Source organism: Benincasa hispida, chromosome 6 (genome assembly GCF_027475165.1).
Source record: "Benincasa hispida cultivar pf3 chromosome 6, pf3_genome.v1.1, whole genome shotgun sequence".
NCBI lineage: Eukaryota > Viridiplantae > Streptophyta > Magnoliopsida > Cucurbitales > Cucurbitaceae > Benincasa > Benincasa hispida.
The window spans coordinates 26,473,338-26,539,275 of record NC_143483.1 but is presented as its reverse complement, the minus strand read 5'-3'; the positions used below and the strand labels follow the sequence as shown (position 1 = coordinate 26,539,275).

Genomic DNA, 65,938 nt, shown 5'->3' with positions numbered 1-65,938 from the left:
TATCCAGCATCACATAGGTAATAATAACCTAGGCATGGTATACAGAAAATTAGTTGGCAAACTATTTAGTCTTCAATCTAGACAATGGAATTGAAGGAGTAATATAACGTGCAACGGAAGACTTTAGAATCAATAAGCAATTAAATTACATTTAATTTGAGTTTTAAGCATGTTGTTCATATGACATTCATAAGAAGGTTTGAAACACAGTACCTTTGAAGATTTCTTCCACAAATTCGGCAGAAATCCACCAAAATAGAACTTGAATCTTCAAGAAGACCACCACCGAGATATTCTCCACTATGCTCAAGCAAGAACGTGTAGTGGAAAAACTTAAATCAAGTTCAATTGAGGATGAACAAGGGAGGGATGAGTAGGTTTTTCAGGTTTTCACTTCAGCAAGTAAAACTCAGATTCCTTATTGATCTTAATGCATGAAGCTTCTTTATATAGATAGAATTCATGCAAATATACAGGGTTGCATGGAGGGCAGCTCCTTTAAGATCATCCCAAGATTGAATGAGATTCTGGGGATAATCTATCAAAAGAAGTTAGTGGGCTTTTCCCAAAAAAATGGAAAAAACCATTAACTTAAAATTATTTCAAAAATCATTTTATTTTATTATTTAAATTAGTTTTATAAAATTAATTAAAAAATAATTAATTTAAATAAAACTGATTTTAATTCATTTTTAATTAAACTTTTTAATTTTACAAATATTAATTTAATATCTTAATATAAAAGCAATAAAATATCTATTTCACCAATAAATCAATTTTATATTTAAATCATAAATTAAACATTAATTGATTTTCCTATTTCATTTAATTTTGATTAATTTAAACATTTTTAATTGTATCATATACAACCAATCGAAAACCCTAAAATTGATTTTGAACATTTCAGATTCATAACCCTGATTTCGTACATCAATACTCAATTTGTTATTCTAATTTAAGAGCTAGTAGAGGGACCTAATTGACCTACAGATCATGAGCTCCAAGGATTGTAACTAATTCATTAAACTCTTTAATCGAATTAAACTATTCATTAACTATCAAGACACACCACTATAGCTCGATAGTTGCACTCTCTTCACTATAGATATATTTCTGTCCATGTAAACCATAATAAATACGTCGATCCTTCACAAGTCATTTGTAATTATAGTTGGGTCAAAATTATCATTTTACCCTGTCAATACATCTTGTTCCTTAAGTTCCCGCTGACCCTCTAACGAACAATTTGATTCATAATACTACTTATGAATCATGTCCCTCTCTATCATGAGAAGGCGGGGCCCCGATTGTTCAAGACCTGGAATTAACACTTAAGAGAACAACCTATTTGCTAACCCTAAAATGGTTAGGAGTGAATTCCATCTTGAAGGGCTATGCCCCCAGCTATCCATCCGATCTTATTCCCAAAATAGAAGACTTATTGAGTAGTGTTGTTGGACTACTCTCACCCATATAGATCAAAGTATAATCCCGAATAAATAGGAGTTCGTAGCTAGATAAAGATTAAGATCGAGTTATCCTAGGTCACTTAAGTATGAAATAGTTAGTTTTAACAGTAAACGGTCGTTACAAAGAAAAGTGACTTTCGTAGTCCAGTCTATATGAAAACTTTTTGCATAGGAATGCCCCACTCACATGTCTCTATTGAATGATTTGTGGATCACATCATTTGTATTACCGATACAAAATGGACCGCATCCAATAGTATTACTAGGATGAGATACCCAATTTTGTTCATATAAGTATAGAACATTTAGGCTATATACTATTAACTTGATCCTGCTTATGTCACCATATAAGTTAACATATTATAGCTATGGATATGTTTATTGGAATTTCATAATAGAATGCAAAATCAACAACTTTATTGATTAAGATACTCAATAATATTTTATTGATAAATTAAATGCTTAACACGAAATTTACGAACTGCGAGTTCTAGGACATTCCCAAGAGGAATCACAAAAGTCTATACCCTTAGGAACCTTCAACCCGTGTGGTCGAGAAATTGCATCCCTATGCACTGTACAATCGGTTGCAAACCCCTCCTACCCTGGTAGCACAAATATGAACTCACCAATTGGTGAACAAACGGCAAGCACATTCGTGGCTATTCACCTTTCCGGATACAATAATGGGGACAATCGGTTGCACTTACATTGACCTTTATGTATGTGCCATCCAATGCACCCAGATAATATGGGATCATACATTGACAAAGAGATAAACATTTCCTAGTTTCCTAAAAATCTAGAACCTAATATTTAACTGCGAGTGGAATTAAAATTGTTGTAATACCTCAAACCATTTCCACCTATCGTCAGTGCAGTCACTCATGATAGGCTCTGGTTTTTTCAGCAGTAACTCATGAAGTTGTAGTACTGCGGTCAGAATGGACCTAAAATGCCTCGAAATAGTTTCACTAGACGGTGCGAACAGTAGTCCAACTACTCGGTTCTTAATTTCGTGTGCCAAAATGTGGAGGAAAATTTCCACCATCTCTTGGACGTGAACGCATTGAGTAGGTGCCAAATGATGGTCCTCCTAAGCATGTTACAGAGGATGACGAAAGTCCGTCTATCCATTAACGTGCTCTCGCGACGGTAGACATCATTCTCATAAATAAGCCGAAAGAAGTTTAGCTGTCTAATTTGATGTCTAATGTAGGAGGGTTGGGTCTCTATTCTATGATGGTCATTTAGTAATAGGGCCAATGTTAGAAATAGTTATCGTTGGGATGTGGTGATGATTGAAAGGATAGTAAAGACTTCTTCATTTTTCATATTTAATGATAGTAACCTAAAACCCTAGGATACAAAAGAAAAAATAGTTTTATTAGGGATTGGGCCTTAATTGAAATACATAACTTATATTAGAATTAGTACTTAAGTTTATTTTGATTATTATCCCTTTCTTCAAAACGTCTTTTAAATAATTTGTTATTATTGTTGTTTAAGAAAAAAAATAGTCACAATTGAATATTAATTGTAAATAGTCAATGAAATACCAACTTTTTAATACTAAATTGAAGAATAAAATGCTAATATTAACAACACGGTTAAAAATTAGTCAAAATATAAGATTAATCGTAAATATTAAGAAGTTTTTCCATTTTTCCACTTTTCTAAAACATTTTTCCACTTTTAATACTAATATTTTCATTCATTAAATGGTACCTTAAATTGAGTAACGTGTGTTAATTGTACTATATTAAGAAGTTTTTTTTAATCGTATTGTTGTTCAAAATACTCTCTATTCTTTCATAATTATATGCTTCATTTATAACTATTTAAATTCAAAGGATGGTAACCATAATGATTAATACAAAATTGTTATGACATGTAGCACTTATAAATATTCATAGGTGATCATTATCAAACCCACAAAAAAATTATATAATTTATGAGTCAACTGTCAAATGTCCATGTTAAATGGGCAATGTACGAAAAAAACCACAAATTACAAAGCATGGGAAAAAATCACAAACTAATGGCAGTGTACTTTAACTACAAGTCAAACACAAATATACAACATTTAGAATTAGAAAAAATATGTAGGATTGTATCAACAGCAGCGGAAGCACAAGGATCATCTAAGCATTCAAATTTACTAATTTTGGCATAATATAAAGCATGCTTTTACAGAAAAATGGGTTTCAAGACATACCTCTTGTAGAACTTCTTCAAACCTTCTTCTCCAGCTACAATTTTCTCTATATTTTGTTGTAGACCACCTCAAGATCTTCCCCACTATTCTCTTGGTGCTCTAGATTGAGTTGTGGGACTCAAAACAAGCTTGAATCAAGGGATGAAGGAGAAAAGCTCACTGCAACAATCCTTGTTGAAGAACCATTCTTCAAACCGAATTTTCTCTCAAAATTCTGTAGATTGCATGTCCGATTTTCACTCCAATCTCTTCATTATATTGTAGATCAACATGTAAAGAGAAGAGCTGCATGGGTTATAACTCATGCTTGGAGAAGACAAGGCAAATGATTGCTTCATGTGTTAGCTACTTCTAAGATGGATAATGGAAAAACCCATTTTTCCATTTTTTGTTTTAGTTTTCTTTTCCTTTTTCAATTTTATCTAAAAATCAAATTTTGATTTAAAAATCTATTTGATTTTAAAAATGAAAAATTAATTAATTATTAAATAAAACTTAATTAATTTAATATCAAATATTAAATTAATTTTAACACATATCCATCTTTATATATTTAAATCATATTTAAATATATAAATTCTCCTATTTCGTTTAATTCTAAAATTAAACATGTAATTATATCTCATATAATTACTAATTCCCTTAATTCTAATTTGAACGTTTCAAATTAACTTATCACGCTATTCTAGAGCTAGTCCATTACGAGCTAGTAGGGAGGACCTCGCGGACCTACAGATCATGGGCTCCAACGATCTGAGATTAATCGACTAAACTCATTAGACCGAATTAATCCTCATTCATTAACTAATGAGTCACTCTACTAAAGCCCATAGTTGCACTCCCCATTAATCGGCTAAACTCATTATACTGAATTAATCCCCATTCACGTACCATAGATCATTTTGACTATTTACTCGAACTCGATCCACTCTTATGTCTCCACATAAAGTTCAAGTACTCATACAATAGTCATGGGTCTTAGTTTATTGGATTTAGACTTTCATACAATTTATGAGATTAATAACAAGTATATTAATTATAGAAAATGTTTATCATTTTACAAACTGCGAGTTTTAGGACATAAAACCCAACAATACTCACACTTGGACTAAAACTCCAGTGGATCAATATATACAAATATATACAATGTTGAGTTTACATGGAGAGAATAAAATTTACAAATACAATAAACTAGGGCATCATAATACCCATCAATTCTCCAACTTGCCCTAGTGATACAAAACTCGTAGTCCTAGTCTTACTAGGTAACCCTCGAACACTTTAGTCGAGAGGGCCTTCGTAAATGGATCAGTTAAATTGTCTTGGGAAGCAATCTGAGTGACAATGACATCTCCTCTGGGTACAATCTCTCTAATGAGATGGTACTTCCGTTCGATATGCTTTCCCCTTTTATGGCTTTGTTGTTCCTTTGAATTTGCAACTGCTCCACTGTTGTCACAATAGAGAGTGACAGGCAGGTGCATGTTAGGAACTACTTCAGATCTGTCATGAATTTTCTGAGCCATACTGCTTCTTTTGTTGCTTCTCTTGCAGCTACATACTCAACTTCTATTGTGGAGTCCGCAATACAACTCTGCTTGATGCTTCTCCACACAACTGCTCCTTCGTTTAGAGTGAATACTGAACCTAAAGTTTATTTCCTCAAATCAATCTCGGTTTAAAAGTCAGAATCAGTGTATCCAGTAAGGATGAGATCCTTAGGACCATACACAAGCATATAATCTCTCGTTCTCTGAAGATACTTGAGAATGTTTTTAATAGCAGTCCAATGATCATGATCAGGATTGGACTGGAATTTGCTGACAATTCCTACGGAATAGCATATGTTAGACGAGTACACAACATTGCATACATCAAACTCCCAACTCAGATGCATATGGAATTCGATTCATCTCCTCAACTTCTTGAGGTGTCTTAGGACTCTGCTCCTTAGACAAGTGAATTCCATGCCTGAAAGGTAAAGATTTTTTCTCGGAATTTTACATTTTATACCTAGACAATATCTTGTCTATTTAAGATGCTTGAGATAATGCCAATGTTCTATTCTTGCGATTTCGAACTATTTGGATTTCAAGAACTTACTGTGCTTCTCCCAAATCGTTCATTTGGAATTGTGAAGCCAGCCATCTCTTAACGTCAGCTAGATATTCTACCTCATTCCCAATGAGTAGAATATCATCAACATACAACACCAGAAAAAGCAACAGTTTTGTTGACGATTTTCTTGTAGACACAGGGTTCATCAATATTTTGTTCAAAACCATAAGATTTGATCGCAACATCAAATCTCATATTCTAGGATCTAGAAACTTGTTTTAATCCATAAATGGATCGATTAAGCTTGCAAACTTTTTGCTCTTGACCATGCTGTATAAACCCTTCTGGTTGAGACATATAGATACTCTCTTCAAAATAGCCATTCAGAAAAGCTGTCTTGACATCCATTTGCCATATTTCATAATCATAAAATGTGGCTATGGACAAAAGTATTCTAATAGACTTTATCATGGCAACTGGAGAGAAGGTTTCTTTAAAATCTATCCCCTCTATTTGGGTAGACCCTTTTGCCACTAGTCTATCTTTGCCATTTGCAGCCGATGGGTTTTACCTCTTCCAGTTGATCTACAAGATCCCAGACATAATTGAAATACATATATTCTATTTCAAGGTCCATGGCATTAATCCATTGGTCTTTGTCCACATCATTCATTACTTGATTAAAAGACAGTGGATCCACTAAACCATCATCTAGTATGATGACTTGAATTTCAGTTAAACCCATGTACCGGTCAGGTTGTTGCACAACCCTCCCACTACGACGAGGCATTCTCAACTCTTGAGAAGGATGTGAAGTATCAGTTTCATCAACAACTCTTGTTGACAGACCTGCTCTATCAACAACTCTTGTTGAAGGACCTGCTCGATCAACAACTCTTGTTGATACGTTTGTCGTTTCTCTGTGAAGGAAATTGAAAACACGATTTTCGTGAGCAGCGGAAGCAAGACTATTCCAAATTACAATCATGAATGAACATAACATTTACAGTCAACTTGAATACAAACGGTTATGCAAATATACAGAGAAATTACAACATGAACATCAAATGCAAAAAGAGAACTCTAGCAAATACGCAAAAATGTCTCCATGCTCCGATGCGCGACTTTGATCGAACAACGGCAACTACGAGTGCTCGATCTACACGACTGCATCACTGCACGAAAACTTTGCACTCGTCCTCAACGATCTCCTCGGTCGCAAACTACTCTGCAATAATGAACGGCTCTGCAGCACCACGAACGGCCTCCGAAAAACCTCAACAGTGTCGAGTTGAGTTTGACACCACCAACAAGGAGACCTTGGTATTCTCGGCATGATAATCCAGAGGGTGGGATCTGTTCGAACTTGGTATGAGGCAGACGAACGGAGGACAGAACGATCGCGTACATGACTGGGCAAGTGGGAGAAGTTGAAGACCTATCGGATAGATCGATGCCCAATCATCTAGCAAAAGATATGCAATCGTCAAGAAAAATCTATGCAATCATCTAGCTCTGCCGTTTAGCTCGGTCGATTCTACACGATCGTTTACCTTGAGCCAGCGATCATCTAGCAAAGCTATGCGATCGTTTAGTAAACACTGCACGATCGTTTAGTTAACACCTGGACGATCGTTTACCTAGCTCAGCCATTGTTTAGTAAATCTGTATTTACTTGACGACTTCCGTGAGTTTCTTTTCGCCGGAGAGAAAACTCAAATTCTTTCAAACTTTTGTAAAAATCTCTCCTCTATTTTTTCAAAATAGGAAACCGATTTCCTTTTAAACTCATGGTTACCATGATCAATAACCACCCACTACTTTTGGTTATTTAGAAGAAAAATATTAATTATCTAATAATTAATATTATTATAAATATAAATGATAACAAACTTATCGTACTATATTTATAACCTATAGTTTTAATATTTCATCTCATGAAATATATAAACCATAGTTCTTTTTCTATTTCATTTACATCAATCCTCCACTATATGTATCTTTTACATAAAACTGATTATATTACATATAATCAAAATACCTCTTGTCAATTTGAACATTTCAAATCAATACCAAGAATTGATCCTTCAACAGAATCCAAGCTACCAAGGAGACCTCATAGACCTGTGGATCCGAAACTCCAACGGTACGTGAATAACTGACTAAACTCTTTAGTCACAGGATCCACCATCCGTTAACTGTCAGGCACTCCACTAAATACCGACAGTTGAACTCTCTTCACTATAGATATATTATATGTCCATCTTAACCAATGAGCAATGCGACAACCCTTCACATATCGCTCGTAAATACATATGGGCCAGTAACCGTTATGCCCCTGTAGTTACATCTGTCTCCTTAAGTACCACTGATCCATCTAATGAACATAAATATAGTCCTACTATGACTGAGTCTTCTCTTCCAAAAAGAAGCTGTGGCCACAATGTTCAAGCCCCAGAATCGCCTTTAAGGGAGCAATCTCTCTACTTCTCCCTGCTTTGGGAAAGAAGTGAAATCCATATTGTGGATTGAGTTCCCAGCTCCCTAATTAGACAAGTCCCCAAAAAGGTAGGCATGTTAAGTTGGCAATCTGGCCACTCTCACCCATACTAATCAAAGGACCGCCCTCAAAGGCAGGAGTTCACAAAACACTCAGGATTGAGGTCGTGTCACCTATGGTTCTTTAGGTGAGATGCAAGTCTCTAGTATCAACGGCGTTATATACATAGTCTAGTCATCTCGTGGTCCAAGTCTTATACAAACTCTTTGTATAGGACACCCCCGCTCCACGTCTCCATACGAATGGTTAGGATCAACCATTTGTAGTAGTTTACAACACTTGCAAACCTCTACAAAGTGGGTCGTATCCACAGTGTCACCAAGATCAGGTATCCCACCTTAATCCTTATACTACATACCGATTTAGGTTATCACTTAAGGCACGATCCACTTGTATATCACATATACATGCTTAAGTTCACATAAGATAACCAAGAAGCTTTGTTTATTGGATATGAGTAAATGCCAGAATTAAATAACATTTATTTTATTCATTTAACATTGTGCATCTTTACAAAACAACAAGACTCCGAGAGAATTAGGACACCAATCCCAACAATCTCCCACTTGTGCTATTGACTCGGGAGACTAATATACAATACAATATAAAAATGTACAATATACAATAAACTAGGGCATACCCCAGTATCATCTCCCACTTGCCTTAGACAAGATGTCGCATGTCCCGCAGACCCAGACTCTCGAGGTGACCCTCGAAAACTTTAGCCATGAGGGCCTTTGTAAAAGGATCAGCAACGTTGTGCTCCGATGCGATCTTCTCAACTATCACATCACCGTGACGCACAATCTCCCTGATCAGGTGATATTTCCGTTCTATGTGCTTACCTCGACGATGACTCTGAGGCTCCTTCGAATTTTCCACAGCTTTGCCGTTATCACAATAAAGAGTGATAGGAAAATCCATATTTAGAACAACTTCCAAATCTGTAAGGAACTTCCTCAGCCTAACAACCTCTTTAGCTGCTTCACAAGCCACTACATATTCAGCTTCGATAGTGGAGTCCGCGATGCATCCTTCCTTGATGCTTCGCCAAACTATAGCCCCTCTATTCAGAGTAAACACTGACCCCAATGTCGATTTGCGAGAATGTCGATCGTCTGAAAGTTAGAGTCCGTGTATCCTGTAAAGATCAGATCCTTATCTCCATACCAAGCATGTAGTCCCTCGTTCTCCAAAGATACTTGAGGATCGTCTTGACCGCCATCCAGTGATCAAATCCTAGATTGGACTGATACTGACTGACAATCCCTACTGCATAGCAAATGTTTGGTCTGGTACACAACATTGCATACATCAAGCTTCCTAAAGCAGAAGCATAGGGAATCCAGAAAAATATCTTTTTCTCATTTTACCCTCAAGACAAGACTCACATGATGGTAATGAACTATCTTCCAACTTATTTAGATGACCGTTCTTAACCAATCTCTCAATCCTCTTGAGATTTATGTTTCCCAATCTCAAGTGCCAAAGATAGGCATTTGGAGAAATCTTCCTCTTCTTATGAGTCCCAGCAATTTTAAATATCTCTATATTCAAAACAACTTTGACCTCAGTTGGTTTTAAAATGTACAAGTTATTTTCTAATTTTGCAGAGCAAATCTGTTTATTTCCTATTTTGATGAACACTTCACCATTTTCGAAATAAACTTTATAATTTTGTTCTAGCAAACAGGAGAAAGAAATTAGATTCCTTTTCATAGAAGGAATATAATATACATTTTTCAAATAAATATACTTATCTCCTATAAATAACTTCATATCTCCCACTACTTTGGCTGAAACAATCTCCCAGACCCTATCTTAAAGATTGTTTCACCTTCTGTCAACTGTCTCCAGGAACTTGTTTCCTGTAAGATAGTACATACATGATTAACAGCACCTAAATCAATTATCCAGATTTTATCGTTTTCTACTAAACATGCTTCGATAACAAGTAAATCATATTTATCTTGTTGTTCGAATTCAGCATCCTCATTTACATAATTCATAATTTCAGATGAGTTGGGAGATAAAGGACAATCCTCTGTTAAAACTCTGTTGGTATAATCAACCACTAATAATTTGTTTGTTGATTTGTTTTTACTGTTATGTACATCGAAAGCAAGTATTCTAGAATTAGACATGTTGATTTCAAACAAATTCTAATTAGCAAATTGTAACTAAATCCAAAGTCAAATTTTAGCAAAAAGTAATAATGTACCCATAACCATTATTTATTTGCAATGATATTTTTTTTGAGTCGGAAAATGTGCTACCGTGGGGCAATCAGATACTCCTTCACTAAAACAAACCATTTTGATCAAACACTATCCCCGGAATAACTCTTATTCCTATTGTCTATAGAATAACTCTTATTCATATTGTCTCCGGAATAATTCTTATTCATATTGTCTCCGGAATAACTCTTATTCCTATAGTCGTTTAGTTATCGTTTTTGGTCAAGATCTTTACTAACAACTTAGTAATTCTTATAAGTGTGACCCGCCATTTTCAGATCCTATAGGACGGTATGAATTTGCCTCCAAAATAGAAGACAACATCGAAGACGAAACTATAAGACCCTATTCATTTTATTGAAGCCTAGGTTGTTCCGAATCCTATGTTACAACCCTCCGTGGGGATAGCCGTCGCTAAACGACTAGCAAAGGGTCGCTTAAAGCTAACCAGCAGGTGCAACATAGGAATCTCACGGTTCAGACAAATGGAGAAGACTGTAAGATATATTGATACATATCCTTCACCCACTTACTATGAACTGCTTCCTCCATTTACCTTGATATTGACTCATACAAAACACTCTCCGTAGGGAGGCCACTTCCAGGGTGACACGAAGCGTCATATGAATCTCACGGTGTAAACTATGTGGAGATGTGGCAGTTGAAATCTATTTATCGTATAATAAGACTTATATTTGAACAACTTCCTCTTATTCAACAAAATTTAGATTTAAGCTAAAAAATACTCTTCGTAGGGAGGTCACTTCCAGGATGACACGAAGCACCGCTTAAATCTGGATTGTGAACTCTTAGAAACGTGAGAGCTAAAAATAACGTATCATATATGTTATTAATCTCCCACTGAAGTTTTCTAATAACTCTAACATATAGAAGTTATTAAACTACCACTGAAGTGTTCTATTTGGATATATTTATACTTAGGTTCTTTTCAGCTAATAAAACAACCCTAAGTCTATGTGGTTTATCCAAGTATAACTCTTATAATTAGATTTTAACCTAAGATGTCTAGGTGATAAACCATTTTATTATCTCACATCACTCACGTATGCTCATAAAACTGGTTAACAAGGCTCAATTATTCGGCCATAATCCCCAGGTAAGAGGTGTTCCGTAACCTGTCAATTTAAGTACCCCCAGCCTTAGACAGGATTATATACCGGTTGAGTTTGTAACCTAGGCTTTATAAGTTTTAACAATTAAAATAGGTGGTCAACCTACGTGAGCATGTAGCTGTTGTTTATGGATTTTAAATGTCTAACCCAATTTTATAACAACTTATAAAACTTTAGACATGCTATTCATCCATAACATACATGAGGCATTCAACATTTAATATAACATTTATATTAAATACGAGAAACCCTAACATGAATACTATATATTATAACAATTATAACATACTTTCAACGTATGTTACATGCTTCTTATGGTGGGATTTGAAATCTAAATGGTATACTATATGCACATACAAGATTTATTTAATTATAATTTACATCAAATGCATAAATAATTAAAGATGGGCTGATATGGTTTTAGTTTTGGCGAAAACAAGAAAACAAAGCCTAACTTTTACAAAATAACTTCTGAACCGCTCCTGGACCGCTCGAATTGCTCCAAAAAGAACTCAAGTAGCTTGAACTGGACCCAAACTGTCTGAATCAGACCAGCCAAGAACCATTCCAAGCTGAACCGGACCAGATCACAAGAGAACCGGTCGAACTGGCAGCCCTTGCACATGTTCAACATCTCGCTAAGTCTCATCGTTTAACAATGATGACCATCGTCTTGCATTTTGCCAGATCGTTTAATAAATGCTTGATCGTTTAGTGCGTGAGAAGGTAAACGATCTCTCATGTCATCGCATAGCATTCAACGCATTGGCCAGCTGCCGCGCAAAGGTATGTGATCGCGTAGTGCTATCATATAGCAACTCAACACATCGCTTAGCTACAGCATAGAGTAAACGATCGCATAGTGCTATCACATAGCAACTCAACGCATAGTTTAGCTCCTGATCAAAGATAAAGGATCGTGGTAAGCGATCGCTCAGGGCTATCGTATAGCTCTTCATCGCATCATTTAGTGATCATATAGCTATCGCTTAATTCTATTGCATAGAACCAAACGATCTCTTAACACCATCGTCTAGCACTACATGTCATCGTTTTAGTATCCGTTGTAGTTAAACGATCACTTAGCTCTATCGTATAGAACATCATCGCGTCATTCAACATCGTAGATAAGCGATTTGTTTAGTTCCATCGCATAGAAACTTCAACACATCGCTTAGCACTTCGACTATACGATCGTTTAGCTCCGTATCTAGACGATCGCTCAGCGCTATCGCGTAGCACTTCATTGCATTGCTTAGAGTGCATCGTTGCTGAACGGTCGCATAGTACCATCGTATAGTAAATTCAATGTATCGTTTAGTTCCCATGCCAAAACTAAACAACCGCTTAATGCCATCGTATAACAAATTGAACGCATTGTTTAGCTCCCGCAGGTACACGATCGTCTAGCATTCAACATCACAACGACCAGTGCCCATTGCTATACGATTGTCTAGCTTTTCTTCACATCGTGTAGCGTCTGGAGCTAGACGATCGTTTAGATACTGGAACCACAGCGACGATAAGAATAGAGGCTGATTTTTCCTAAACTGCAACTCAGCCTCTTCGCTTGTTTCTTCAATTTACAGCTTAATTTCTACTCTAATGACTCCAACAGACTCTTGGGAACACATTAAAGCTCATCAAGCAAGAGATAATTACAAATTTAAATGAGAAATTAAAGAGAATTAAACAACCAAAACTCAGAAAACCATATCAGTGCACCAGTTTCATATTTCTCATATAAAACACCTACCAAACCAAAATTAAACCAAATTGAATGCTTATTTGATGCTCTGCTACCAATTGTAGGATTGTATCAACAGCAGCAGAAGCACAAGGATCGTCTAAGCATTCAAATTCACTAATTTTGGCATAATATAAAGCATGCTTCTGCAGAAAAATGAGTTTCAAGACATACCTCTTGTAAAACTTCTTTAAAACTTCTTCTCCAGCTGCAACCTTCTCCATATCTTATTGTAGACCATCTCAAGATCTTCTCCACTATTCTCTTTTTGCTCTAGTTTGAGTTGTGGAACTCAAAACAAGCTTGAATCAAGGGATGAAGGAGAAAAGCTCACTGCAACAATCCTTGTTGAAGAACCATTCTTCAAACCGAATTTTCTCTTAAAATTCTGTAGATTGCATGACCGATTTTCACTCCAATCTCTTCATTATATTGCAGATCAACATGTAAATAGAAGAGCTACATGGGTTGCAGCTCATGCTTGGAGAAGACAAGGCAAATGGTTGCTTCATGTGTGAGCTACTTTAAAGATGGATAATGGAAAAACCCATTTTTCCATTTTGTGTTTTAGTTTTCTTTTCCTTTTTCAATTTTATCTAAAAATGAAATTTTGATTTAAAAAATCTATTTGATTTTTAAAATAAAAAATTAATTAATTTCATAAATTAATTATTAAATAAAACTTAATTAATTTAATATCAAATGTTAAATTAATTTTAACACATATCCATCTTTATATATTTAAATCATATTTAAATATATAAATTCTCCTATTCCGTTTAATTCTAAAATTAAACATGTAATTATATCTCATATAATTACTAATTCCCTTAATTCTAATTTGAACGTTTCAAATTAACTTATCACGCTATTCTAAAACTAGTCCATTACGAGCTAGTAGGGGGACCTTGCGGACCTGCAGATCATGGGCTCCAACGATCCGAGATTAATCGGCTAAACTTATTAGACCGAATTAATCCCCATTCATTAACTAATGGGTCATTCCACTAAAGCCCATTGTTGCACTCCTATCACTATAGATATATTATGTCCACATGATTTAACCATAATCAACAAGTCGACCTTTCACAAGTTGTTCGTAATAACGGCTGGGTCAAATATCTGTTTTATCCCTATGATTACGTCTTATTCCTCAAGTCCCTACTGATTCTCTAATGAACAACTGATTTTTTATCCAATCACCAAACCAAACTCTCTCAGCCTAGTGAGAGAGTGGGTCCCCTTGTTCAAGACCTGGATTTAGTACTTGAGAGAACAACCTTTCTCTTATCCTAAATCAGGTAGGCGTGAACTCCGTCTTGCACCCTATATCCCCAACTATCTATCCGGTCTTACCCCTAAAATGGGAGTCTTATTGAGTCGGCGCTATTAAGCCAAACCTCAACTACAAATCTAAGGGCAATCCCGAATAAACAGGAGTTCATAGTTAGCTCAGGATTAAGATCGAGTTACCTAGGTCATCTAGGTGAAATAGTCAGTCTTAAACAGTAAACAACATTATAAATTAAGAGTGACATATTTCTTGGTCCTGATCTTATGCAAACTCATTGCGTAGGATGCCCCCACTCTTCATATTATAACATGTACAAATTAGGATCACATCGTATGTAGCACTTTACAACTCTTTGTAACAACTACAATGTAGGCCACATCCAATGGTGTTACCAGAATAAGGTACCCAACCTCATTCATGTACCATAGAACATTTTGACTATTTACTCAAACTCGATCCACTCTTATGTCTCCACATAAAGTTCAAGTACTCATACAATAGTCATGGGTCTTAGTTTATTGGATTTAGACTTTCATACAATTTATGAGATCAATAACAAGTATATTGATAATAGAAAATGTTTATCATTTTACAAACTGCGAGTTTTAGGACATAAAACCCAACAAAATATACATAACACACGAACCTAAAACTAATGGCAGTGTTATTAGTTTGGGGTGAAAACAACAAAGAAAGTATTTAGTTAGAAACTCACGGTATATAAGACTAATAATTTAGGAATACATTTTGGATAAACGTTTGCATACCTATTTTACTTGGGGATTGTAGTTTGAGGATCAACAAACCATCAGATCGACTCTAACACTGAAATGGTGTCGCCGTTAGTGGCCATCAAATAAACCATGAACATATAGATAAGCAGAAGTGAAGAGGAAGAAAATATATATAAACCAAAAACAATGACAGTAAGGAATAACTCACCAGACTAACAAGAAAGGTAAAAGATTGTAGAGATTCATCAAGTGTACATAATATGGGATACAAGTGATTTATAGGAGAATAGATATGATGGACCACATTTAAACTCAAGTAGAATATATATAAATATAGCCACCCTCAGACATCCATGACATGTAATTCATGAGTACGAAAAAATAAATGTTGGATAGTTGACACCATGATATAGGAAATACAATACAAATTCATCAAACACACATATAAGCAGAAAGAAACTCATACAAATACTTTTCAAATACTAAAGTATCAATAGAAAAAGGTTGCAAATAGCACTGTGGAAAATCAAACCACTACCATATTAATATATGAAACCTCAATAAATGATAGAGAGAACAAAAATGTAAAGAGAAGTAAGTTGATGGAAATAACTCATCTACTTGAGAAAAACATAAAACAACAAAGGATTCTCAAGTCAATTTAAGTTGGACAGAAGTCGTTTTATAGAGAGAGAGAAGTGAAAGGGGGGTGGTTGTTCACCCACCGTAATAATGGAGAGTTATAGAAGTAGTTCAACATTCAATTAATAGTTAAAGTAATGAGATCAATGGTGAAAAAGAAATCAGCCTCCCATTAATTTATTTTCGAGAATTTCACTTTCTATCTTTCTCTCTCTCTCTCTCTCTCTCTCTCTCTCTTTCTTTCTATCTCTCTCACTTTCTCTCGACCCAATTCTTTCTTTGTCGCTCTCTCTCGGCCCAATTCTCTCTTTCTCGCTCTCTGTCTCTTTCTCTTTCTCGCTCTCTCAGTCTCTTTCTTTCTCTCTTTCTCACTCTCCATCTCTTTCTCGCTCTCTCTCTCCCTTTCTTTCTATCTTTCTTGCTATCTGTCTCTTTCTCACTATCTGTCTCTTTCTTTCTCTCTTTCTCGCTTTCTTTCTATTTCTTTCTCTCTTTCTGCTCTGTATCTCTTTCTCTCCCTCTCTCTCACTCTCGGTCTTGGTTTCACTCTCTCTTGGTCTCGGTCTCGCTCTCTCTTAGTCTCGATCTCGCTCTCTCTCAATCTCAATCTCGCTCTATCTCAGTCTCGGTCTTGCTCTCTCGGTCTCGATCTTGCTCTCTCTCGATATCGGTCTCGATCTCTTTCTCGCTGTCGCTCTTGCTCTCTCGGTCTCGATCTCGCTCTTTCTCGATCTCGATCTCTCTCTTTCTCGATCTCGATCTCTCTCGCTTTCATTAGTTTTATCAACAAATTTCATAAGAAATCATAAGATAAGTATGAAACTGATTCAAACAGATCCCATCTAGAAACATATGCCAATCATAAGATACATATGAAACTGATTCAAACAAATCTCATCTGAACAGAGGACCATCAAAACGGCAAGAGATTAAAACTGAATAAATAAGAAGGAATAAAGAAAAACAGGCCGAATATGAAAATAGTGAATAAATTTCATAAGAAATAATAATAGGTACTCATCATTGAAATTTATGAAAAAAAAATTCATGGATAGGTACTCATCATCGACTGATTGGTGTTTAGAAAAAAAACTTGGATGGTATTCTCCCCCACGAAGCTCTAATGACTAAAACTAGTCCCCTACCAAGACTTCAATGCTGAACATTCGAGAAGCAACATGCATCGAGCCCTACAAACCAAACATAGAACGGGTCATGGGTGAACAAAGGACCAACAAATCAACAAGAGATTGGTTTCAGGTTTTTATTGACACGGCGAGGGTGAAAAGGGGATGGTACTCATCATCGGCCGACTGGGGTTTAGAAAACAAACCTCGATGGTATTCTCCCCCACCAAGTTCCAATGACTAAAATCAGTCCCCTATCAAGACTTCAATGTTGAACATTCGAGAAGCAACATGCATCGAGCCCCACAAACCAAACATAAAATGGGTCATAGGTAAATAGAGGACTATGGAATCAGCAAGAGATTAGTTTTAGGTTTTCATCGAAGTGGCGAAAAAAATAAAGGAAACCTTCTCCATGGAAGAACCAACGACGAGGAATTGAAGGGATTTCAGAGGGTGAGAAAAAGAAAGAACGAAAGAACCAACAGATATGAGAATAAGAGAACGACCTCCCCACACTAAACTTGAAATCGAACACCCACTAATCATGCATCGGATTGGAGAAAGGAAATTCTTCTCCATGGAAGAATCAACGTTGAAAAAAAATGTTTGAGGAGAGAGAAATGGGAAAACCAAAATGTCAGGTAGATGGTGGGAAGACGAGTGATGTGGGAAGATGAGTTGCGATGTGGGCAGTTAGGATGTTAATGGCCCAAACGGTGAGATGTAAGTCGCCCATATGATATCTCTTCTCAACTTGGGCCCCCAAACGATCCCTTAATGCATTTGTTGTCCTTTGTTGTGAACACATATTCACTGCATTAAATATATTGCATGTGCATGATGCAGGACTCGTATTTGTATCTTTTATCATCAAGCTCTAAATATTACCCCTCAACAATGAATTAAAAGTTATGTAATCTGACTCGAATACTTGATGTGTCTGATTTATTATACGTCCACTTTCAATTTTCACAATTTATGTTTGATAATTTAATTTAAGATAAATTGTGAAATCCACCTATGCAGTATGATAGAAGTTACAATTACAATTATAAAAATTAAGCCCTCAAGCTTGTACAATTAAATTGGCCTCTCAAACTTACATAGTGGTACAAATTATGGACCCTCCAAACATACTATGGTTGATTGTGGTTTTTCAAATATATATATCATCGAATTATTGATAGGTTTATGATCTATTTCAAAATTTGAGATATCTTAGTTTGCTAGCCTTGTTGTTCACTTATTATGTTATATAGCTTTGGAACATTTTTTAGGTTTTTACCTTTTATGTTTTGTTGTTTTTTTTTTTTTAACAAAAAACTTTTAATATCTTATAATATTAGAAAATATTTTGCTATTTCTAGAGTTTTATCGTTTTCTTATAGGTTTTATAAAGTCGATGTTACAAAATCGAAAAATAAAGAACACAAAAAAAAAAAAAAAAAATATAACAGAATCTAATTGTCCAAATTAATATCATTTACAGAAGTTCGTCCAAATGTGGACTTACTAAGAGAACAGGGTCGGCCAAAAAGTACGCGCATTCATAATGAAATGGATTGGAGAGAGGCAAGCCAAAAAGTTCGATGTACAATTTGCAAGAGAGAAAGTATAATAAGCATAATTCAGGGTTTTTTTTTGCCCCTTCCCTCTTTGGGCCATTGATGACTTTGTTATGTACTTATATTTTTTTATGTAATAGTTTTATTTTATGTAATGAATTTATTTTTCATGTAATTGTATCTTTTTATGTATCTTTTATGTGATAGATTTTATTATATAATGTAATTTGAACATGGAGCCTGGTTCTTCTAATCCTGTAAAACTATATCAACAAAATACGCATAGTTCACAATCGATATGGGATAGTTCTTCTACCATAGTTTTGAGTTGTAGGAGAAGGGAGGCATCTGCACAATATATTATCTCATTTGATCAACGTATTATTCCCTACGTTGAACAAGGCTAGTTTTCTGGGGTTGCACAAATCGAATTTATTCAACTTGATTGGCACCTCATTACTACTATATCCAGGAGCGCACGAGACCAGCAACCCATATATTACACCTGCCTGTGGGAAATATACCAATTACTTTGCCGAAATATAGCCATTCAGTTTGGAGTTACGAGTGATGGAGCAACCTTTGACAGGTTCATTACAATATGATTGGAAAACCGTTTGTGACGAACTCTTGGGAGTTCTACCAAATGATCTAAAAGGTCAAGACTGAATATCTCATGGTTGGCATTCTAGTTTCTAGAATTGCCTCCCGATGCCGATGACATCAGCGTACATTGGTATGCACGAGCATAAATTATGCAGCTTATTAGAGGATTTTTGTTTGCTGACAAGTTGAATACTTAGGTAAATCTTATGTTTCTCCCTCTACTGTCTGATTTCGAGTATGCTAGTACATACTCGTGCAGTGGTGCCTATGTTGCATGACTTTAGAGAGAACTTTGTCGGGCTACAAATGCACAAGCATTGGAAATAGCGAGGTCACTGATAGTATTATAGGTATGGGCTTATGATAGATTTAAAATTACAGCACGACAAGTCCAATTACAGGCCCCAGGTCATCGTCCATAGGTCCAACAAGACGATTTAATGTTGCTAACACTAATTGAAGACATATTCTTCATAGATGACAACGACAATAGAGCAAAGCTAATTTAGAAGCACACGAAGACAACTCCTGTGGGGGTGAGCGTCAGGAGGTCGTCTTTAATTTTCATGTAAACTTTTATTTTGAAATTAAATAACTAATTGTAAATCTTCTTTAGTGTCTATAGACTTCATTTAAAAAAAAAAAAAACAAATAGTATCTGTAGATAACAAAGAAAAAAATTTAGTGCTAAAAATAGTGTCTATAGACTTCATTTTTAAAAACAAAAAAACAAGAGATTATCAAACTAGCTTAAATTTTCAATAAATGTTAAATTTAGTCTTCAGATCAATTTATTGTTAGATTTTTTTTTTTTTCACATGGGCTGCACAATTTGAATAGAAATTGACATATGATAGGTATTTTCATTTTTGTTGCACGAAAAAATAGATATTCACATGGGCTGTCTCAAGTAAAGTCATTATGGCAAATTCCAAATTAAAGTTGACAACTTGCAACCACTTGCACTTATCTTTTTGTTTTCAATCATCATTATTATTATTATTTATGTTGTGGAGTTATTTAATGTTCTCCAATTCTCTTCACTTTCAACTTGCTACTGCCAAAGAATCGCACTCTCTTAGAAACTCAGGTCCAGCCATTTCTTCCTCAACAATTCTCATATCTACTTTTTCCTTTTCCTATTTTTATTTATTCTAATTTCTCTACTTTTTTTTTTTTTTTTCTTGCAGTTTGGTTTGTTGATTTTCGTTGTTTGTGATTCTTAGCACAACTGCTTTTGCGTTCACTACAATTTCAAATTTCAGGCCATCTCTTTCCTATACTTTTTATCAGCTTTAATATATTATTTTTATTTTGGATTTCCATAATAATTAAGATCGATGGATTTCATTTCTCCAATTATTGGAGTAATTATGGAATACACTATAAAGCCTATTGGTCGTCAATTGAGTTATGTTTGTTTCATTCATCGAAATATTCAAAACCTTAAGAGTCAAGTTGAAATATTAAAGGACACCAAAGAGTCTGTGCATCACAAGGTCTGTGAAGCAACAAGAAATGCTGAAAACATAGAATCTGGTGTCCAAAATTGGTTGACCAAGACTGATTCTATCATTGAAAAATCTGAAATATTACTAAACAACCTTTCTCAACAAGGTGGATCGTGCTTGAATTTGGTCCAAAGACACCAATTAAGTAGGCAAGTTGTAAAGTTGGGTGATGAGGTTGTTGAGATAAAAAATGAGGGAAATTTTGATAGAGTTTCCTATCGTGTAGCTCTCTCAGAGGTTGAGAGTTCAAAGGCAAAGACTTCAGATTTTGTTGACTTTGAATCAAGAAAGCCAACTATAGACAAAATCATTGGTGCACTTATGGATGACGATGTCCACAGAATTGGAGTGTATGGGATGGGAGGTGTTGGCAAAACAATGTTAGTGAAAGAGATCTCGAGAATAGTAATGGAGAAAAATTTATTTGATGAAGTAGTCACATCGACCATAAGTCAAACCCCGGACTTCAAAATAATTCAAGGGCAACTTGGTGATAAGCTGGGGTTGAAATTTGACCAAGAAACAGAGCAAGGAAGGGCCCTTATGCTACATAAAAGATTGAAGACGATGGAACAGAGGATCCTTGTTATACTTGATGATATCTGGAAGCAAATTGATTTGGAAACGATAGGAATTCCAAGCATTGAAGATTACAGAGGATGCAAGATCCTATTTACCTCAAGAGATAATAGTGTATTCCTGAATGATATGTGTACAGATAAGAATTTTGAGATAAAAGTTTTACAAGAGGACGAGACATGGAATTTATTCAAGAAAATAGCCGGTGAGATTGTCGAAACATCTGATTTGAGAAGTATAGCCGATGAAATAGCAAAAGAATGTGCACATTTGCCAATTGCTATAATAACGATCGCTAAGGCATTGAGAAACAAACATTCATCTATTTGGAAGGATGCCTTAGACCAACTAAGAAATCCTATGGTTGTGAACATTAGAGGGATGAATGAGAAAGTATACTCTTCACTGAAGTTAAGTTACGACCATCTAGATTGTGAAGAGGCCAAATTACTCTTTTTACTCTGTAGCATGTTCCCAGAAGATTATTACATTGATGTAGAAGAATTACATGTATATGCTATGGGGATGGGTTTCTTGCATGGCGTTGACACTGTGGCACAGGCCCGACGTAGGATAACAAAATTGGTAGATGATCTTATATCTTCTTCTTTGCTTTTAGACGAATCAAATGATTTGAATATGTATGTGAAAATGCATGATCTCATTCGTGATGTAGCCATATTAATTTCCTCCAAAGATGATCGTATTCGTACATTAAATATTTCGAAAGGATTGAATGAATCATGGTTAGAAAAAAAAATGTCAAGTGATCACACAGCAGTGTACTTAAATCTTGAAGGTTTAAGTAACCCTCCACAAAAGTTAATGTTACTGAAGGTTCAATTATTGGTATTATATGGATCAACGTTGGATAGATGTGAGTTGTCCAGTACTTTTTTGGGACATACAAAAGAGCTCAAAATTCTAAAATTAAATGAAATGAAAGTTTCCATGGAGATGACATCATTTCTTTACTCTTTTGCAAAACTTCAAGCATTGGATTTAAGTTGGTGTGAATTGGGAAACATAGATGCAATTGGTGAGTTAACTAGTCTTGAATTTCTTAGTTTTAAAGAATCGATGATCATCCAAATTCCTACAACGATGAGTAAATTGACACGATTAAAAGTGTTGAATTTATCATGTTGTTATCAACTAAAGGTAATTCCACCTAATATTCTTTCAAATTTGAGAAGTCTAGAAGAGTTATATTTAGAAACTTTTAATGGATGGGAAAGAAGAGAATTGAATGGAGAAAGGAAAAATGCAAGTCTTTGTGAGCTTACCTATCTTTCTCACCTGTGTGTTTTAACATTATGGATTCCAGATGGAACAATTATCCCCAAAAATTTGTTTTCAAGATTGTTGAATTTGGAGAAGTTTGTAATTTCTATTGGTTGTGATGTTCTTGGTGATTTGAGAATGAAAAACTCAAGGGTGTTGTGTTTGGAGATGGAAAAAGAAAGTTGCATGGATAATGAGATAAAGATGTTGTTAAAAAGGTCTGAAGAATTATATTTATTTGGATCAGTTGGTACAAGGGTTCTCCCGTTTGAATTAAATGAGAACGAATTTTCACATTTGAAGCATCTCTACATTGATGGTAATTCAGAATTTCAACATTTTTTCAATTATGAGCAAAACAAGTTGCCTTTGCAAAAAATGTTGTCTAATTTGGAGGTTCTAGAATTGAAGAATTTGGAGAATTTGGAGACTATGTTTCATGGCGATGATCATAATGTTAGAGATTCTCATTTCAACAAGTTGAAGAAGATAAAGTTGTTCAGTTGTAAAAAATTGGAAATTCTCTTTGTCGACTTCACCTTAAATGATTTTTTGTGTCTTGAGAAGATTAAGATTAGTGATTGTGAGATGATGAAAGCAATCATTGTGATGGGAAGGGAAAAAGCAACCAACAAAATTGAATTTATGAATTTAAAGTCTTTAAAGCTAAAGGGCTTACCACGACTGCAAAGTTTTTTCTCTAAAATTGAGAAACTTGGACAATTATGTGTTGATAATTTAGAAAGGGACGAGACAAGCAGATGTAGCAATCATGACTCATTCTTCAACCAATGGGTGAGTTCTCTAAACTTTAGTATCATATTTTAGCAACACATATTTTAATGACAAATTGTCGGTATTTATCAGCGTCTATCATTGATAATTCTAAAATTTTGTTATATTTTATAAATATTTTGGTTCATTTTTCTTATTTAAAAACGATGTAAAGAAAATTTAAATTTTGATATGCTTAAGTCATTTGTTAAGGTTTGTTAAATCGAAGTACTTTTCTATTTAATTTTAAAGTGCAATTGAACAATAGCATTTATAAAAATAATTTATGAATTATTGATTGAAATTGTTATAATTATTGATGATTTTTAGTGAGAACTAAAATCTACATTCGTCCGTATCCAATAAAGACAATATTATTTGTCTTACGAAAGATGATGGGTCCATCCACTAATGGGTCCATCCACCAATTAGAACTAGGACCCACCCACCCATTATCTTAGGATAAGAAAATTAACATATTTTTATCAAATTGAACTAGGACCCATTAGCTAGATTTAACACTTTAAATATAAGTAGTGTTCAAGTGGGTCCTAGTTCTCAATTTGATTCTTAATGGGTGGGTCAAATATTCAAAATAAAAAAAAAAATGTAGGTTGAATTTTTATGCATAAATAGTGTTCAAGTGACATGTTCATGAATATATTAAAAAAAAAAAAAAAGAAACATATTTCATAGGTCTAAATATGTTTATAAAGTAACAATTTAATAATCCCTCAAAATTTATTTTACATCTTAATAATATTGTTTATAACACAATTTGATATATATCTATATATTATAGAAACGGTGAATTTACATTTTCAAATATTTAGAACCAAAATAAGAATTACGAACTTTTAGAAAATTATAAGAATATGTGGTAAAATTTGATGTTTTTTAAATTTTCTTATGATAATATGTAATGGTGATGGTGATAATTATACTTAGAGTATATGAATGACAGGTATCACTTCCTAATTTGGAAAAGCTGGAAATTGAAGAGGCTCATAATTTGAAGATGATATTTCACAATGTTGTCATTCCTAATTCCTTCTCCAAGCTCGAAAGCCTACATATTGGTCAATGTGACAATCTTAAAATGGTTTTTCCTTCCAATATGATGAGTAGACTTACATGTCTTAAAATCTTAAAGATTGAGAGGTGTAAATTGTTGGAAGGAGTATTTGAAGTACAAGAGTCAAATACTTCAAAGAAGAGCATTGATTTGCTCCCAAGTTTGAGGCATTTGGAATTAATTGAATTGTCAAACCTCCAATACATATGGGAGAAGCATCCTTGCGAACTTTTGAATGTTAAAAATATTGAAATCTTGTTCATTCGTGAATGTCCAAAATTTAAAAGAAAATATCCTCACCAATTGGAACAGTTGGAAATAGATTTAAGTGAATTGGAAGAGATATTGAAGAAAGAAAAGTCGACGCACATGTTGAAACATGATGAATCAGAGACTTCTTCCAAGGTAAATCTTCCGCATCACTTTTCTAAATATTTTGATGAATATATATTATTGTTTTAATTTTGTCAAAAGGAATGTTAATAATGTTTTTGAAAATCAATATAATTTGTCAAATATATTTGTATATCATTGTTGGTCTCTTTTCTAGAAAAAATATATGTGTTCCTGAAATTCTTTTAGTTTGGATTTTTTTTTTCCCTTAAAGTAAAAGTTATTATGTTTTTTTCCATAGTGAATTTGAGAGCATGAATTTTGTATACATACTTAAAACAAACTTAATGTATTTGTTGTCCTTTGTTGTGTACACAAATCCATTGCACTAAATATATTGTGTGTGCATGATGCATGACTCGTATTTGTATCCTTTATCATCAAACTCTAAATATTGTCCCTTAAAAGTTATGTAATCTGACTTGAATACCAGATGTGTCTGATTTATTATACTTCCACTTTCAATTTACACAATTTATGTTTGATAATTTTATTTAAAATAAATTATGAAATCCACCCTAGAAGTATGATAGTAGTTACAATTATAATTATAAAAACTGAGTCCTCAAACTTATACAATTAAATTGGACTCTCAAACTTACATAGTACAAATTATGGACCCTCCAAACATCCAATAATTAAAATTTAACCCTTCAATTTGTATAATTGTTCATATTAGGTCCTCAAACTTTAATTGTAAAAATTGGTTGCATAATTTCTCATTGATACTCTTAAGGCATGTTTTGATTACTCGGATACTTTTTTTTAACAAGTCATTTTCATTTAAATATTTTTGTAAAAACTACTTAAGAATCCTAATACGTCTTATTGCACATTCTCAAAAGTATTTTTACATACAATTTTTTTTTTTTTTTGCTATATACTAAAAGTGCTTCTATTAATGTCAAATTAATATAAAACTAAACTAATAATTTAAATATAATAATTTAAATACACTTCATTGGTCAATTTGTTATAGCCTATGATCAATCTATTTGGGCATTAGAGCTAGTCGTTAGGAATTGGTCATTGAAGATAATAGATGAAACTAGTTGTCAAAATTAGTTGCAAGGGTTGGCTATTAGAGGTGGTTGTGGTTGAAGTTGGTTGTCACTGAAGTTGGTTGTTGGAGATGACTGTAGAAGTTGGTTGTCAGAGTCAGTTTGGTGCCTGAGGTGATCACCAAAGATGGTTCTCAAAAGTGACTATTGGAATTGGTCATCGACGTTGGCTGAAAACCATTATGGTGGAAATTAGGGATGATCATTGGGCGGACGACATCGATTTTGGATGAAAATAAGGTGCTGATCGCCGACATATCAGTCTTTGTCGGTCGATGTTTGCCAATCTGTGGATGCTTGCTATCACCGATTGTCCGATCACATGATTGGAGCAGGTGGTTTCATCGATTTTGTAAGTTGAAAGTTAGAAGTTGAAGTAAAAAAAAAATGAAGAAGAAAATAAGAAAGGAAGAGTAATAATTCTTTAAAATGAAGATTGTGAAGAAAAAAAATGAAGGAATGGAGATGAGAAAAAATGAAGAGGGAAAGAGAGAGGGGAGTGTTTCAAAATTAGTGAGAGAGAGGTGGAGGGAAGGAAAAGAAAATGGAGGAAAAGAAAGAGAAGGGGGTGAAGAAGAGAGAGAATATAAGGTAATAATTAGTTTTGGATGTTTAAGAGTCCAATTTCTACGACTATATATTTGAGAGTCTAATTTTAACACGAGTATAAGATTGAGTGTTCAATTTTTACAACTGAAACTTTGAGTGTAATTGCAACTATTACGATACTTCATGCATAGTTTTTGCAATCTTTCCTTTTATTTTATTTTATTTTATTTATTTTGAATTTGCACAGGATGAGATTAAGCAATTGCTAAATGGTCGAAATTCATTTTTTCGACTTAAAAGCTTGAAGTTGTATGGTTCTTTTGACTACCGCTCAACGCATTTGCCAATGGAAATTGTACAAATATTACATAACCTTGAAGAGTTTGAAGTGAGAAAAACATTGTTTGAAGAAGTATTTCCAATTGAGAGATTGGATAATGTTGAAGAATGGCAAAATGAAAGACGATATAAGCTTTCATCTCTGAATTTATCTGAACTACCCAAACTTAGACATCTGTGGAATGGAGACTTACAAAAGAATAATTCCTCGATATTTCAGAATTTGACGGAATTAAATGTATCAAGTTGTGGCACATTGAATATGTCAGTGTCATCATCAATGTGGTTTAGGAATTTGAGATGGTTGATGGTGGAAAAATGTCATAAGTTGACCTATTTGCTAAATCCATCGGTTGCTAGAAGCATGGTCCAACTTTTCTATTTGGTAGTAAATGATTGCAAAAGGATGACTACTATAATTGCCAGAGGTGTAGAAGAAGAAAATGATGAAATTCTATTCAAAAGATTATTTTATATAAGACTTAAAGATTTGCCTAAACTGAGAAGTTTTCATTCCGAAAAACGTACCATTAAGTTTCCAACCATGAAGGGTATACATCTTCAAAATTGTCCTGAAATGAGGGATTTCTCTCTTGGAATTGTAAGCACACCACGTTTGTGTATGGAAAACATTGGATTCCATGATTCAACTGGAGAATGGTGTCCAATTCTTAAAGATTCAAGAGATATCATTGTAGAAGATATCAATGTCACCATTCAACAAGCTTGGGAGGACCATGAGAATACCAACCTTCAATGTTTGTTTGAAGAAGAGGTTAGTACACCCTACTAATATATATGTGTATGTGTTGGTGTGATTTCTAATTGATGAACTTATTTATCTAGAATTTCGAGGAAAACCAATGTGATCCCTTAGCTTCTTCTTCACACGTTGAGGAATTAGAGTCAAATTTCAATCATCCCAATAATCAAGGTCAGTCACCTTCAACTTTTTTCTTTTTTAGCTGTTCTTGTGTAACTATTCATTGAGCAAAACTAATTATCACACTTGCATAATTATTTGATATAATTTTAGAGCAATACTTAAACAAAAAATATCAACAAATATAACACAATGTAAAACAATTTTTCTATTTAGCAAAAATAGAGACCGGACTGTATCGAAGTCTATCGATACTATGTTGTATTAGTAATAAGAATCTATCACAGATAGATTTTTTATATTTGTAATTCTTTAAAAATATTGTTTTATAGTACTTAATTATTTGTCGTGAAAGTGTTACCATTATGTTATATATACTTATGATGATAGTCATCACTGGTATTCATAATATCTATATATCTTTCAAATAAATTATAACAGATTGAAGCCGAATCTTAGGAAGGAAAAGTGAGCAAAGGCCTCAAAGGTAATATTACCACAATATTGAACTTTTATCGAGTATTTTCCACAAATAAATTCACCATTTATATATGTGGTACATACCGTAACAATTAATTAGACCATATTGACAGATAATGAAGTCATTACCTATGTGAATTTGTAATAAAGTACTTGGACCAAAACAAGTTGGATATATATATCATACTCGGTGGTAATTGACATGACCTTTTTTTTTAGATTATTTGAAACAAAAGAGCCTACTACAATTTTTTTTCCCTTAATGAACTTATTAATGAAAATTTTGGAGGAAAACGAGCCAGATCTAAATTGAAACCCTGTGTGTAGAGCATGCACACCTAGTGAGTTGAATTGATGAATAAATTTATGGGGTGTTTGACACAGATTGGTTTATCTAAACCTCCCATCTTATGGCGTGGTAATTTAAGTGCAGTGCATTCCATGACAAAGCATATTGAACTTAATATTAATTTTGTTCGTGATTTGGTGCTTCTTGAGAAATGTTGGTTCAATATCTCCTTGCCGCGGAACAAGTTGATGCTCATGTCTTCACCAAATATCTGTAAGGTGTGAACTCATTTAAAAAGAGGCTACAGGTTGTTTTTCACATCGGTGGCCTTTTATCATATGTCCTTGTATTATTATTTGCTGTGAGAGTTTTCTCCCCAGGCTTTATATATATGGTTGATTCTGGTTTTTCAAATATATATATATAGAAAGCAAAGGGTTTCTCTCGCATTTCATTGAAATTATTGATACATTTATGATCTTTTTCAAAATTTGAGATATCCTAGTTTTCTAGCCTTTTTAGTCACTTATTATATTATATTGCTTTGGATCAAGTTTTTCATAATTTTACGGTTTTTTCTTGTCTGATGTAATTTCTTTTTGACACACTACAACAATTTTGGACTTCAATATCGGTTGAAAATAGTATTCTCGGATGTATCATGTCGGTTAAAAAAAAAAACAACGGATCTTTAATGTCGGTTTTAAACCGACATTGACGATGGCCTACAATGTCGGTTTAAAACCGAGATTAAAGGCATCCCATTATTTTTTTTTATTTTTTTAATTTTATCAAAATTTCATTTCCCTCGCCCGTGATCTTCTCTCAGCTCTCGCACTACTCTCACTTTACCAAAATTGAAAACCCTCGGCTAGCTGCTCTCACCTTACCGAAACAAACTCTCTCCTCTCTCAGCTAGCAGCTCGGCCGTTGCCTTCAGGTGGGGTTGTCGTCACCGATGCTTTGAGCTTGGTGGAGTTGTGTTGGTTGTCCGGCTTCGGGTGGGGTTGCGTTGGTTGTCCGGCTTCAGGTGGGGTTGTGTTGGTTGTCCGGCTGGTTGCAGGGGTTGGGTGTTCTCTGGCTGGTCAGTGGGTTTTGGTTGTGCGGTTAGGTGTTCTCCGGCAGGTTTCTTTTGGTGGGTGTTCTCCAGTGGGTTGGGTTTCTTTCGGTGGGTTGGGTGTTCTCCAGTGGGTTGTCCGATGGGTTGGGTTTCTTTTGGTGGATTGGGTGTTCTCCGGTGGGTTGTCAAGTGGGTTTCGTGGGATTTTTCCAGTAGGTTTCTTTCAGTTGTTCCGGTCGTAGAGGTGGGTCACTGTCGTCGTGGTCAGCTCGCCGTTTGTCAGATCCACCATCTCAACTCTATTCGCAAAGGTTAGGTGCTCGCCGGTGTTCCAATTTTCGAGTTCTGGTTTGGATCTCTTCAAGTTTGTGGGTTATTTAAGTTGTTTTTCTTGGAAAGGTATAATTTTATTTTCATATGAATTTTCAGTTTAGTAATTTAAAGTTATTTAATTCATTTTATTTTTAGTTTAATGATTAAGCTTATTGAAATTTAGAAATGTTGAAATTAAATTAGTTGAAGAATATATACTTGGTTGGTAGTCTTGAAATTTGTTGATTATTGATTGGTGTGGTTCAAGTGTTACTTAGGAGTTATTTGAAATGCTTTTGGTTATGTTTGAGAGAAAAGGTGGTGAAGAAAATCAAATACAATGGTGTTGGGTAGTGGAGCTTGTTAATGATATTTGGAGAATAAGGAAACATAATGGCACTACTTAATGGGCTAAATTAATTTTATGTTTTGTTCAATTGATTAAGCTTCTTTAAATTTGTTGATGTTGCATATTTTACAATCATAATTTTATGCTTTGAAATTATCCCTTGTTATTGTTTTTCTTTTTTTGTAGATTAAGTTGTATATTTTACAATCATGGATAAGTCATGGATGAAATGAATAGAATGTCAGCTGAGTATGGTTTATGGGTCGAGATGTTTATTAAAAATTGTCTACAACATTCAAATATACCGAATGTCATGAGTTGTCCATGTTTGAAGTGTGTGAATGCAATGACTCTAAATGTGAACAAAATAAGAGATTACTTATTTTTTAATGGTATAGATCAAAGTTATCAGACATGGATTTTTCAAGGTGAATCATTACCGATTAAGAGAAACAATGAAAATGTGTCTACTAGTGAAACAGGCGAAGTTGATGAGGATGATGTTGATGTTGATGACACAATTGGAATGTTTGAGGTTGCATATAATAACTATTTTAGTGAAAAATCCGATAATTTTGATGAATTATTAGATGATGTGAAGAAACCATTGTACTCAAATTGTAAAACTTTTTCCAAAATATCTACATTGGTAAAGTTATATAATTTGAAAGCTAAATTTGGATGGAGCGATAAGAGTTTCACTGAGTTGTTGGAATTAATTCATGACATATTACCTAGTCCTAATGAAATTCCAATTTCTACTTATGAAGCAAAAAAGATGTTGGGTACTCTTGAAATGAAGTACGAGAAGATTCATGCATGTAGAAATGATTGTTGCTTGTTCAGAAAAGAACTCTCTAATGCAAATGTATGCCCCATTTGTGGTACATTAAGATGGAAGCTTCAAAAAAATTTAAAGGAAAGGGTAAGAATATCCCAGCAAAAGTAATGTGGTATTTCCCCCTAATTCCAAGATTTGAAAGTGTGTTTCGAAGTAAAGAATAAATAAGTTTATTAAGGTGGCATGCTAAAAAAAAAAAAAAAAAAAGAAATAGATGGTTTATTAAAACATCCCAAAGATGCCCTAAGTGGAAAAAAAGTAGACAATTTATGGCCAGAGTTTAGGTCAAAACCTAGAAATCTTCGTCTTGCTCTTTCGACAGATGGGGTAAATCCACATGGAGATCTTAGTAGTAGATATAGTGATTGGCCAGTGATGTTAGTGACGTACAATCTACCTCCATGGTTGTGCATGAAGTGAAAATTTTTTATGTTTACACCAATATCTAGTCCTAAACAACCGGAAAATGACATAGATGTTTATTTAACTCCGTTAGTAGATGACTTAAAAAAACTTTGGAAAGATGGGATAGAATGTTACGATGCATATGAAGAACAAGATTTCATGCTTAAAGCTATTTTATTATGGACCATTAATGATTTTCCTGCGTATGGTAACTTGTGTGGTTGTACGGTTAAAGGATATCGTGCATGTCCAATTTGTGAAGAGAATACTTCATCCACTTATTTACCAAAAGGGAAGAAGATGGCATATCTCGGGCATCGCAAGTTTCTACCCCGCCATCATCCATATAGGAAAAAAAGAAACTTTTAATGGTACATAAGAATTAGAATTTGCTCCAGAGCCATTGAGTGGGGAAGAAATTCTTGCAGAAACAAGTAAGTATCAATATTCATTTGGTAAGAAAACTATCAAGGAAAAGAACAGTGGAGATAGCCCTTCAACTTATTGGAAAAAAAAATCTATTCTTTTTGAGTTAGAATACTGGAAGTATCTTGACGTGCGACATTGTTTAGACGTGATGCACATTAAAAAGAATGTACGTGCAAATCTTATTGGCACATTGCTTGATATTCATGGTAAAACGAAGGATAGAATAAAAACTCGATTAGATCTGATGGAACTGAACATTAGATCAGAGTTAGCCCCCTCAAGTAGGACAGAAGAAAGTCTTTTTACCTCTCGCATGTTATACATTAACACGAGCTGAGAAATTGAGTTTTTGTAAGATACTATCAGAAATTAAAGTACCTGAAGGCTATTCATCGAACATTCAAAGTTTAGTGTCGCTCACATATTTGAAACTTTACGGACTTAAGTCGCATGACCATCACATTCTTATGCAACAATTATTACCGGTAGCCATTCGTGATATTTTACCCAAACATGTAAGATTTGCAATTACTCACCTATGCTTCTTCTATAGTGCTATATGTTGCAAGGCGATCGATTCGTCTTAGTTAAAGGGTATGCAAGAGGATATCGTTGTCACTCTATGCCTCTTAGAGAAGTATTTTCCACCATTATTATTCCCAATAATGGTACACCTTGTAGTGCATCTCATAAGAGAAGTTGAGTATTGTGGACCTGTTTATTTAAGATGGATGTATCCTTTTGAATGATACATGTAAGTGTTGAAAACTTATGTACGAAATAGAAATTGACTAGAAGGATGTTTTGAAGAAAATTATATTGTCGAAGAGAATATAGAGCTTCGTTTTGAATTCATATCTGGTGTAATTCTATTGGGCTTAACTCATCAATAAAGAAAGCGAACTCAAACATTGATAGAGCATTGTCAGCTACTTCTTTTATCAGACCGAGTAAGGATAAGTTGGATCAAGCTCATCTTTATGTCATTCGAAATGTAAATGATGTGCTTTCTTACGTCAAGTATGTAGATCTCCATATTATTCTCATTTTAGGTTACTTGATTATTCAATAATCTACTAACTTTGTCATTTATAATAGGCAACATATGGATATTTTGTCTAAGCTCAATTCTAGTAAAAATAAAAGTAGAAAGTGGCTTCAAGAAGAGCCTAATTGTACATTCAGTCGGTGGTTGTCCACATGGGTAATCTCTAGAGAACTACTATTTGATGTATAGTTAAATGTTAACTACTAAAATAGTGTGAAATATATCGTAGGTTGCACTAGCTCTCGAAGTTCCCAAAAATTACATATCGTCTTCTTTGAGATGGATAGCTAATGGACCTTGTCCAACTGTGGCAAAATATTCTTGTTACGTGGTCAATGGTTACTACTATCATACAAAGAATCGCAATGATGTTAAAAGGGTTCAAAATAGTGGAGTTAGTATAATGGCTACCACAATGCAAGTCTCTAGTGCTAAGGACAAAAGGCCCGTCATATCAGATATGACCTTTTATGGTGTAATACAAGAAATATGGGAGCTTGATTATCATGGATTATCATTTATTTTATTCAAATGTAATTGGGTTGAGAATAGAACTGGAGTCAAAACAGACGAGTTTGGGTTTACTATTGTGGACCTCAATCGTATTGGATATAAATCAGACCCATTTATTTTACCCTCCCAAGCAAAACAAGTGTTATATGTAAAAGACCCCGAAAATTCGGGTTGGTCAATTGTTTTAACATCTCCACAACGAACAATTGAGGATGATTTTTATGAAGATGAAATAGGAGATATGTAATAAGAGTGTGGTTTCGGAGGTATGCAAAGAATGCCCAATATTGATACATCTATTGAGATTGATGATAAACATCCACATACATTAGAAATGATTACGAGGGTAGATGGGTTGATAAATAATGTATTAAACATCGTATGTCATTTACTATGGTTACATGTATTTAAATATTAAGATTATATATAATTTATTGTGAGTATTTTTTTTTTTTTTTTTTTTTTTTTTTTGCAGATTGACATGGAAAATTCAACAAGTAGCAGCGAGGATAGTAGAAATATGATCCCACAAAAACATAGCAGAATAAGTATTTCACGTAGCCTAACTTCAATGTCTAAGTTGGCACAAATAAGAACATTTGGGCAATGGTTAACCATTGATTATAATGCACATGGACAACCGATTGGATTTGGAACAAAGAAGATGCAAAGTTATATAGGAGTTTATGTTCGACAACAAATACCTATGACGTATAATTCATGGAAAAAAGTTCCAAACCATTTAAAAGACGAGCTTTTTGATTGTGCAACGGTATGTTTTCTAAAATTTTAATTCATGTGCATAATAGTTTATTAGTTTATTGTTTAACTACTTTTTTCATTGTGCAGATGTCGTTCGATGTGGACTCTAAGTCCAAACATTGTATACTCATGTCTGCAGCTAGGAAGTTTTAGACTTTCAAGACAACATTGACTCAAAAGTTCATACTTCCATTTAAGGATGAACACTCGGTCTTGCAATTTCCTCCCTAACAATATTCTCATATAGAGCAAGATCAGTGGACATCGTTTGTCAATGAACGATTGAGTGAAGAATGGGATGTGAGTCATTTAGAATAAATTAAATGTCAACATTATCATTGTTTGGATAGGTAACTTCAACTAGATTTGTTGTACAGAAAATCAGTCGTCTTGGAAAAGAAAGACGTGTGACATGTGTATATAATCATCACATTTCTTGGAATGATTATGCGAATCTTGCCCAAAAATTAGTGAGTTTTTAGACTTAAATTAAATCTTCCATTCTAATATGTTTATGCTAATTAAATATGTATGTTCGTGTAGAACCTATCGAATGTTCCTTCTTATGGGGCGACTTTATGGAAAGAAGCAAGAAAAGGAAAAAATCATGAATACTTTGATGAAGCTACTCGAGAATGTGCCAATCGAATTGTAAGTTTATATTGTGCAAAGTTTAGGATGACATATATATAATGTTTGGAACTTGTGATGATATAGATATTGTGTGAAAATTGTAATATATTTTACAGGATAAATTGGCTGAAGTCTATGAAGGTGAAGATGTTTTAACCAAAGCACTGGGTACAGAGGAACATTGGGGACGTGTTAGAGGAATAGGTGATTTTGTTTCCCATTCCAAATATTTCAAATTAGTAAAACGAAAGTCCTTAATGAGCCAAGAAATTGAAGGAGGCTCTAGTGAAAAAAATGTTCGACATGATAAAGTGTCAAGAGAAAGAACTCACAATAGACAATCTCATCAGTCCAAATCATCTATTGGAAGTGTTGCCTAAGTGCACCTGAAGAAGAAGATACCGAGAAGATGCCTAAAGAAGATTTGGAGGTAATTTATTTGTTGTGACTTTTAAATTTTAATCATATTGTATGTGCTTAACCATGCATGACATAAGTTCTTTTAAATTTGTTAAGGGGACACCATGCCACTTGGCTATAGGAACTGTAGATAATATTGTTGCAGTAGCCACAACATTTGATGATGATATGTCATGCATAACTGTTAAAGTTCTATTGACATTATCAATGGAGAAGATTTGCCTATACCAATTCTTGTGAAGGGTAAAATAGAGTCCTTAAATCAAGCAATGGGCAACTTCGTAAAATGGCCTTGTGAACTTATAGTTATGGTTGACGAGAAAAAAGTATGTCTCTTTTTCATCAGTATATGAGTTTGATTATTTATTATTTTTCCTACTCTGAATATTAGTAACTTTGGTTATGGTAGGACCATTCAACAATTAAGAGCTTCAGTCAGTCCTCCAAATATACTAATGCCAATGGTATCATTAGACTATTGAACGGACATGCCATGCATAACATGAACAATGTAGACATGATCTGTATCACTTCGGACGAGCATATATTTGGAAGAGACAAATTTATTTATTTAGGCCGCGATGATCTGATCCAATATTGCAATATGGTTGAAATAGGCTACATGTGTATTTTGACATACATTGCGTGAGTATTACTCATCTAGGTTCACTCATGTATACTTTGTTTCATGTTTAAATAATAACTTTTACATTGTTTAGGTATCTTTGGGATGAATTTGGTCGTGATATTATGAAGAAGTTTTCTATAATTGATCAGGAAGGAATATCGCCACACGTGAAGTCTCATGATGTTCGATCCAGAAATTTAGCCAATCAACTAGTATTAGCTAAGTTAGACCAATTAGTCCTTATTTCATATAACACAGGGTAAAATACAAGTTCTTAAGTTATTTTTAATTTGTATTATACACGTACTAATATTTCAAAATTATTGCTTATTATAATTATCATCGGATATTGATTGTAGTCAATCTACAAGAAAATTGTGCTTATGTTTTGGACTCTCTTCCATGTAAAGTTCAAGAGGATTTTCATGGAGTTATAAATATGTAAGTGTAATTGAACTTTCTTAGCTCTTAATTGAAGTATTTATGTTTAACTAATTTTTTCAAACTATTTAGTGGATTGAAAACATGGCAAGCCAAGCACGATCTCCAACACTATCGGTCTTCTCCAAAATGGAAACATGTAAAGGTAAATTTGCATTTATTTTTTAACAATTTATGTTCATTCGAACATAAGAATAATTGTTTTGAACTTCTTTATATGCAGTGCCCCCGTCGATTAGATTCTGTAGGATGTGGGTACTATGTGCAAAAGTATATACACGAAATAGTATATAATCCTACTACTCCCATTACTAGCCTCGCATGTAAATCATTTATTTTTTATATACTAGCTTTAATTTAATAAAGGACGTAAACTTATGTTGAATTTATCTTTTTTTTCCTCTTTATAGTTCACTACAAAAAATGCAATACTCAAGGAGAGAATGACGTAATTTGAACCCAATGGGCAAAATTTGTAGGCCGATTTGTGTAAGGATGTAATTCTTATTTTTTTGTCTCAATAGAATGTAAATGCTAGCTTAGAATTAATGCAAATTTATCTAACCATGATCTTTTTATTGGAATATTTATATATATTATTTTTGTGTTCATGGGGTATTTGGTGTTAAGTATTCATGGAATTAATACTAATTAGTATTTGTCAATGAGAGAAATGATGGCTTGGTGTAAGTATTTTATGAAAGTCTGGTATTGTTATGCAAATGTTGGTGATTAGTGTGTTTATTTCCTATTTTGATGAGTATATGTAATGGATTGAAAATATTGATTCTTGTTTGTGGATAAATTAATAGGTGGAAGACAAATATTGATGGTTTTCCATGCAAATTTGTTTATACTTTGTAATAAAAAAAAAGGATGAACATTTCCTGACCCAACATGAGGCATATAATATCATTTTTAACTTCTTGACCAAAAAATGGATTCGGCAATGGAATTTAAAAAAAACGGACAATAATTGATCAAAACAGACAGATTCTGGGCTTCAATGCCGGTTAAGAGGGTTTCATTTGAAAAAGTCTTCAGTTGCAATCGATATTAAAGGGCTTTAATGTCGGTTACAACAGACATTGAAGCCCTTTAATGTCGTTGGAAATTTCATTAAAGACCTTTTATATCAGTTACAACTGACATTGAAGATTGTGTTATTAAAGCCCTTTAATGTCAGTTTAAAACCGGCACTAAAGGGCTTTAATAACACTATCTCTAATGTCGGTTGTCAACCAACATTAAAGCCCTTTAATGTCGGTTTCAAACCGACATTAAAGCCCGAAATTCTTCTAGTGACACCAAAATTTTGGCAATTTAAGGAATTACTTGACACATTTTTCTTGTCAATTTTTTTTTTTAAATTGTACCATTAGAAATTACCTATATAATTTCTTGTTTTGAAGCTCAGCAATGATATAGAGGATAATCATTTCATTAACCAAGTAAACAAATAACATATACATTGAACTCTTTAAACTTGTTATTTATTCGAAACTTTCCACCAACCTAGTTAACAAAAGTGCATATATATCCTTGAACATAGTTGTCCTCATACTTATAACATAAAATATTTACAAAATTCATAACAAAATCCATACATGAACAATGTAGCTAATTTGTAAGTTATATAGAAGACTATTAACCCGACCATACATATGAAGAATTTAAAAAGAATGTTCAACCAATATAAACTACAATCCCAAGAGATTAAACCCAAATATCTACAATTCCAAAAGTTACACCAATTATATAGATCTAGGTACCCCATACTATCAAAACACACACGCTTTCGAAATTACCATATGAATATTCTACCTCTATAAACAATATCAACAATATATGCCTAAACCATATATCTTAAAAAAATTGAATGTCAATATCCAAAAAGTGTAGATCGTCACCATCACATGTTGGAACTCAAAAATTCAGCTAGCTCTACTCGTACCTCGTCCAACTCGTACTGCACGAGTCCCTCGTATCAATCTAATATAAAGCCCAAATATTGAAGTCAATATTTGTTTTGTCAAATGTTATATATTTGAACTATCGAGAATAATGCAAATAGGAATTAAGTAACAACATATCGAATCTGTGACTACTTTGCTCCTTTTGGTGATAATATCTCTCTTGTATCTCATCACATAGTATCCACATTCAGTGGTTCCAATTTGTAAGGGACACTACAATAAACATAAACTTCATTAACGAATATTCATATATATAACTTTTCATTAACGAATAAATATATTTATACTTTCCTTTATAGTTTTTCATAATATTTGTTTTCGACCTGTTTGAATATTTTTCTGGGATCAAAAGATCACAATAGCCTTTTTGCCATGTAATACCCATAAAACAATAAAATAAAATAAACTTTAAGATGACAAAAAACACCATAGGACAATAAGTTAACTTACGTGTCTGTAACATATTTGATATCTATTCGAGATGACATTCATAATGAATCAAGATAATAGACGATATCATCATTTTCATTAATAGTCAGTAGTGCCCAGTGACCACAAAATAAAATACAAGTAGTATATATTCACTGTTAGTACAAGAACTTTCAATGAATTGACTAGTAAAACTTTCTTACGCTAGATTGAAAAAAGCAAAATGTAGAGTACCTATACGAATAAAATTATATTACTTACGTCATATATGCAACCAATGTCAAAGTCTTAACTTCTCTCATACTACAGAAGTCGATAATATCCTTGTGCAGAACACAACTCTTTCTACTGATACCAAACAACTCAATGGTAGTTGGAAAAAAAATGGAAAGAAGACAATCTATTCTAACAACTTTTTGTGTTTCCTTTCGCAGGTTACTTTTTATTTTTCTTCTTTCCTATTGGAAATTCAAGATATTTTATTCTTGAATATAGCCTTTCCAGAAAAAGGTTCAAAAATTGTTCCAAGCTGCTTATGATCATTAAATGACCTTTTTTGACGTCGGTATGGATGATTACGTACTAGAAACTTTCGATGTCCAAGGTATGTCATTTTCTTCACATATTTCAATCTTATAGAAGACCTATTATCTCCACAAACTGGACATGCCTTATACTCTTTCACACTACATTCACTAAGATTTTTGTATGCAGGAAAATCATTGATTGTCTATAATTGCCCTCCAATTGAATAGTCCTTCTTGATAAGCATCATAACATTCAACAATACTTTCACACAAAAGTTTTATATATTCAATTAGTGGTGCTAAGTATGTGCCAATGTCATCCCCTGGTTACTTTGGACCCGATATCAACATTGGTAGCATCATGAACTTCCTTTTCATGCATAACCATGGGGGAAGATTATAAATAACTATCACTATGGTTCAACAACTATATTTAAAACTCATTTCATCGTGTAGGTTTATTCCATTAATTGACAATGCTGTGCAAAGATTCCTAGGTTCAGAACCAAAATCTGGCCACATAAAATCTAATAATTTTAAGGCCAGAGAGTCTGCAGGATGTCATAATTTACCATCTACTTCTCGCTCATTAGCATACCAAATCAAATTCTTAGCACATTCAATACTTCTAAACAACCTTTTAAATTGTGAAATTGGTGGAAGATGCCATAAAAGTTTTGTAGGAAGTTTTGTTCCCTTCGTTTGCATTCTTAGCATACATCCACCTTGATTCACCATAATCAGGACATTCAATTGCATTAGCATATTATTTTCTATACAAACAACACTCGTTAGAGCATGCATGAATCTTTTCATAATTAATTCCTAGTGCACCTAATGTTTTCTTTGCATCATACATTGATGCTGGGAGCTCATTGGTAGTAGGCAAAATTTCCTTTAAAGTTTTGAATAGTTCTGAAAAACTGATGTCACTCCATCCATATCTAACTTTTAAATTATACAACTTGACCAATGTAGACAACTTGGTGAACTTTTTGCATCCTTTGTATAATGGTTTTTCAACATTATTAAGCAATTTCTCAAATTTATTTGGGTCTTTTGAATATTCCTCATGAGCAACTTCAACCATTTCTTTTATACTTCCAACATCGTGCTCTTCATACATGTAGGTGTCAAACTTGTAAGATTCCCCACGTAAGGAGGAGGTGGATAGTTGTTCCCCATGCCAAAACCAAATCTTATAATTTTCATCAATTCCATTGACATATAAATGATCTCTAATACTATTGCGAATTTGGTTTTCACAATTCTCACATTTCAAACAAGGACAATGAATAAAGACATTATTTGTATTAGAAAATCCAAAATTGATGATTTCTACACCCATTCATAATCTTTGAAAAATCTACTCTGGTGCATCCATGGTTTATCCATAATTGTAAATCTAGTAAGAAAAGATAACGACTAATGGTTAACTTTCAATAAAATTATATCCTTTATATTAAAAAAATGGCACTTACAAATGACACTTACTAATTAATTTTCCACAAGTAAAGTGTGGGTAACAAATTAGGTGACAACTTTCACCAAAGTCATGTCCTAGATGATGACTACTAGAGATAGTGGGATTTATAGACCAAATCACATAGAAATTAGAGATGTTTAGAGAGATTGGTCCCTTACTAATTAATTTTCAATACAAGCATTTACATAAGTATATATGGGTCAAACATTCTATCAAATTTTTAGCTTTCAGTGGGTCCTCAACATAGTATACATATAATTCTAGTCAAGGGTGAATCTACAAACTACAATGTAAAGTTCGTAAAACTAATCAATTCTATCTTTTAAGAACTGAACACATTTTAGGACCAAATAAATATTCTAGTTATATAACTTCGATAATAGGGATCGATTTCTAGTCGCATAGCTTCATAATAATTCTATAGAGCTTCCGCATAATTTCCTTCAGATTGAGCCAACATCCGTTACGGTCGTTCGTTATTCCATTCAAAGAATCTCCGTTCCAGAACTGTACGTGAGATTTTCATCTCATACGGCTCCCCTAGAGCAACACAATGCAAAAAACCTCCAAATAAAACATCAAATAGGACAAACAAATATTTTAGGGCCAAAATGTGATTCACATTTGAGCAAAAGCAATGCCAAAAATCTCCAATTAATACCAGACCAATCAAGAAATCAAAGAGACCAAAAGTAGAAGAGAAACAGAGAAAAATACCAAGAAAATAGAGATAGAGAGAGCATCATCCATTACAAAGAAATCTAAATTACAAAGAGAACACCATCCATTTTGTTGGGAATGGCCTAAACTCGCAGTTGGTAAATGTTGTTAACATATTCTATTTATCAACAAAAATTTTGTTGAGTTTTTTATTCAATAAATTACTATTGATATTGCGTGCTTCTATGAAAATCCAATAAACAAATCCACGGCTATAACATGAATACTTTAACTTTATGTGGTGACATAAAAATGGATCAAGTTTTAGTATGTAGCCAAAATGGTCTATAAGTATACAGATGAGATTACGTACCTCATCCTAGTGACACTATTTGGTGTGGCCCATTTTTGTATACTGATACAAATGATGTGATCCAAAAATTATTTATGTAGAGACATTTGAGTGGGGCATCTTGTGCAACAAATTTGCATAAAACCAAACCTCAAAATAGTCACTTTTCTTTATAACATTCGTTTACTATTAAAACTGACTATCTCAAACTCAATGACCTAGGGTAACTCGATCTTCATCCTGAATTAATTATGAACTCTTGTTTATTTGAGTTTGTCCTTTGATCTGCATAGGTGAGAATAGTTCAACAACATTGCTCAATAAGCCTCCAATTTTGGGGATTATACTAGATAAATAACTGGGGCATGACTTTGCAATATATAATTCACTCCTACCCGATTTAGGGTTAGTAGATGGATTGTTCTCTTAAGTGTTGATGCCTTATCTTGAACAACGAGCCCTGCCCTCTCATAGGAGAGGATTATGATTTATAAGTTGGACTATAAATCCATTGTTCAATGGAGGATCAGTGGAAGCTTAAGGAGCAAGATGTATTTGTAGGGGTAAAACGGTAATCTTCGACTCAACTGTAAATACGAATGATCTGTAAAGGATCAACTTACTGATTATGGTTAAAATAGATATAAATATATCTACAGTGAGGAGAGTGCAACTATTGAGCTATAGTGGAATGTATTAGTAGTTAATGAATAGTAATTAATTCGGCTTAAAGAGTTTAACCAATTAATTACAAGTCGTTGGAGCTTAAGATTTGTAGGTCCATAAGTTCCCTCCATTAGCTCGTAATTCGAATTATCAAATTGAGTAATCTCGACAAGATTTGAATTTAGGGTTTAGAATTTGAAATGCTTATATTCAATTAGCGTTTCTATTTATTGTATTTGATACAATTGAAATATTTAATTTTATCAGAGTTAAACGAAATTGGAGAACTGATTAATCTTTAAAATATGATTTAAATATTAATTATATAATATTAATTTCATTATGATGGAATTATTTTTTATTAATTTAATATTATATATTAAATTAACAAATTTAATTAAAAGATTTAATTAATTAGTTTTATTTAAAAGTTAATTAATTGAATTAAATTTTATAAAACTAACAAATCAAATTAAATAAGTTTAATTTAGAAATTTATTTTGGAAATCATTTTTCTGAAAAACCATTTTGAATGGGAAATCTCCACTAAGGTGCAAGGCACCTTATTCACTCAATTCTATTTCTCTATGAAGTAGTAACTGACCTTTATGCAAGCTTTGCATCTGCATGATGAAAGCTCTATAAATTGAAGTGCTAAGCTGGATAATTGATTCATGCTTACAAGAACTTCTTGAGGAACTCTGTAGAAATCTATAACCCTCCAAACCCTCTTGATGTCTTCTATACATCCAACTCAATTTAGTATTTCCACCACACAATCCTTGCAAGAGAATAGTAGAGAAAATCTTCGTGATGGTTTACTTGTAGATTGAAGCTCTTTCACGTGGAACTCAGCTGGTATTGAAGCTCTTTCACGTGGAACTCAGCTGTTATTGAAAAGGATTCTTCAAAGGGGGTTTGAGTCGATACTGTCGTCGATATAACAGTATGGAACCATTGACGATAGCATCGAACCACCAGTGGTAGCATCGAGCAATCAGTGACAGCGTCGAACCACAGTCGGCAGCATGAAGGGACCAACTGTTAACAAACCCTAACTTTTGGGAAGAACTTTGAAGATGAATGGACGAAGATGAAGAACCAAGCGCACAGGTGTCAATCGATTTTCATTCTGTAAACAAGGGAAGCCAACATCCTACACGAGGATTTTTTTAGTTTTTAAGAAAATTAGTTATACTTGACGTTTTATAAATGACAAGAAAACAAAGTTAAACTTGACGTTTTTAAACCATTAAGTACTTGGTCAGCATGAAAAGTTTTTGGAAAAATTTGGCCATCCTTAGCTTTTTTCATTATTTTTGACGTTTTTACATATTACTTGACATTTTTTCCTAAAATGTTAAGTACTTCTCAATTGCAACCGTCATGTAATGTTGTTTTTATAGTAGTGATTCATTGGCTTTACAGCCTAAAAGCCTAGAATTGCATACTTTAAACAAGTGAATTTTCTTCCTAATTATTGACTTAGCCTATGAAGCCGAAAAAGCCTAGAATTGCATACCTTGATTACCTGACTAATCACCTAACCAATTCTAAATGCCTCAATTAACTGGTTAGATAGTTTCAATTAATCAAGCATTTGCATTAAGAAAAGGTAATCTTGACTAAGATGATTTAATAGTTCGGAAAGCCTAGGTTATTAATTCAATTGTTCTTGAAATCAACTAATCATGAAATATTATGAAAAGATTAACTTAATTAACCTAATTTATACATAAGCATAGTTCTTGCTCTTTGAGATTAAACACATAGACATGACAACATTCCCTAACATTCAAAGAATTAAAGAGAATCAGCCAAAACCTTTAAATTAAATGCATAGAAGTTCATTCACCATTCAAGAATGAAATTACAACAAGATCATCAAGAATTACAGATAATTACAACCTCATAACCAAGAATAATAAAGATTCATCCTAACCTAGACTAGAATTTATTACCTTCAGCCTTGCATACATCAAGAATAATAAGCAAGGATGAAAGGAAAGAAAATGAGAGAAAGAAAAGTGTAATGATCTGGAAAATTGAGAGGAAAATCAAGTTGAAGGGAATCTCCCATGCGAAGATCTGAAAAATCCTTTTATAATGTGAGGCAGAGCACTGCTGTGCTAGGGTAGAGCGTAGCTATGCTCTAGTCTTTTTGTTGTATCGCATAGGTGAGTGCCTAGGCACTCATCATAGCACTTCTCTCAAATTTCATCCATGTGTGCTTGAGCTCGTATCAATTTTGTCAAAATCCATAGTGTAGTTGTGCTATAGGACAGCCAATTATGCTCTGCTGCTTCATGCTCTTTGCCTTTCAGTGTCGAGCACAACACATCCCTTGTGCCGCTGGGCTTCTACTCAAGGACAAACTTGAATTATACTGTCTTTTTAATAGTTAATGCTTATAAGCTAAAATTTAGCTTTTTTAAGGGGCGTGTTTGCTGATGACATGTAGAAATGCATGCCATCTTAGGCCTTTTACTTAGAATTATGAAGGTTGTTAGGCAGAATATGCGTCAATCATGATAGGAATTCATGAGAATATGAGTTTGCGTTGATCAGCATGTCGAATCTCAGCTAACCCGTTATTTTGCGTTAATTATGCGTTCAATGTTCTATCTTTGTAGCTAATGCAGGAAATGGATGCAAACGCGGAAACTGGACCACCGCATAGATGACCGCATACGAAGAAGCTCTCCATCACAAGGCAAATGCATTAGATCAACACATGGGTGTTGCGGTGATCAGCTGCATGCGTTGTGTGCATTTTGCATCATCGCATAGGAAAAGAGTAGAGACTTAGGAATAAGCTTTATGGACACTTTTGCATTCAACACATTCATCCTAGACTTAAGAGCACTGCATTTGCATTGGAAAATGATTTGCTGTGCATGAGTGTAGTATGATCGCATTGGCTTGTGTTGACTAGGGTTGCCCTCGCAGTCACTCTTAAGGGTTGCAATGAAAACATTGCCGCATTTTATCTATTTTCCCATACACTTGTTTCATTCAAGATTTGTCATATCTCTACCTTTCATGCATATTCTCATTCCATTGTCTGTTAGATAGAAGTAGGAGTAGGATTAACTTAGCAACATCCCTTCCATTCTTTTATTTAAATCTCTGCACACACATTATCGCATACATATAGCTACAAGTCCCTATGTTCGACCTCTGATTACTCTAGAAACTTACATTCGCGTTATACTTGGCGTGAGTGCAAGAAAACTTGTGGCAGGACGCATGGTCATCGCATACATTCATTAACGCGTTATCAGTCCAGCACATGACCATCGACGCATGACTATCAACGCATATCTTAGAAACATGCATCACATACCGCGTCCAAGGGATTTTTAGTTGTTCGATAATTTGACTTCTAAATTTCCGTCACCAAGTTTTTGGTGCCATTGCCGGGGACTTGGCAGCTAAATGTTTGTTAAGTTTTGTGTCTCTGCGAGCAAACTTTTTATCTTTGGAGTATTGCAGCTTGTGTGACCAGGTTGCAAACAATATTGAAGTGTAAGCGATGCACTGAAAACCAATGTTGACCCTAAGGTAGAAGGGTAATCAGTTGAAAAGGAGTTGAAGGTGATTCTAAGCACATGACGGCCGCATGCGCCCAACAATTTCCGGAAGTTCCAATGGTCAAGGCAACTTGACCCAAGCAGTTGAGAGCAATCTCTCGCATTGGAAGACTCCTGCGGTGATAACACTCATATTTTTCCAGGGATGTCTTCTGCTCTATCTTTACTTTTCTTTCTTAGTATAGGTTATTTTTATTTCCATTGTTATTTTGGATATATGGTTGCTTCCTTGATTGTGGTACATTTTCTCTTGTAGGTGCAACAATAAGTCTCCTTGGTTTGTAGTTCAACAAAAGAATTCCTTTCACCCTTCAACGCATGGCTTCAATGACGTGGATTCCAATGCATGAGCGCATGCATTGTTCCGCCTAAGGTCTTTTCTTGTTATCTTTTATGCCTTATCCTTTTGAAATCCTTTCTTTTTTCTGATTGCGTTGTTTTGCGATGTTTCTATGATGGTATGTATAACTTCACTGCATCTTCTAATCAATCAACGCAAGGCATTCTTTACTTTTATTAGCTTCTTCAAATTTTGAAAGTCTTAAGTTTGATTTTGTGCAAACCTTTGTTCAAACATTTATTATCGCATTCTTGTAATTTTGTTCTTAGCTTTGCGGTGAGAACGCTATTAACCTCTAAGTTTGGGGGTGGCAATGGTCTCGGAGAATTGCGTTCATTGCAATGCGATCATTTGAAAAAAAAAGTTGAAGTGAGATTTTGAGAATAATAACTCCATTGTGAACGCAATGGGGAAACCCATGTTGATAAGAGTTAAGAAAGACACTTGCTCGTAGTTGGATGTTCGCATGACACACGTGGGGGCAAGCCAAAACGAAGGCAAGTCGCCAGGATCAACGCATTAGCGCAACTCCTCTGTCCGGTGCGAGCCAAATCAAAAGAGACAAGAGTTGAGTTGAATATGGAACGCAACCAAAGTTGGATGCCCACATGACACACGTGGGGATAAGCCAAAACGAAGGGCGTAACTAGTTCAATGCCGCATTTGAATAAGCCATCGCAAAATTTTGAAGTATTTTTGAATGAACGCATTCTCAAAAGCTAAACACAAAATTGCAATGAATGAATAAAAGTTTTTTAGCAAAGGCTTGCCAGATTTAACTTAGAAAATATCTTTTTGAAGAAGAAGCCAAAGTGGGCAAGAGCATTGCGGTGATGGTCAAAGGTGTGTGTAAATTATATTTTGAGAAGCTGGTCATCGCAAAGGAAAGCAGGAATGTGAGTTAGAATTTCTCAAGTATAACACATGCTTGAGGACAAGCATGATTTTAAGTTTGGGGGTGTGATGACATGCAGAAATGTATGCCATCTTAGGCCTTTTACTTAGAATTATGAAGGTTGTTAGGCAGAATATGCGTCAATCATGATAGGAATGCATGAGAATATGAGTTTGCGTCGATCAGCATGTCGAATCTCAGCTAATTCATTCTTTTGCGTTAATTATGCATTCAATGTTCTATCTTTGTAGCTAATTCATGAAATGGACACAAACGCAAAAACTGGACCATCGCATAGATGACCGCATACGGAGAAGCTCTCCATCACAAGGAAAACGCATTAGATCAATGCATGGGTGTTGCAGTGATCAGCTGCATGCATTAATCGCATGGGAATTGCGTGTCAGGCGATTGCAGTCATCGTGTGGAGTTGCAGTACTAAGTGAATGCAGCCATTGAATGATTGCAGCTGTGCGACAACGCAAACTAATGGGATCAATGCAAGGTAGGTGGAATGAACACATCAACGCATCTACCTCGAGAAAATCCAAAAGTTGATGCTGACATTTCACCTACCACGTCGTTGGTGGCAGAGATTCAGAAAGGACTAACATGCCGAATTAGACTCAGAGCAGTCCAATTAATGCTGTCGGTGACCCAAGCTCTATAAATAGAAGACGATGAGCGGAAATTTAAATCATCCGGAGATTATCCCTCATTCGGAGATTTTCCCTGTGATCCAAACAAACTACGTGAGAAGATGGCTGAGAGTTCTTCATCTCCTTACTCCATTCCGAGTGACGACCGGAGCCTTTGACTGGAGCTAGATCTCAAGAGAGTCAGTTCCTCTGCCCATCCATGGCACCACTGGCAGCCTTGACGCACATCCACTGGAAGAAAGTCTTTGCTTTCAGTCGGTCATTCCATTTCCCTTTCTTTTCTTACATTGTATTGTATGACATTTTGTGCTTAAGGAATTAATAAAAAAAAATTTCAATGCACTTCTCTGTTTCCTTCGACTCCATCTCCATCTTCTTGCTTAGCATTTTTACTTTCATTGCAACACTTAGTGGGATCGCCTGGGTAATGCATATTTAGTCATGTGGATTAGGGATATGAAGCATGTAGCAACCCATTGAGAGGTGTGCATTGCGTGAGTGTGTGTGTAACCTTATTTGCTTAGTGTAAAGCTACTGCAACACTAACACATCGCTTGTCTATGAGTAAAGTCAGCAACAATCAACTGCCCGAGAGGGTAAGTGGTTGGATGCGTTAAGCAATGTATGCGTTGTTCACTAGGGATAGTAACAATCTTACGTCGACCAAGTTCATGCGATTGTTTTGTATTATGCATGCTTCATTCGTCCATTCATACTCGGGAGGGTAGTCTAAGGGTAGGATCTAGGCTTAGGAAGGTCAGGTCAGAATCTCTGCTCGAGAGAGTCAGATTAGAACGCATAACACAAGAGATATGAGCTTAGGAATAAGCATTGTTTTCTATTAACCCATTACATGCATCCTAGAGATAGGATACAATTGAGTGCGGTCACTGCAGCGTTGTGTGCATTTTGCATCATCGCATAGGAAAAGAGTAGAGACTTAGGAATAAGATCTATGGACACTTTTGCATTCAACATATGCGTCCTAGACTTAGGAGCACCACATTTGCATTGGAAAATGTTGCTATGCATGAGTGTAGCATGATCGCATTTTCTTGCGTTGACTAGGGTTGCCCTCGCAGTCACTTTTAAGGGTTGCAATGAAAACATCGCCGCATTTTATCCATTTTCCCATAAACTTGTTTCATGTCAAGGTTTGTCAAATCTTTACCTTTCATGTATATTCTCCTTTCGTTTTCTGTTAGATAGGAGTAGGAGTAGGATTAACTAAGCAACATCCCTTCCATTCTTTTATTTAAACCACCACATGCACATTACCACAGGCATATAGCTACAAGTCCCTGTGTTCGACCTCAGATTATCCGAGAAACTTGTGTTCGCATTATACTTAGCGTGAGTGCAAGAAACTTGTGGCAGGAGGCATGGTCATTGCATACATTCATTAACGCATTATCAGTCCAACACATGACCATCGATGCATGACTATCAATGCATATCTTAGGAACATGCATCGCATACCACGTCCAAGGGATTTTTAGTTTTTCAATAATTCGACTTCTAAATTTCCATCACCATTTGCTCCAATTGACCATTTTATCCCTCAGATGATTATTTCCTACAAGATATGACAATTAATACATAAAAACTCATGACCAAGGGAAGACTAAGCAAGGAATGATAGCACTTTTAAGGTGGTATCAAACACCCCTAACTTAATTCATGATCGTCTCGAACAAGGTAAAAACATACAATTATGCATAAAAGATTTTTGTTTACTTAATTAAACAGATCGAATCTCAAGTTTTAACAATCTTCAACTCATGCAAGCAATCACTTACATAATCTAAATTCAAGCAATCAATTGAAACTCATTTGAAAATACTTTGCATGTTAGATCATGAATGAATGAGAACAAAGCTTTGTAATTTTAAAATCAAAGAAATCCTAGAAAAGTTTTATCCACCTCCCATTTTCTTCTCTCTACTCTGGCTCAATTACCAACTTAAGGTAAACTAAGACAAGATGTTTTACTAACACACACAAAATGTAGAAGACATTTGTTTTACCTAGAGAGTTAGCTTTCACACACCCATTGTAGGGAACCATACCACTCTTTTCTCGGGGGGTCCTAACTAAACATAGTGAGGGTAGCTATTTTCACCTCTGTCCATGCACACACACACATCCCTTTTCTTTTCTACTTGCAAGCTATGTTTTTTTTTTTCTTAACTTACTTCTTTTTAGCAACTATTGCTCTTTTTTTTTTAATTCATAAACACTAGGGTCATTTTTATCCACTCTTTCGAGCATTACTCTAAAACAAGAAAGGTAACTTGAAAACCAATGGTAGGCTTTTTGAGGTGACAACAAAAATCCGAGAAAGACAAACCGTTTCTAAGAATCTAAGATTAAAAAATTACTTAACAAAGTTCTCAAATACTTATGAAATGACAAGAAAGAAAAATTTAAATGGGCTTAGAATCGCAAAAGAAATTTTCTTACTAAGATCATGGAAGCGTATACTCAAAAAGTGTATTATCAACTCCCATAGAAAAGAAATGAAAAACAGAGTAAACATACATTCATTATGCCAAACAGTCAAATAGTTGATTTGAAACATTCAAATCAAAATTAAGGAAAAATTGGGACTAAAACCTGGATTCTATGATACCAATTGAAGGAACCTTGAGCAGAAGCTGGATCGCCAATTTTACAAAATTGAAATTTTATAGAGAAGCAGAAAACTTATTTATTTACAGAGAATATACAATAGCATGCTTAAAGAAGAGGAGAAGAAAAGGTCCAAAAGGACTTACCCTTGAAGATCTCAAAACTTCATGTTAAAACCCCTTATGTATGCAAATCACGAATGACAACCAAAAAGGCAATTGGGCACCAACAATTGGAGACCTCGGTATTCTCCAGTGAGAATCCAGGAGGTGTGGGCTCTATTGATTTTGGTGAGGGAAGGGAGGGGATTTTAAGAGGAAGTGAGGAGAAGGGAGTAGGGAATTTTCTCTTCTCTTTAAATTCACAGAGAACTATTTTATGATATTTCTCAGAAAAACGAATTGATTGGATGAATGAGAGCACTTCCGCACTCTCACGCCCGAGAGAGAAAAGGTAGGGGAGGGAGTTACAACTCCCTCCCAAAATAGTTTTTTTTTTATTAAAACATTTAATAATTATTATATGATAACTAACTTATCATATAATAAACATTAAACTATATGTTATATCAAATATAACATATAACCTATATTTTCAATATTGTATGATACAATATAACCTGTAGTTTCATTTCTCTTAAAAAGGGTATTTAATATAAATCACATTTATATTAAATTTAATAATATGAATCCAATTCACATAATTAATATTTGAACCATATTCAAATATTTATTTTCTCTTAAATAAATTTTATATTATAATGTATTAAATACATTATAACAATTATATCATATATAATTAATTTAACTTAATTATATCATATATAATTAATTCACTCAATTAATTTGAACAATTTAAATTAATACAAAAACTAATTCTCATTTAGTCCTACTGATCTATTGAGGGGACCTCATGGACCTATAGCTTGAAGCTCCAATGGTACGTAAATAATTAATTAAACTCTTTAATTAAATTATTCACCATCTGTTGACTGTCCGACACTTCACTAAAGACCGATAGTTACACTCTTCACACTACAGATATATGTCTTGTTAACTCAACGGTAAAGTGTCGCCTTGACGTGATTGTTCCTAATACGAACGAGTCGCTTCTAGACCTCTCTCGTTCCTTCCCAATATGCCTATTTTTTTGAATGTTGATTTCAGTAATATTGACTTTGCTTCTTATTCATACTATGAAAGGAGATGAGCTACTCCATTGGCTTATCTAAAGTCTTAACTGTGAACTAATAAACTTATGTACCAGATAGGATGTTGGTCCTTACAATCAAAACTAGTACAACAAACAACTAACACCGTATATCTCTACATATACGTTTAATGTACAAGATGACCTTGGATGTTAGTTTATTGGTTTGTGGTTAATGCAACTAATTTTGAAATAAAACATCAAATATTTTATTACATAAATAAAATGTTTGTTCATTACAATTACAAACTATAGAACCCTACGATATTTAGGGCATCAACCCCAACAATCTCCTACTTGACCTAAAGCTAGTGGGGTGTACAATGTAAAAGTCATACTAAAATACAAAATACACAAAATAATAAACTAGGGCACTAACAAACCACCCAGAACAAATCTCCCACTTGCCCTAGTCAAAACGTGGTCTACCTCATAAACCTATACTCTACAGGTGACCGTCAAACACCTTAGCCGTTAGGGCCTTTGTAAATGGATAGGAATGCTGTGTTTGAAGAAATCTGTTTGACAATCACATCCTTTCGATGCACAATCTCTCAGATGAGATGATACTTTTGCTCTATGTATTTGTCGCATTTGTAACTCAAAGGATCTCACTGAATTAGCCACATCATCATTATTATCACAATAATGTGTGATGGGCTTTGTCATATCTGGAATAACTTCCAGATCCATCAAGAATTTCCTGTGCCAAATAGCTTCCTTAGCAGCTTCAAAAGCCGTTACATACTCGGCCTCCATAGCAAACTCAATAACGCACCCTTGCTTGGTGCTTCTCTAGACTACTGCCCTTCGTTAAGAGTGAACACTGATCCTGATGTGTATTTCTTAGAATCCTTATCAGTTTGAAAATTAGAGTCCATGTATCCAGTAAAGATCATATCCTTAGAACCATATACGAGCATGTTGTTGGGTTTTATGTCCTAAAACTCATGGTTTGTAAACAATAAACTCATTATGTAAATCAATAAAGTTATTATTGAAGTTTGATTCAATAAAGTTGTATTGAATGTATGAATTGCTTATTTTGTTTTAGAAATGAATCCAATAAACTAAAAATATCCATGACTATTACATGAGTACTTGAACTTTATGTGGAGACATAAGACTGGATCAAGTTCGAGTAAATAGTCTAAATGATCTATAGTATATAAATAAGGTTGGGTGCTTTATTCTGGTAACACTATCAGATGTTGCCCACTCTGTAGTTGTTACAAGGAGTTGTAAAGTGCTACATACAAAGTCATCCCGATTCGTACATTTAGTGACATGAGGAGTGGGGCATCTTGTGTAATGAGTTTGTGCAAGATTGAAAAAAGAAATAAGTCACTCTTACTTTATAATGTTGTTTACTGTTTAAGATTGACTATTTCACAATGATGACCTAGGTAACATGACCTTAACCTTGAGCTATCTATGAACTCCTATTTATTTGGGATGATCTTTAGATTTGCATAGGTGAGGGTTGGCTCAACAACGCTAACTCAATAAGCCTCCCATTTTAGGGGTCAGACTAGGTAGATAGTTGGGGACATAGGGTGCAAGATGAAATTCACTCCTACCCACTTTCAGGGATAATAAAGAGGTTTGTTCCCTTAAGTGCTGACTTTGGTTCTTGAACAAGGGGCCCCACCCTCTGATTGGTCCGAGAGGGATTCAGTTCAATGATCGGATCACAAACCAATTGTTCATTAGAGGATCAATGAGACTTAAGGAATAAGAGGTAATCTCGGGGGTAAAACAACCTATTGACCCAGTCATTATTATGAACAACCTGTGAAAAGTTAACTTACTAATCATGGTTATATCGAGTGGACAAAATATATCTACAGTGAGGGGAGTGCAACTACGAGCTTTAGTGGAATGACTCGGTAGTTAACGAATGAGGTTTAATTTAGTGTAAAAGTTTAGCTAATTAATCTCAAATCGTTGGAGCCCATGATCTGTAGGTGCACTAGGTCCCCTAGTAGCTCACAAACGGATTAGCCTTAGAGTAGCGTGATAAATTGATTTGAAAAGTTCAAATTAGAATTAAGGGAACTAGTAATTATATGTGATATAATTACACGTATAATTTTGGAATTAAATAAAATTAGAGAATTGATTAATATTTAAATATGATTTAAATATTAAGTTCATGAATAAGGTTTCAAGAAGGTGGAATTAGTATTAAATTAATTTAATATTTGATATTAAATTAATAGAATTAATTAAATTGTGTAATTGGTTATTAATTATTAATTTTATTAGAAAATTAATTTTGAATTAATTTTTTTAAATTAATAAAATTTCAGTTTCGTTTTTTGAATTAAAAAATTAAAATATTTTTTAATTATTAAAATAGTTTTGAAAATGAAAAAAAAAGAAGAGAAAAATGAAATACCAAAAGTGGGTTTTTCCCACTTTTGGAACCAAGCACCTTACTCATATTTTCACTTCAATTCCAGCTTAATCATGAAGGTGGAGCTGGAATTCATGCAGAATGTTTTTTGCTTGAATGTCATGCAATATAAACTTCAGTTGCAAGTGGAAATCAAGCATGCAAAAGGTTGCAATTTTGTTGAGAATTTGTGTTTGAAGAACTGTTCTTCACACTATGTAAAACCAGTAACCTCCTCTCCAATTCTCTTCGATTCAAGCTTGTTTTGAGTTCCACAACTCAATCTAAGGCTCCAAGAGAATAATAGGGAAGACCTTGTAGTGGTTCACAACCAAAGGAAAAGGTGATTGCAGTTGAAGATCATGATTCAAGAGATACTTCAAAGGTTAGTGTTGAAACTATGTTTTTGGTTTATGAGCATGTTGAATTTGAAACCAAAATTAATGAATTAGAATGCCTAGTGATCGTGTTTTTTCTTCCACTACTTGCTTCCGTAATCCAAAAATTGGTATGAGAGCATCATTTAAGCATTCAATTAGGTTCAATTTAGGTTTTGTGTGTGTTTTTCATAAGTTGTATGAAAAAGAGGAATTTATATGGTTTTTTTTTTTCGTTTTGGCGTTGTTTTCTCTTCAATTATGTTGTAATTCGTGTAATTGGTTCTGGTTTTAAGGGCCTTAATGTGTGTTTAAGTATCTGAAATTCGATTAGAGTCATTAGAGTATGAATTAGGTTATAATTAAAGAATGAATTGAAGAAGGTCGAGCAGCAGGAACTTGATTTTCAACCACTGCGCAATACTCGATATTCGATGCTCCAATACTCAATGCACAATGCCATACTCGATGAGCAATCGATGGTATTTTGTGAAATACTTGATGCACGGTGCCATACTCGATGGTACTCGATGCTCATACTCAATGGTATTTAGTGAAATACTCGATGCACGATGCCATACTCAATGGTACTCGATGCTCATACTCGATGGTATTTTATGAAATACTCGATGCATGATGCCATACTCAATGGTACTCAATGGCATACTCAATAGTATTTAATGAAATACTCAATCTTTGATGGCATACTCAATGCTTGAGGGCATACTCGATGCTTGATGGTATTCGATGGTTTTTGCCTGATTCAGCAAAATTTTGAGCATTGGCGGTCCGGTTTGAGAGGTTCGGGTTCAGTTCAAGGCAGTTTGAGTGATCCAAAAGTGTTTTGGAGCCAGTTTTTGCTAGATTTTGTAATAATTAGGCATTTGCTTGCTTGAAAATGCCAAAACGAAAACCATATCAGTTTGTATTTAATTATTTATGCATGTGATGTACGTTATAATTAAATAAATCTTGTATGTGCATAAAGTATGCCACGTAGATTTAAAATCCCACCATTGAAAGCATGTTATATGCATTGAAAGTATGTTATAAAGTGTTATAATATATAGTATACATGTATAGGGTTTCAAATGTTTTAATATAAATGTTATATTAAATGTTGAATGCGTTTGATGTATGTTATGGATGCTTAGCATGTCTAAAATTTTGTATGTTTTTACAAAATTTGGGTTAGACATTTAAAATTCTAACAAAGATATGTTGCGTGCTCACGTAGGTTAAAACACCTATTTTAATAGTTAAAATAGGTCGACATCTTGTAAAATATGGTTCCAAACTCAACCGGTATATAATCTGTCTAAGGCTCGGGTTATTTAAGTTGACGGTCTACGTAACACCTCCTACCTGGGGATTATGGCCGAATAATTGAGCGTTGCTAACCAGTTTTATAAGCAATACTTGAGCGATGTGATGTTTTAAAACTGGTTTATCACATAGACATCATAGGTTAAATCCAAATATAAATGTTATAATTGGATAAGCACCTAGACTTAGGTTGTTTAATTAGCCGGAACATTCCTAAGTAAAGATATACCCAAACAATTATTAGGACACTTCAGTGAGAGTTTAATAGCAGATATGATATATTATTAGAACACTTCAGTGGGAATTTAAGAATGCTTCAGTGAGAGATTAATAACATATACGATATGTTATTTTTAGCTCTCGCATCCCTAAGGGTTCATATCGAGATTCATGTTTCGCTTCATGTCGATTATGAACCTCGACTACTCCATTCAGAAAGTGTTTGCATGAATCAAGATCTAGGTGAAGAGGGGAAGTTGTTCATAGTAAAATAAAAAAAATGATGTTTTAATTTTAAATCCCACATCCTAAGATGTTCACACCGTGAGATCCATAGAACACTTTGTGTCGATTATGAATCTTGACTGCTCCATTCGGAAAGTGTGTGCATGTGATCAAGATCAAGGTGAATGAAGGGAATTTGTTCAATGTAAAATCAAATATACGATATATTAATTTCAACCCTCACATCCCTAGAAAGTTCACATTGTGAGGTCCATACAATGCTTCATGTCGATTATGAACCTCGACTGCTCCATTCGAAAAGTGTTTGTATTGGTCAATATCAAGGTGAATGGGGGAAGTAGTTTATAGTAAGTGGGTGAAGGATATATGTCAACACATCCTGCGAGCTCTTCCGTATGTTTAGACCGTGAGATTCCTTGTTGCGCTTGCTTGTCATCTTTATGTTGGCCTTGCTAGTCGTTTAACAATGGCTATCCCCTCGAAGGGTTGTAACATAGGATTCAGAATAACTCAAACTCCAGAAATGGATAGGATTCTTAGGTCGTTTTCCAACTTTGACTTTCCAATTCGGTAGCATCATGGAGGCCGACCTCTGAGGTCTGAAAATGGGGGGTTACACTTACGGAATTACTAAAGTGTTAGTAAATTCTAACAAAAAACTGTAGCTAAATGACTATCGGAATATGAGTTATTCTTGAGATAGTATTTAGTCAAGATTGTCTTAATTTAGTGAAGGAGTATTTGGCTACTCCTCGATAGAACTTATATTGACTCACTATAATATTGTTGCAAAAATAATGAATTTGTGGTACATTATTACTTTGCTAAAACACAACTGGGTTTAAAAGCAATTCACCAATAAATTTTGTTTATGTTTTCAGAATGAAAAGTCCTTTAGTACAACTATTGGCTTCTGATAAACTTACCGAGGATAACTATGCTATGTAGAAATCAAACTTAAATACAATACTGGTGATAGATGACCTGAGGTTCGTTTTAACAGAGGAATGTCCTCTCGTTCCTAGCTCAAATGTAAACCGAAATGTTCGGGATGCATACGACACGTGGATCTGGGCTAACGAGAAAGCCTGTGGCTATATTCTTGCTAGCATATCTGATTTATTGGCCAAGAAACATGACATGGATAATGCCTGACAGATTATGGAATCTCTGTATGGGATGTTTGGACAACCGTCATTCTTCGTGAGGCATGGTGCTATCAAACACGTTTACATTTGCCGTATGAAAGAAGGGGTCTCTGTTAGAGAGCATGTCCTGGACATGATGGTCCATTTCAAGGTGGCAGAGGTAAACGGTATTGTTGTTGGTGAGAAGAGTCAAGTTGGTTTTATTATTGAATCTTTTTTGAAGAGTTTCTTGCAGTTCTGTACGAACGCACTGATAAATAAAATAGAGTATTACTTGACTACGCTTCTCAAAGAGCATCAGGCTTACCAGACCATGATGAGAGCAAAAGGACTGGAACCATAGGTAAATGTTACTACTCTAGAGAAAAGAGGATCGTCCTCTAAAAATCCTGATATTGCTTCTTCTTCAAAGAATAAGAGTATTCTAGTAAAGAAGAACAAAGAGAAAGGGAAAAAGAAACCTACTGGCAACAATGGCACGGAAAATGCTGCAGACAAAGGAAAATGTTTCCACTGCAACTAAGAAGGGCATTGGAAGAGAAACTGCCCAATACCTTGTGGAGAAAAAGACAGAGAAAGAAAGACAAGGAAAATAGGCCCTTGTAAACTCCATGTTTTGAACATGGGATAATTTCTAAAAATAACTAGTGGGATATGCAGTTGCTGTTGAAAGATAAACTTGTTTACTTTTGTTATTGTAATGAAAGTTATGTTATCTTTTGTAAAGAACATATTGCATAAAACTTTTTCTTTATAAATGAAATGTTCATAAGCAAAAGTTGTATTTGTTCTATCCTATAACGACTTCTGTTAGAAACAACCAAGTTAAAAGTCATTTTGCAAATATTTAGATATTTAAAATGGCTATAAATCAATAAAGGAAAATGGTTATTTAACCTAGGTAATAAGTTTAAAACACTTAAAGAGTTCAAGGTGTATAAAACTTGTTAGGTAAAATCTGAAATACTTCAATTGGATCATAGTAAAGCATATAGAGAGTATGAGATTCCATTAGAATCTCGCTCGAACTTGAAATCTCGCTGGAAATTCCATTTGAATCTCGCTCAAACTCGATTCAAAATCTTGCTTGAATTCTTAATCTCACTCGAAATTCTAACAGAATCTTGGTCGAACTAGAAATCTCGCTTGAACTCGAAATCTCACTCAAACTTGGTCCAATCTCGTTGGAAATTCAAACAGTAGCTGAAGAACTGGAAATCTGCAGGTCGGCCTTCTTTACTTCCTTCTTCAATTACATCCTAATTTGAACTTCTAATGACTCGATATGAATTACAGACTCTTAAACACACATTAAGGCCCATCAAACAAGAGCTAGTTACAAGAGAAACAACATAATTGAAAGGATTCAAATGCCAAAATACTAGAAAAACCATAACAGTATACTATTTCATGCAGTTGATGAAAAAACACCCACCAAACTCAAACTAACAATAGTTAAGCGCTTAAATCATGCTCTGATACCAATTGAAGGAGTAATAAAACATGCAATAGAAGATTTCAGAATCAGTAAGCATTTAAACTATATTTAATTTGAGTTTTAAGCATGTTCTTCATATGATATTAATAAGAGGGTTTGAAACACAAATTACCTTTGAAGATTTCCTCCACGAATTCAACTGAAATCCACCAAGATAGAGCTTGAATCTTTAAAAGGACTACCACCAAGATCTTCTCCACTATGTTCAAGCTGGAATGTGTGGTGAATACTCAAATCAAGTTGAATTAATGAAGAACAAGTGAGGAATTTGTAGGGTTTCCAGGTTTTCACTTCAACAAGTAAAACTCAGATTTCTTGATGATCTTCATACATGAAGCTTCTATATGTAGGTAGAATTCATGAAAATATACATGATTGCATAGAGGGCAGCTCCTTGAAGATCATCAGAAAAGGAAATTGGATGTTGGTGATATTCTATCAAATGAAGTTAGTGGGTTTTTTCCAAAAATTGGAAAAATCCCTTAACTGAAAATGATTTAAAAAATCATTTTATTTTTGTTATTTAAATTAGTTTTATAAAATCAATTCAAATATAATTAATTTAAATAAAACTAATTTTAATTAATTTTTTAATTAAACTTTTTAATCAAAATAATATTAATTTAATATCTTAATATTAATTCAATAAAATATCAATTTCACCAACAAATCAATTTTATATTTAAATAATAATTTAAATATTAATTGATTTTCCAATTTCGTTTAATTTCAATTAAATTAAACGTTTTTAATTGTATCATATACAATCAATCGAAAACCCTAAAATTGAATTTGAACATTTAAAATTTACAACCCTAATTTCATACATCAATACTCCAACGATCTGTAATTAATTCGTTAAACTCTTTAATCGAATTAATTACTACTCGTTAACTATCAAGAAACACCACTATAGCTCGATAGTTGCACTCTTCTCACTGTAGATATATTTCTATCCATGTAAACCATAACCGATAAGTCGATCCTTCATAGGTCGTCTGTAATTATATGGGTCAACATTACTGTTTTACTTCTGTAAATACATCTTGCGCCGTAAGTTCCCACTGACCCTTTAATGAATAATTTGATTCATAATACTACTAATGAATCATGTCCTTCTCTATCATGAGAAGGCGGGGCCCTGATTATTCAAGACTTGGAATTAGTACTTAAGGGAACAACCTATCGGCTAACCCTGAAATGGGTAGGAGTGAATTCCATCTTGCAGGGGTATGTCCCCAGCTATCTGATGCGTTATTTTTATGTGGTGGAAATATGGCTGATATGCATTGATGGATTCGCATTGTGCACTCAAGTTTCCCCAGTTAAATTCAAGTGTAAGTTCCTCTGAGTTTCCTGATAAGTCCAGGGTCGAACACAGGGACTTGTGAAAATAGTTGTGTTTGTAATATTTATGAACACTCTGTGGTAACCAAGTAAATAAATAAAGTTTTGGGTGTGTTGCGGCATTGTTGAAAAAGAAAGAAATAAGGACGGTGGATTTGAGAAAGACAGTTGCGTTGATAGATGCAATGAGTATGTAATGAACGGGTTGAGAAGATCTCTAACTAGCGTTACTCGGGAATGCGTCAGACTATTCGATCATGTTATAACCATGCATAGTATGTCATTTCCCAATGTAAATACGATGCTCCTAAGTCTGGGACGAATGTGTTGAATGCAAATTGTCCATAGAGCTTATTCCTAAGTCTCTACTCTTGTCCTATGCATTGATGCAAAATGCATGAAAGCAAGGTGACTACATACAATCATATCTTATCGCTAAGATGCATGCGATGCATTAAAAACAAATAGTGCTCATTCCTAAACGCCTATCTCTCGTTTATGCGTTCCAATCTAGTTCTTCCAAACCTAGATTCTGACCTGACCTTTCCAAGTTTAGATCTGGTCCTTAGACTACCCTGCCGAGTATCTCTAATAAACAAATGAAGCATATATAAACAAGATAATCACAAAGAATGAAGATTCCCTCGTTTTGTTAGCTAACTGCTTCTCAACCCATTCAACTAATTTAGCTACTCATGCAAGAATAACAGAGAGTGATATAGATAAAGAAATTTCATTCTTATAAATGAGTTGAGTAAAGAATGACAACAGAAAGTAAAGATATACAGCCTGGTAGTAATTCCTTGCTGACCGAGGCTTTTTACACTGAATCTCTATTCTGATACACAAATGTTTCCACTTTCGCAGGCGTCGGCCCTCTCTCTGTTTGGAAGCTTCCGGCGCTTCCCACGCTTACCGAAACGATCTACCGGCATAGCTTTCTTCTTCACGTCCACCTTAAAATGGAAAAGAAAACTATGGACAGAGGCATGAACTTATAAAGTGGTGACCTTTTCTGAAGAATGCACTCGATATTTATAGAGCATCCATGGTGAAAGGCGGCTTCTCTCTCCTAGTTGTATAGATGGGACAACTTTAATTCTTGATTGATGTGCCAGATAATTGTAACCGATAAAGCTTAATGTACTTCGTGACTGTTATCGGCTGTCAACTTAATTAAGATCCGACAATCATCAGCTTTCTGTCCCATCATTCTTAATTATCCTTTCACCCGGATCCGTGATAACATGTAGAAATACAAGTTATTTATGCCACCCACTAACACCAAAAAGATGGAGGACAAGCCCAACTTTACTCTGTTTTGCAGGAGTCTAAGTCACCGCTTGCGCTCAAGGCTCATGAGAAAGTAATCAACGCATCTCTATCACATTGCGCCCGTCGATCAACCATGAACAGACGATTACCGAAGTGACGGCGTAATGCGATAGTCGGTCCAGAGCTATGTTTCGACCGCATGCAGTAATAAAAACAAACACCGCATGCGAACCTATGATCGAAAGATGCAACTGAGCAACGCGAGAGCGGAGGATTGAGACACGTGTGCAAAAAACAGTTGTGCAGAATTGATGGTTTGATTGCATAATAGAAGGAATAATATCCCTCCATATTCAGAATTACCATAACCATCAAGTGGGGACCACAAGGCTGGAGTCAAAGGATCTGCTCCTATAAATACCTCAGTGATTTCAGAGAAAAATATGCTATTTGATACTGGGCTAAGTGCTGTAAGATTTTACAGAGAAAAGGCTAAGTTGAGTGTTAAAAAGAAGAAATTCGAGAAGAGAACGAGATAAGGCCGAAAGGTAAATCTCAGATCCAACCTACTATATACCCGATCGAAACTCTGTGCAGAGACCCCTGCTACTGGTGGAGCAAGCCTGAGAGGGAAGCTCTTCCTACCATCAAAACCATCCTATCCGGGAAGCAGATCTCCATCAAATCTATGCCAAGACATTGGCACCTGATTGTATATGTTCTATCTTTCTTACATTGTATTCCATATTTTCTTTATCTCTTCATTCACACATCTTGTATCAAACACTTAGTAGAAATATTAAATGTTTCGATAGATTTCATTTACCATTCTCTGTCTATTTCCATTCACCCATTAGTCACTTTGTTCATGATGTTTACTTAATCCCTTGATGAGCAATATGATTCACCAAGAACTTAATATGTAAGTTATAAAATACGTTTAGCTAAAGCATGCTAGACGACATCTTCACCTGTGAGAGCAAAAGTGAAGATGTCATTCTGATCTATCGAGGGAAGATCAAAAGAGTACGTTAACTAAAACGAGTAGTACTTCCAGACATGGAAGCAACCTTGCATTCATTACGTTAGACTCTGTTTCACCACAGACACGTGGGAAACGCGACCGATCACTGAGAGGTGTACGCCAAGAGTAGAGTGGAATAGTAGTTGTACCTTCAATTCAATTAAGAACTCGTGTTGTTTGTAATACTTATCTTTCTCTTTCTAATCTATTCACAAGACTTGTCATCGCATCCCACGTCTTGCACAACCTTCACAACCAGCCTTAATCCTAGTATCTTGCACATAAAGCCTGTATCTTGTAACATCTAGCTTAGGTTTACTGTATTTTTATGTTATATTGCATCTTTACCGCTGTCCTTTATTTTACCGCAATTTATATACTGTACAAACCTCTTTTATAAAGAATTGAAAACTTGGTCGCATATACCATGAACATACTACAATAACTAGTACCACTTCCCCGTGTTTGACCTCGGATCACACCGAGAAACTTGGGTAAAACTCTTATTTGAACGAAGTGAAAAAAATGCGATCTTTGTTGTCTAATAGAACAAAGACTAATACAGGTGGAATTACAATTGATTCCATCGTAAGGAAACTTGTGACAACACAGGGCATACTACCTGAGCATCTCTAATTAACGCATTAATAGTAGTAGTATCGCATCATCATGAGCATTGAATATCATATATACAAAACTCGTTACAATGCACCCACCATGTTTCACTGACCAACTTGCGACGATTCTTCTTGGGCGAATGTTTGCGGGCAACATCAACGTAAAGCCTTGCGGTGAAGTTGCGCTTGACCAATGTATTTCTATGATTGCAATCTCTGCATTGCGTTAACGCATATTCTATACAAAAATATAAAGATCAACTACTCTAATGCGTTGGACGCATGCGACCGCAATATTATAGAATTTATGCTTAATGGAAGAAATTTAATATATTTCATCAACGCAATCCAACATTATTTAAGATCTTAGTACTATGATAACATGCATTTCTGCCCGTTATCACACCCCCAAATTTAAACATGCTTGTCCTCAAGCATAAGCTAAAGATTCCTTTAGCAAGTCAACCGCAAAGTTCTTTTCATAGATTTCTCAAGAATACTTCCTTCAAATCCTATATGCTAAAATTTCCTTAAATCTTATTCAAGTCTCTTCCTATAATATTTCTAAGACCTAGGGATTGCAATCTTAACTTTCAAAAGGACTTTACTAAATTCCGTAACATCGAATGATTTATTTCAAAAAGAAAATTTTCCATCAGGGTGTCAAATGATTTATCATTGCACAAAAATTTTCTTCATTGCTATAAATATTATTTTTTTTTCTGACCTTGCGCTGATATGAGTGCCTTGCCTTCGTTTTGGCTTGGACCCACGGGATTGCGGTCATTGATTTGCCTTTCTCAGACTAAACTCATACTGATTTGCCAGTGGAGTTGCGGTCATTGATTTATGCGTTGATCTTGGTGACTTATTTTCATTTTGGCTTGCCCCTATGTGTGTCATTCGGACATCCAACTACGGGTAAGTGCCTTTCACAACTTAACTCTTATAAACATGAGTTTCCCATTGCGTTGATAGTGGAGTTGTTATTCTCAATTTTTTTTTAAGATTGTAATCGCAAGGTTGGAAACAAATACCCCACCCCCAAGTTTAAAATGCGGTGATGTCCTCATTGCCAAAATTAAAATAAGTCATGTGATGGTCATAAATGCATTGTAAAGAGAGTTTGAAAGAAAGCTAGCGAACCCCTAACTTCTAGAAATATTTCATGAGGTGACTATCTTAAGATTAAGTTGACTCCGATATATATGAAAGAGATAAAAACATATTTTTCATCATTGAAATCATACTTGGCAAAGAAACAGAATGCGGTAAACTACTAAAGTTATCTACTTGTTAAATGATTGCGGTAATCAAGGAGGATGTGGTGATAAAAATTTGAAAAGTAAAATGCAATGTAATAATGCAAAATTTGAAATAAAGATAAGGAAGAGTACACCCTCAAATTTTGCGTTGTCGCGCGCATTGTGTATTGCTGCATCCATCCTTGGGGCGATCTTATCTTTTGTGGATGGTGGTGATGGAATAGGTAGAATTAGGATGTAAACTATAGGGTGCTTCTCTCTTCTACTAATATAAACCCTGAGTAGACTGTCGGTGATAAGCTGGAGGAAGGTGAGGATGACGTCAAGTCATCTGCCCCTTATACCCTGGGTGACACACGTGCTACAATGGTCGGGACTAAGGGTCGTGATCCCGCAAGGTTGAGCTAACTCCAAAAACCCGTCCTCAGTTCGGATTGTAGGCTGCAACTCGCCTGCATGAAGCCAGAATCGCTAGTAATTGCCAGTCAGCCATACGGCGGTGAATTCGTTCCCGGGCCTTGTACACACCGCCCGTCACACTATGGGAGCTGGCCATGCCCGAAGTCATTACCTTAACCGCAAGATTTTCATATTTCAAACGTCGACTTTGATATTTATAGAAATATATATATCGTTTTTCGAATCAAATCACGTAGAGGTATTTACATACCTAGTTTTCTTACTGGCATATGATCTTGGACATGTCTTGTTGGCTTGATGCACCAGCTCCACTTCTAGATTGAAGATTCTGACCATAGGGTCGATGTCCCGAAGCATGTTCAGCTGCAAGAACCTGATCTGAAGCACCCGAGATCATTTGCTTCTTCGCAATCCTGTGCCTTAATCCTTGGAAACAGTCAAAGAGAGGGTCAAATGATTTTAAAACAAAACACAAGATTTTTTATTTTTTATTTTTTTATATAGGAAGAAGTTATAAGAATGAGTAAGATACAGATAGCTTGAATAAAAGTAAAGTGACGAAGGGAAGAGAGTTCAAAAGTCATGTAAGAGGGTAGTTTGGATTTTTCAACTTTGCGGAGACTGTTTCTGGCTGGAAATCTCCTCAGCAATATGCCTTTATCCGTTGTCCATTAACTTTAAATGTTCGACTGCCATACTCGGTGCTTAGTTCCACCGCACCATGTGGAAATATTTCTTTGATGATGAAGGGACCGGACCAGCATGATTTTAATTTTCTCGGGAAGATCCGCAATCTTAAATTGAAGAGTAAGACCTTCTGCCTGACTTGGAGGTTTCTAGTGCATATGCGTTTATCATGCAAGCGCTTGGTGCACTTTTTATAAATTTTTGCATTCTTGTTTGC

General features: G+C 34.6%; 1 protein-coding gene and 1 pseudogene across 7 annotated transcripts; both read left to right on the top strand.

The window, feature by feature from the left end:
• Positions 1–20,353: 20,353 nt before the first annotated feature.
• LOC120080318 (putative disease resistance protein At4g27220) lies at positions 20,354–37,062 on the top strand. Of its 6 annotated transcripts, none has more exons than XR_016530338.1 (18): positions 20,354–20,483; positions 20,584–23,562; positions 24,506–25,021; positions 26,867–27,733; positions 27,805–27,892; positions 28,283–28,328; positions 28,755–28,888; positions 29,526–30,069; positions 34,043–34,339; positions 34,417–34,629; positions 34,707–34,799; positions 34,873–34,980; positions 35,079–35,392; positions 36,102–36,269; positions 36,370–36,451; positions 36,524–36,596; positions 36,675–36,774; positions 36,862–37,062. XR_016530338.1 is itself a non-coding variant. In XM_090315016.1 (7 exons), exons 2-6 carry the CDS (start codon positions 20,734–20,736, stop codon positions 28,285–28,287), a joined length of 4,305 nt encoding a protein of 1,434 aa, XP_090171142.1. In that variant the 5' UTR covers positions 20,354–20,483; positions 20,584–20,733; the 3' UTR covers positions 28,288–28,328; positions 34,043–34,157. The 6 variants fall into 6 exon arrangements, 3 of the variants coding, with proteins under 3 accessions (XP_090171142.1, XP_090171143.1, XP_090171141.1); XR_016530336.1 differs by having other exon boundaries at positions 28,706–28,888; XR_016530337.1 differs by lacking the exon at positions 29,526–30,069 and having other exon boundaries at positions 28,706–28,888.
• Positions 30,313–33,039, top strand: LOC150035546 (uncharacterized; annotated as a pseudogene). Its single transcript, XR_016530339.1, has one exon. The product of XR_016530339.1 is annotated as an uncharacterized LOC150035546 (transcript).
• Positions 37,063–65,938: the final 28,876 nt, after the last annotated feature.

Bases quoted from the DNA above. Each gene is read 5' to 3' on its own strand.
- LOC120080318 (XM_090315016.1), top strand. From the start codon at position 20,734: ATGGATTTCATTTCTCCAATTATTGGAGTAATTATGGAATACACTATA. The intron at 23,563-24,505 runs GTGAGTTCTCTA...TATGAATGACAG, and splicing joins ACTCATTCTTCAACCAATGG to GTATCACTTCCTAATTTGGA. The intron at 25,022-26,866 runs GTAAATCTTCCG...GAATTTGCACAG, and splicing joins AATCAGAGACTTCTTCCAAG to GATGAGATTAAGCAATTGCT.